The sequence below is a fragment of the Protomyctophum bolini genome (assembly GCF_963924005.1).
Source record: "Protomyctophum bolini genome assembly, chromosome: 11".
Lineage (NCBI taxonomy): Eukaryota > Metazoa > Chordata > Actinopteri > Myctophiformes > Myctophidae > Protomyctophum > Protomyctophum bolini.
Window position 1 is genome coordinate 18,131,978 of NC_137872.1, and position 60,266 is coordinate 18,192,243.

Below are 60,266 nucleotides of genomic sequence, written 5' to 3' on the forward strand. Positions count from 1 at the left end.
AGCATGCATGGCAGCTAGGATTTGCAGCTAAAGTGTCATCCTGCTGATGCTGGTCTCCCTGCCCCTGTGTCTAGTACGATCCTATATGGGTGTATGCATGCATGTCGTTGCTTTCCTGTAAATATGTCCCCTTCACTGGGAGGGTGAATTAGTGGCACAGGGATAAAATACCTACCCACCACTCAGACTGGTTTGAATCCACCACAGTGTGTTCGGCTTGTCGAGCATCTATACGAACACAGTTGAGGGAGGAGAGGCCAATCTGTGTCACTGCAAATACTGCTGCTATGGGCTGAGGCGGCACCTGTCAGTGGGAATGTTGAATGACGAAGGAGCTACAGTACAGTACATCCTCCCGGTGGGGACTCCTCACTGGCAGGTGAGCCAGTAGGGTATGTACAACACCAGTGGCAAGCAGTCGGAGGAATTCATTAGCATGACTAAAAACTTTGATAAAAAAGGGGTCAAATAATTGGCAGTAGGTGATGCCCATACGAGTTGTCCATATCCTCCAATAAATGCCCATACGAGTTGTCCATATCCTCCAATAAATGAGCCACTCCAAAACAAAGAAGGGAACTCAACTCCCAATGGGTCCATGACGTCCTGTCAAAAACGACACAACTGTGAAGCCACATTTTAAAATGTATTTGCAAACTGAAAGTCAAAACAATAGTGCTCAACAACTACAGAGAGCTGAAAAAAGAGAAACCAGTAATTAGGCTGCACACAGATGGCCACTATCTCTTAACAAATGAAAACCTGCGCGTCACATTAGCTCGGGCCCGCATTGCTGCAGCATCACTGCTGCTGACTTCCATGGACAGTACACATACTATTTACCCGTGTGCGGGTGTCTACGATGTGTAGCCATCCGTTACTACATGTGACGGCCACAATACATGGGTTTAAAAACACAGCTGAAACATGCAGTGGAGGCTGGCCAGCCAGTCACACACATGCACACACACCACCTTTCATCGCCACAAAACACACAGTCGGATGCCAAGTTCTTCCGCGCATTATTTATTCGCTGCAACATAACTCTAGGATGAGCATCTCGAAGGGCGGCGAAATTCTAGTCACTAACAAAAGGTTAAGAGTAAATGTAATTTACCTGAAAACATCCACTGTATGCATTTAGAAGTCCACCAATCGGCACTTAAAAAATTATAATAAACTAAATCCCAAAGTATATACAAGGACAATAATGAAACAATCCCACCTGCTGTACAGATTAAAAAACCACATCACATTACTTCACAGTTAGTTTGGCTGGCGGACTGGTCCTTTTCGTTCAGTCTCAGTCACCACCCCCTTCTCCTCTGCTACTGTAGCTGTTTCTGTGTTGTGGGAGTCGGGAGAGACCGGCCCCACCCTCCAGCTCGCGCTGAATGAGGAAAGCGGAGCGGTTTCTCACTGCCTCGCATTTGCATCTGAACAGCCTGATCTAGTTCATTTTGTTAACCAAAAAGAACTGGTTCATTTGACCCGTTCGTTCAAGACCGACACATGCCACACTATCAGACACATAAGACACAAATGTTGGACTATTATGACATACTGTACCTTGATTGTAGGTATTTTTGAGTGGTGCAACCACTCCCTTACGGAGCTACAGTATAGGAAAGAATAAGGCTAACATCAGTGGGATTGGATTCTTGGCCAGGAACTAGGTGTAATGTGTTTCCAGGCCCTGGAAACACATTACACCTAGGCCCCTTTTCCACCGGTTGGTTCCCAGTGGGAACAGTTCTTTTTGGTTTTTAGCCATAGCTCCAAAATTGAAACGTTAATTATGAATTGAGTATAGGCAAAACCATACCTATATATTAGATTGTTATCACCATGAAACTTACCCAATTGAGTACTTACACGAAGAGAATGATTTATTGTATTACAAATTTTACATTTTTAAATATGCAAATTAGGCATTATGTAGGAAAATATGCAAAATAATCGATAATATGAAAAAGCTACTACTGTGGAAGGGTTATCATGTATTAATTTACTTGTATTAATCCTATAAACAATTTAATATAGGTCTAGTTTGCCCACCAATTTTGGAGCTCATGGACTAAAAACCAAAAATAACTAAACCGGTTCCCAATGGGAACCAACTGGTGGAAAAGGGGTCTTAGAGGGACAGCATCTTAACTAATAGCCTGTGCTACACTCGCTGTCAGCACTTAATCATTCTTTGTTTTTGCTTGAGAATATATCAGGCTTTAATCACTTCACATTTTAAGAAAGTAAGTGATTTCCCCATTCAGCAGTAGTGGCGAGGACAACTAAAGTGATAGGGTGAACCAGCTAAGCATAAAAGGCATTGCACTTTATTTGGCACATATATGCTGGGAGAAGCAAAATCTCCTGTGCTTTTAAACGATCGTTTCACCATGCACAGAATGCTGCTGAACTTGCTGAAGCTATCAGCATGTAGCAATACCTCTCAAAAATCGCAAACACTTTGGGGCATAGCAGTCATTCGGTTGCAGCGTTGGTTTTCCTCTGGCAAACACTGACAAGGGCAACCCTGAGCATTGCAAATATAATTGTTTCAGAAACTGTCTGCTAAGTCCACCACAGTCCCCGTCCGTCCCTTCACCAATGTCCCCTCACTTTTTCCCTCATGCCGGCGCGTTTGGCTGGTTCTGGCACATATTTTGCCTAAATGCTTCGAACAGAACATCTTTTCCGTGTTCGCAGATGAACAGTAAGTGATTAGTTGAGCCATTTTGACTAGCGAGTCGCGACTAGTGTGAGTCTGGGTGAGTGTCTCTGTGTACGTACTGTATGCACTGTATTTGTCATCTGTCATACGCACAGGATGCTTTCACAGTGAAAGTGTGTGGTGTTCTCCACTAGCTCTTAAAGCCACCGAAAATGTACACTTCGATTTCGTCGACTATGACAAATGTTCGTTGAATACCTTTTTCCACTGACGAAAACTAAAGAAAGACTAAAGAAAAACAAAGCTATGGTGACTAAAACTATATATTGACATTTTCATAAAAAAATAAAACTAGACTATTTTAGGGAGGGACTAGTGGAGAAGAGATCCAGTAGAAACTAAAGACATTTAGTAATTTTATGTTTGGTTGCATGCTGAAAATAGCAGATCTACAAGCTCACAATGTGTCGTGCTGTAACACGTTGTGAACTTGTAGATCTGCTATTTTCAGCATGCAACCAAGTGTAAAATCAGGCATTAGGATGCCATCAAAGCCGCCACCATACATTTTAGTCAACAAACTCAACTGTAGATTTTACTCAAAAGATGTCTAAAACTAAATCAAAATCTGCTCTCAAAATCAACACTGTTCCATAATATTGGTGCTCAGAAGCTACTGTTTAAAGAGGAGGATATTTGGAAGTGTATCATGCCTGGTTCAACCATAACATCACTTTGTCCACTTTCAATCTGGGACCCCTATTTTGGGTGTGCCATTATAGGCAAACATTTTCAAGATTTGTATCAAATGTTCATAAATCTAGAAGCGCACAATGCGTCGACGACACTCGGGGTGTGACACGTTAGACATCTGTTGGTGAGTGTGTGTGTGTGTGTGTGTGTGCACACATATACGTACACTGTATGGTACAAGTGTACACTCCACAGTGTAAACTCTCTCCCACAGTAAGATAAATACTCCCGTCTTCCCTTTCAGCTTTTCAGTGGACACCTTTCAGAGGGAGTGAAGACTTAACCCTCGTGTCCAGTGATGTTTGATACCTTGTTCTATAGCGGTGTAATCACCCTGACTGAGCTGCCTGGACAGGCGGTAAACCCTGCACACAGTCAATTGGTCAATTCCACTTACCGCCCTCCGTCCTTATCAGCCTGCCTGCTGGAAAGGAGCGGAGATGAGACGAGGGGAGAGGAGGGTGCCTGCTGGAGATTGGGCAGATGGCTTCGTTAGCTCATGTGGGACAGCGGTGTGCAGTCTATCAATTTGCCTGACTCTCTGTCTGTCTGCCTGTCCATCTACCTGTTTATGCACAGGGAAGGCAGCTTTCAGACGGTCCGGGGCAGACTGTCCACAGGGGATATAGCCATGAGTCACGACGCCTTGGGAGCTTGTAGATAGGATATTTTTGGCATGCGATTGTCTACAGGTCACACGGACAGCACTGTGTTCTGTCTCTGTCTGTCTGTCTGTCTGTCTGTCTGTCGACAGACAGACAGACAGACATGTCCATAGAGCCGACTGTCAGTCTACCTTTAGCCTACGTGTCTCGCCTGTGTTCAGATAGCTGATGGGAGCTGTAATAAAATGTTGTCACCTTCTGCCTGTCTTTCTTTCCGTCTGTCTCAGTGACAAATTAGTGGGACGCCAGAACGGGGGGAAATGTGACAAAGATGAAATAAAGTCAGACAGAGGCAGAAGGAGATCGAAGAGAAGGATCAATAGCTAATCTGTAATGTGGCACGGCCATAAAGCTTTTGTTTACAATATACCCCTCCTCCCATCCCACCCCATGGCACAGACAGAAGCCTCTATTGATTTACAGTCTGCAGCTGCCCTGTGAGAAGCCACTACACAGGACAAGGAAGAGATGTCTCATGCTGAAAATATAACTGGGGAGAGGGAAGATAGATTGAGAGAGAGAGAGAGAGAGAGAGAGAGAGAGAGAAATAGAGAGAAAGAAATAAATGGATGATTGAGAGAAAAACATCAAACTATATTTGAAAGTCAGTCTGAGAGAGAAAGAGAGGGGGGGGGGGGGGGGTGTTGGAGGATGATTGGACGGTGGACCATGTCAAATGTTCTCCAGGGAAGACAAGAAGGGTGTGAGAGGATTGGAGATGGAGGCTGACAAGAAAGTGCTTTTCTGAAGTTGCTTTTCTGAAGTTGGCCAGCTTTAGGCAGAAGAAAGCCATTCGATGGATTGTTTGATCAGGCGATCTTGGTTGTGTCGAGAAACAGTGTTTTTCTGGATAGATTCATATGCAGGCGGGCAGGCGGGCATGCACACTCAGAAAACACACACACACACACACACACACACACACACACACACACACACACACACACACACACACTGTAGGGCGTATAGAATTTACATTAGTATAGAATAGAATTTAGTATAGAATAGAATTTACATTAGTAGAACATTAAACTAAAACATAAGGTTTGCTCTGGGGTCGATCAAAGGGGGACATCAATGATGCTGCAGGGACTAATAAGCCAGACTAATATCACACAACACTGTCAGCAGGCCTTTTTTTTGCCAACGGAGCCCTGCTTCGGTCTGGCTTATTAGCCAGGCTAGCAGGGACAGGGCTACAAACAAACAACTGAACTGCGGTGTACTGGTTGAGAGAGTGAGCCCAGATGGGACTATCAGCCTTTTATAGGCAGCAGGTGGTGGTGATTGGATGAGGGTGGAGTCAGGTAACAGGCTGATTGACAGATGAGGTGACTGGGGACTTGCAGAGAATGAGAGAGTGGAGGGAAGGAGAGACAGAGCAACCCTACACTATGTGGCACGTAACACACACACACACACACACACACACACACACACACACACACACACACACACACACACACACACACGTACGCACGCACTCACACATGCACATAAGTATATAACCCATATGTCAAGTAGTCATTTTGTAGAATCGGGTCAGAATCGACATTTCAGTAATGAATGATAGCTAACTATAATAGATACTGTAATGCAGTCAGAATCGTATACAGAATGAAACAATCATTGATTCAACTATTTAAACAGTCAATTCAATCATGGCTGCTGTTTTAGCTGAATCTGAGACTGATTTGTGTTTTGCATTGTAAAAGCTAGATATTTAGGCAATAAACCATTGAGTGGTTTAAAGATGCGCAGCAATCTACATCTGCAATATCTAGATTTCTATCTCACTGGAAGCCAGTGCAGAGTTCTGTAATTGGTAAAGTTAGAACTCTGGCAGCAGCATTTTGAATGAGCTAGCTGACTGATAACCATTTTCTGCAGTTAGAGCTGCAAACAGACTTAAGAGACCATAACACCATAACATAGATTAAGGCACGGATATGTTATTCTTAAGTCTTGTTTGAACATTAATAATTTTACTTATAATTCCTAACTAATTGAAACCTAGCATCACTATTTTGGGGTGAACATTCAGTGAATAGTAGATCTACAAGCTCAGAATGGATTTCGAGGTTTCAATCGTACCGTTTGTGGCAAAAGCTTGTAAATATCTAAGACCCACACAGAAGACAACCCTTTACCTGTACCTTTTGTGGTAAAAGCTCAAACTTTCTTTCTTTCTTTTCCTGCCTTGATCTCCTTACCCATCGTCTCTTCTTCTTTCTTAGTTTTTCTTGAAAAAATGACACGATGGCAACTACCCACCTTTTTACCTGTAAAACTGTGACAAGTAAGCCGATTCTGATTCATGGATCTTGTAGATTGGCTATTTTTAGCAAAAAGGATTTGGTGAGTAGAGGGTGGAAAAGGTAGTGGACCATAAGATGATTTGACCCGTTCCGTGCGGCTAGCGCCTATAGTTGCCTATACGTAGTTGCCTATAGTCAACAGCACCAGGCTCTGAGACACACGCACGCCTGCACGCATGCATGCACATGTACACACACACACACACACACACACACACACACACACACACACACACACACACACTAAAACACTACCAATATAGAAGCAGTGGAGGGGTTTGTCTATAGGCACACACACACAGACGTAATAGCGTTTATTTTTGAAAAACATAAACAAAAATGGAGTAAGCTGGTTTCTACCGGAAAAGCAATAATGATTCTCTGTGTAGGTAGAGGAAAAACAAGACACTTCAATTAAAAACCCTAACCTTTGATTGATTGATAAACAAAATTGACACAAGGAATTAATCAGGCTCAGCAGATTACAGAGAATGGTAATGATTGAAAATCTATTTAGCCTAAACATAACCGCAAGCACGGAAGCTGCAGCGCATATTCGCCATCCTTAATCCGGTCACCAACCTTAATCCCTTCGCCAACCTTAACGCATATTCGTCAACCTTAATCCGGTCACCAACCTTAATCCCTTCGCCAACCTTAACGCATGTTCGCCAACCTTAATCCGGTCGCCAACCTTAATGCATGTTCTCCAACCTTAATGCATGTTCTCCAACCTTAATGCATGTTCTCCAACCTTAATGCATGGTCGAACTAACGGCAGGTCGAAGTCGAACCATGGGGCAGTCACCAATGTGTTTTAATATGACTGTCTCTGATCTGGAGAAAAACATCACTGAATATACTATTCCGATACTCCGATACTCCCCCAGTGAATGATATGGTTCAAATTTTTTATCTTAAACTAGAGTCAGCTCTTGACATAGTGGCTCCTTTGAAAACAATAAAGAAACAGAACACCAGAGTAACACCCTGGATAAATGAGCATACACGTTCACTGAAGCAAGAATGTCGTAGAGCTGAGCGAGCTTGGAGAAAAAACAAACTCACCATCCACCTAGACTAGAGATTCTTAAAAAGTCAACAGTCGCCTATAACAAAGCCTTGCATCTGGCAAGGCAGGCATAATTATTTCTCTGGCATTATTATGAGAACAAGAAAAATGTCCTATTCTCTACCATTGAACGACTTTTAACCCCCCCCCCCCCCCCCATGCTTTTTTTATAACAAAATGTGTAACATTAGAGCTGATATTATGAATGGTGCTGCTATAGCTCAAACCCTCAAACAGCAGCTAATGGTCCCAGGTTAGATCTCTCCAGGGGGAGCCTATTATCTTTCTGCGCAATTGATGAAGACGAACTCTGCAAAACCATATCACAGATGACATCATCCTCCTGTTCATTGGATACAATTCCCACCAACTTTCTCAAAGAGGTTTTAGACAGTGTGATTGGAGTCTGAGATATCCTAAAAATTGTAAACAACTCTCTACATTCTACAATCAGGCATCTTTCCAGACTCACTGAAGACTGCTGTAGTTAGGCCCCTACTCAAGAAACACAATCTTGATCCCTCTGTTTTGGGTAACTATCGACCCATTTCAAATCTGCCCTTTCTGGGCAAGGTTTTAGAAGAATGCATCTTTCATCAATTGGATGTTTCTACAGAACAATAATGTGCATAACAAATTCCAATCTGGCTTTAGGAAAGGTCACAGCACAGAAAACAGCACTTGTAAAAGTAATTAATGATCTTAGGGTGTCTGCTGACAAGAAACGTGTATCCGTTCTCTTACTTCTAGATCTAACGGCTGCATTTGAGCACTTACAAAGTAATTAATGATCTTAGGGTGTCTGCTGACAAGATTTGGGTCTGATATGGGTCTGATGGTGGGGGTGTGGCTGCACGCCTGCACCCTTAGCACACTAGTTCCCACGGCTATGCACACACACGCACGCCACACGCACACACTCGCACACACACGCACGCACGCACACGCACACGCACGCACACACACACACACACACACACACACACACACACACACACACACACACACACACACACACACACACACACACACACACATTTGATTAGCACAACCTCAACAGGTGGTGTGATAAATTACCAGGTTAGCCTAACTGGGTCCAATCTCCTTCCACGGAGAGACACAGCTGTTTGAATGTGATCACAAACAGATCAATGGCTGTCACTCTCCCGTCTCTGGTTTTGGTTTAGCTAGGCTGCTCAATAACAGCAAGGGACAGGAAATTAGCTGAGGGAGGCCAACACGCACATGACAAAACACTCCAAAGTAGAGGCAGCAAAAAATATCTGTAAATTGTATTGACCACGTGTGTTTGTACGTTTGACTCTTTTTGGTTTATTGGTTTGCCCTGGTTCTTTACAAAGCAGTGGTGGATTTTAAATCCTTTTTTTATTGGTGTTATAATTTTTAATAGTTCTACTGCAATTGATCTCAGAAGCAAACGTTTTTATTTTGACTCCAAGTATTCTTTAATCTTTGGGTTGCTTGGATTCAGATTACACCTACAGTACATAACCACTTTATTGGTTAAAAAACATTTTATAATTTATTTACAAGTTCATGTGTGACATGAAGTGATTTTGAGCTTGAAGATCTATTCTATAAATCATTTTACGAAATAAAAAAAGTGAAATAATAATGAATAATGTATTTGCTGTAATGTAATGCTAATACTTGTGTATAATTATCATTTTGAATATAGGCCTTTAACTTTGATCTGAGTACTTCTACTATACTGTTACAAAGTACACATTATGGAAATATAGATGGGATCTTGGACACGTACAAACGCAGTATAACATGCAGAGTGCATTTGCAGGATCAATACAGAATCCACGTGGCGAGGAATACACACACAATTTGACGTGCGGTTTGGGTGGCATCAGCGCAGCGTGTGTCCTTGAATGAAAATTGGGGTGAGAGTGTGTGTGTGTTTGTCTGTGTGTGTGTGTGTGTGTGTGTGTGTGTGTGTGTGTGTGTGTGTGTGTGTGTGTGTCATTCTCTAGCTCATTTCATCTCATTTAGATTAAGTCTCAATGCCACGGGGGCAAAATTAATCAAATTAGGCGTGAGGTGGTCGCCCAGATGATGACCTCCACTGTGTGGGTCCATATGCACGTGCACACAAACGCACAGACGCATGCACGCACACACGCACACACACACACACACACACACACACACACACACACACACACACACACACACACACACTTAAACTAATCAAATCAAGCGCTAGTCCAATAATTAGTCTAACTGATTGGATTGAAGCTGAGGTTCAGGGAATGGTGATATATGTGGTGAGGGACTCGGGAGGCCTGCGGCCTGGCACTGCTTGTGTGTTTTATGTACTTACAGGGATACGTGACGACGAGCAATAATATGAGAGAGACTTACACTAAAATAAGCATTTGAGGAAGTTTTCTACTTCGCCTTTTTGTGTCCTCTGACAATATTTAATTGCTGGCTGATGGTTTTGTGATTTAATTAAATTGCTGCAGGTTTTTAATTACAGGTCTCTTTAATATAGATATACTGTATAATGACAGCAAACCTACTTAATTAAATTAAATATGCATACCTTTAGTTTATTACTCACACCTATTTGTCTATTAAAGTTCTATTACATTACTATATTGGATTCTAAAATGTGAGACAGTCTGCTACTCTATCTCACCCTCGCTTCGCTTACAAGAATTAGCACTTTTTAGGAGAGCACATTGCTCAATGTTGCACTGTTATTCTTTGATAACATAACTGTTTTGCACAACAGTATAACCATTTGTGATGACGGCTATGGACGTGTTTAGCCCAAGGATTGTTTTTTGTGCAAAACAAATGCTTGCAATGGATTCAGAATCATGAAAATCCCCTAGTTTGACATGTCACATGTTACTTAAATCAGAATTTTGCCTTATATAGGTTGTTAATGGTAGGCTACCATCACATATTTTAGCACTTTCAATGTGTTCCACCACTGGGATTTCTTATAGGACTTTTAATATGTTGTACTAACATATTTATGAAACAAAAAAAGTTGAAAGAGTTTCAGTTGCAATTTGTTTGAGGTTAAACCCTATAATGCATATGGCACTTGACTACACTATAGTGTGTATGCATTTGATGTGTTTACGTTGCTTGCAGTAAGTCACTTTCAGTGCTCTGGATAATTGCCTAAATTGTACATTGTAAATTGTACTCACACACACCCTCACACACATTGATTGGTTTTGGGACATCAGGGGACACGGCAGCACAGCAGGATGACATATAGTACCTGGCTGATTAGCAACGCAGACTTGATGACGTACATGAGGGACATCCTCACCCCTGGCAAAACCGGAATCGGTTATGATTCCATCCTCCTCGTCAACATGCACGTGTCAGGTACACATGACAGGGGTATAGGCCTACCTTTATCACTTGGTCAGAAATTGATCAACTGTCACAAAATGAGAGTGAGAATGCGTTGACAGAGTATAAATTCACTTAGCCCCTCAACAGCTGCATCTCCTCCCACATCCCAGTCTTTTATTCAACTCAAGAAATGTAAAACGGTCCTCGAGTGCAAAACTGTATTTATAGAGCAAGTAAAGACCTAGATAGAATGAAGATCTCATTTAACTAAGCTTGTATAAAAAAAAGGACACAGATGAAAGGTGCCATAGTGAGAGCAGAGCCTTTTCTGATGACCTAAGAGCCCCTGTATACTATAAGAGGTAAAGAGGTCACTTATAGGGCTAATCCATTGAATGCCTTACATGTAATCAATGCCATCGTAAAATTGATTCTAAAATCAATTGGAAGACAATGGAGGGATGCTAAGATGCATGTGGTCTCTTCTCCAAGTTCCAACACCTTGATAGCTGCATGTTGAACCAACTAGATGAATGAGGTACTGTAGGTAGGTACTGTAGGTATGTAGGTAGGTACCGTAGGTAGGTATAGGTAGGTAGGGAGAGGTAAGTAGGTAAGTAGGTAGGTAGGGAGGTAGGTAGGTAGATAGGTAGGTAGGTAGGTAGGTATAGGTAGGTAGGTAGAGGTAGGTACAGTAGGTAGGTAGGGAGAGGTAAGAAGGTAGGTAGGGAGGTAGGTATGGTAGGGAGAGGTAGGGAGGTAGGTAGGTATAGGTAGATAGATAGGTAGGTATGTATAGGTATAGGTAGGGAGAGGTAGGTAGGGAGGTAGGTAGGGAGAGTTAGGTAGGTAGGTATAGGTAGGTAGGGAGAGGTAGGTAGGAGGGAGGTAGGTATAGGGAGACACAGTCCGCCCCAAGTGTATGGACACACTTCTCTGCCAGGCCCAATTAAGGCTCAAGCGGCCGGTCAGTCTTGTGTGGCCGCAGAGTCACAAAGTTGGCACAATGCTAGGTCTGGTAAAAACATATACAGCATCATGTGATAGCAAGCAAGCAGTTATTCTGATACCCAAGCATTGTACCAGGAATTAAGCTTTGGCTTGGACCAGTATATACAATGTATAACAATCAGTAGAACCACTTGAAAAACCACTAGCACAGTGTGTAACATGATAAATGATTAAGTAAAACTACCTAGGTTTCAGAGGGAAAAAAATCTGTGAACTGTTTGTGCACTTCGAGTGAGTTACCAGTAAGACACCCTGAGGGTGAGAAGCAACCTCGCCCTAAAGGGTGTGTGTGCATGCATCCGCCTGGGTGACGGAAAACTGCTGGGCGAGCGCTGGTGCTTTGGCGTGGGGGGTCAGATCAACATATGGAATGAATTCTGTACTGGCCATATATGGAGCGTGTCTTCACTATACAGGATTTGATGAGGTCAGATCAACATATAGAATGACAGAACAGGTGATCTCCATATATGGAGATCTAAGAGTGGCAGCAGGGGCAGTGCCGCACTAATAACTTTGGGGCCTACAGGGCGCTCCGCTACCTACCATGACCAACAATATGGTCATATTACGTGATCATTTATGGTGTGTGCGTGTGCGTGTGCGTGTGTGTGTGTGTGTGTTTTGTGTGCATGACACGCATGCATATAGGGCTGGGCATATATGCCATGCAGCCATGACAAACAAAAGTAAAAAGAATATATAATTATAATTATAACCTGATCTCCGGGTGGGGTGAGGGCCACAGGTGATATATACCATGTATTTGGGCCCAACTTCACCTAGACTGTATTACCTTAATAAACATGGTCATGAATACTTTCTGCTTGGGTTTGAACCATTCTTTCTTTTTCTTTTTCTATAAAATTAAATCTATTTTTTTAACTCGAAAATATATCTCGGCGTGATATGAGCATGTCAAAAAAAATCAGCAACACACACACACACACACACACACACACACACACACACACACACACACACCAGCACCATCGCAAAACGGTGTAGAAAATAGGGTGAAATGCATCTTTGCACAGCAAGTTGGATCAAGGATAACAATGTGGATTGCAGTTTGCTGGTCAATTAGAGAAAAAGGTTAGTTCTCTCTCTCTCTCTCTCTCTCTGTGCTGTGTTAAGCTGCATGCCCTCGACAGTGATCAGAACCGAAAGTGCTATACTTCTCCAGTACAGCAGTGCAGAACCGAGAGAGTGACACATTCTTTTGGATGTAAACTGCGCAGCTTTTAGCTTTTTTTGATCGGATTTGCGGATCGGATTTTTCTTTTGTGTGTGTGTGTGTGTTGGGAGAGACGAGAGAGATTGATAAATAGCGGGGGAGACGCGCTGTGCGCTCTGATCGAGACGGTTATTTTTTAAATGAATTAGAAACAAATGGTCCGGATGTTCGCTCGAAAATTCCTGCCGAAGTTCGAGTCCTAAAAAAAGGGCTAGGGTACAGCCTTAGTGTGTGTGTGTGTGTGTGTGTGTGTGTGTGTGTGTGTGTGTGTGTGTGTGTGTGTGTGTATGTGTATGTGTGTGTGTGTGTGTGTGTGCGTGTGCGTGCGTGTGTGTGTGAGAGAGTGTGCATGCGTGCAAGTGTGTGTGTGTGTGTGTGTGTGTGTGTGTGTGTGTGTGTGTGAGTGTACGTGCATGCGAGTGTGTGTGTGTGTGTGTGTGTGTGTGTGTAAGTGTGTCCACACTCATCAAAGTGCTCATCCTGTGGCGCTTCTTTATTAAACACCTGCGGGGATGTCTGGACACAATCGCACACCTGTCCGTCATTGATTATTGAGATCAAAGCCGGAGCTCAGAGAGAAAGAGAGAGGCGCACGGTCTATGAACTTGACAATTATGACACAAAACATACAGTAACCACTTCAGCCCTACATATTGGCCATTTGAAAATAGCCGATCTACAAGTTCACAAGGCGTCGCATCGCTTGACATGGTCGCCAACCTTAACGTATGTTCGCCAACCTTAATCCGATTGTTTTCCGCATGTCGGTCCAATGGTATGTCGGATAAGCGTGCACACCCGTTCTATATTGCAGTATTGATACTTTTACTTAATCGAAACATTTTAGTATCTTTTTCCACCACTGATGGTGGGAGATATCATCCATTGTAGTGACTTCATATGATGAACCATATGCTGCGGCTCTGCCAGGCAGCCAGGGGGCCGACGAGGAGAATGGGATTTTCTGTGGAGAGCTGCTGGAGCCAGATGGTCCACCGTGCACGTTCTGGAGAGGTTTCCGAAGCCGTGCACGTTCTGGAGGGGTTCCGAAGCCGTGCACATTCTGGAGAGGTTCCGAAAGGTTCTATCGCCGTACCGCCGTAGTCTGAAAACTCACCTTTTCAGACTCCATCATGGCCCATAGCACTTACCCCACCCCCTTAGATAGCAATTCTGTAGACTTAGATAGCATTTGATACAGACTTATAGCATGTTATGTAGACAGCATAAGTGCATTGTATGTAGTCATAGCACGTCATAGTAGCCTACATATGTATAGCATAGTAGTATAGATGTACAGCTTATATGTATAGTTTCATTATAGATATTCCACTGTTACTTTCTTAGCTTACGCATGTTTCATGATAAATGTTTTTATGTGATGTATTCCCATGCTTTTTTGTTCTTGCTTAATGTAAGTCGCTCTGGATTAAGAGCGTCTGCTAAATGCCTAAATTGTAAATTGTAATCGTGATTGTGAAATTGGGGCCACAGCCTGCACACCGCGGGGACCACATGCGTGCACATATGGATGCAAACACACGCACACGCACACACGCGCACGAGCATGCGCACACACACACACACACACACACACACACACATGTGTGTAATTGTGTATAGTAGTACACAATACACATGCGTGCGTGCGTCCGTACCATAATACAGATGGCGTACCCCATAATTCAGATGCTGGGGTTTAAGTGGTTAACTACGAGAAATGGGCCCATAAGGGACTCCTGAGGTTCCTGTATAAAAACACAGAAACACACGCAGGGGGAAAACATTCAGGAAGGGATTTGGCACCTTGCTCCGGTGTTGCCTGTGATTGTGGCCTGCAGTCTCGCCACATGCAGCGCCCCACATGTCCCCACCAGCCCTGGGCCAGCGACCACAGCGAGGCGGTGCATGGAAGAGCAGTCAATAGGAGCCAGGATCAAAAATAATCCAACACAATCCACCTCCCCCTTCCCAGATTGGGAAGTGGGAGAAGTGTAATTCCTACATTACAAGAAAAGTTGTTGTCATCATGGCTACTCCGACAAAGAATAAATCCACCAGTCATTACAATAATGACCAGACTCGCCGCATCTCGTCTCCAATCTCAAACATCTGACCACTTCAACCTCTGCTGTAATCATCTGACTGCGTCATGGAAAACCAACAGCCGCGGCTTGCCAACACCTTTTGAACAGTGTTGCATTTGGCCGGCATAATAAACAGAAGCGGAAAAACGTTGACGTTTCCGGACAAAGACAAGGTCAGTGGGGAATATATATGCACGACTCGTAGAGGTGAAAAGGAGCTTGTAGGTCGGGTATTTTCAACCAATTTTGAATAGGAACCTTAGATTAAGTACAGATTCGTCTTGTTCCCATGCAGGCTAATGTCTCTGCCTCAACTCGCTCTCTGTCATTACCACTGCATCGAAGCGCTCTTGTTTTTCTAGTGTCTTCTTTCCAGCTACCCCTCTTGTGTACCTGTCTGCTCCACTGTTACTAATGGTAACCTCATGTCTGCTCCACTGTTACTAATGGAAAGCTATAAAGCTCAAGCATGAGAGTGCCCCTTGCACGAACACACTTACACTTACGCACGCACGCACGCACAAATTGTGTGTAAGTGCATGCATGGCCTAACCAACTCAAGGGAGAGACTCCATTTCAAAACAGGTTGCAGACCCCTGCTCTAAACCAAAGATGTCCAGCAATCTATCATGATTGGGGGAAATATATTCCTGATTACCACCTCAATCATCACTTCACAATAATGCAATAATAATCTCTCGATAGAGATTATAGAACTTGGGCACGGTGGCGCAGTCGGTAGTGCAGCTAGTGCTATCGCCTCACAGCGGAAAGGTCCTGGGTTCGATTCCCGCTTGTGAAGATGTGGGCGCTATGTGTTCTCTCCTCGGCGTCATTGTACCCATATCTTGATCATGAGTGGGGTTGACAAAAGGGCCTTTCTGTGTGGAATTTGCATGTTCTCCCTGTGTCACAAAAAACATGCAGAAATCCTGGTCTCTAAACTGCCGCCCCCCTGGTCAGCCAGGGTACCTGATGGAACTGGTTGGAATAACAGCAGGTGTTTTGTCCACTCAGCCACTGCAGCTTTAAACAAAAAGCCTCAGTGACATGTAACTCTGAATTTGTATTCACTGTATGTAGATAATGTAGTGCTGTATGCTACTACTGTTCCTTATGTTGTTGTTTTTTATGTTGAATCTAATATACATGCTCACAACGCATCACATTACACAAATTATGATCTTGTACATCTTGTGCTATAGTTGAAGCAAGGTTGAAAGTGCTTGATGTGAATGAGATTTGGGTTAGATTCTAACCATTCCAGTGCAATATGCAACGTGGGATTGTGAATTTGTGATATATGCCACTTTAGTGGCTAGACATTAATTCTCCTCAAGAGGAAATAAACCTTAACCCCTTCACATGGCAAATAGACCAATACAACACTGAATACAACTTGAGAAAATAAGATTCTCTCTCAAGGGCTTACTCAAAACTTACAAAACTTGCAATAAGGCCTCAGATCACAGAAGAAAAAATAAACTAGTTAAATTAAAGTTAAGTTGTGTCGCCTTATTTATTCTTTGCTATTATACATTTGGAGAACAGTCTTCCTGCGTCTACCTGCTGTGGCCATTTTCTCCGGACTCCGGTACTTAAAGCTGCCTTGAGTGATATGGCAATTATGCCTTGAAATAATATGAAAAGGCATGCAAGCTGCTGCTGGCAGTCCCTATAGGGGAGCCTTTTCTGTGGCTGCCTCTAAACTCTGCAATGAACTCCCCCTCCATGTCAAACTGGCCACCTCAATCTCTGTTTTTTACGTAAAACCTGTATTACAGTAAAACTCTATTTTATAGGCTTTTAATCCAGAGTGAGCTTTACATTCATGAGTTTCCAGAGTCCATATTTTATTCTTATTTGTGTTTTTATCTCTGACTGGGATTAAATGTGCTCTATTAATAAAGTTGGATTGGATTGGACATGGGCAGGCAGGGCAAGTCGAAACCTAACTTTGTCACAAAATTAAGCTGGGGAACTTTGATGCGAAAAGTGGATGGAAGGGCATACAGTATATATGGACATGAGCCATTATGAAGTGGGGGAGGGGCTCACCTACTGTAGGTGCGCAACATCAATAGGGTCCATGTGAAATGTGTCATGTGTCGTGTTAAACATGAGATTGGCTACTTTGTGCAGTTACAGAATATAGAATATAGTGCTTTACATTCACCCATTCACACTTAATGATCGAGGTACCAACCCGCACATAGAAATAGTCATCGGATCAAAAAAATCATCAGTCTAACAGTAGAATATCCAAAGAAAATCAATAATCTGTACATTGAAACTATAAACACTATATGATGCCATGTCAAATTGTCAATAATAATGAGTGCGTCTACATAATATGCTACTGTACGTAAATTCAAATTTTAGCCTTTGCATAAGCCTGTAAGGTCGTCGAGGCTATAGGGCAAGTACACCAAATATTTTTTCAGAAAATAGCCAATCTACAAAGTCATGCATTGTGACGTGTTGTGAGCTTGTACATATAGGCTACTTTTGATGAATGTTCTTCCCCCAGAATAGAGACGCTATAGTGGTTTTACATAATGAAACACAACAGAGGTGGGACTCAGACAAGTTGTTGGCAGGTTTATTAAGCCACTCAGATGGACTTGTAAAATACCATTATTATGAATTATGTGCAGGTGTCAGTGTGTGTGTTCGTGCGTGCATGCACGGGTGTGTGTTCACCACACATCTGTTACTTGGCACCAGATGACAGGGGATGCACCAATCTCATTGGGAGAGAGTCCAGAGAGAAATGTGCATGCGTACACACACGCACGCATGCATATGCGGATTATGCGCACAGCCACGCGCACGCACACACACACACACACACACACACACACACACACACACACACACACACGCACAGAATCCATAGAGGAGCATTCGATTTGAGTGACAGGTGCAAGAACATTAATTTCAGACAGGGAAGCGCTGTGCTCCCAACTCCCATCCAGCACTGCCTGTTGACGAGCCAGGATCCAGGCACTTTAACAAATCGTTCCCTCTGGACATCTAAACAAAATCTATGTACGCATATGCAACATCGCTGACACACCCCACCCTCCCTCCTCAGACAGGAGTCCAGAAGAGCATTTCACAGGTCTTGTACTTTAACCCATTTAGGCCTGCATGGTGATATGCAACCTACAGTATACGTTGTTAATAGGACCACTACCAGTTGACCTGTAGTAAGTCTCATGGTCGGGGGGGTAGGACCAAGTCTCATGGGATTTGGGATTTGTTTATAAACATTTTGGTATTTGTTTATAAACATTTGTGATTTGTTTATAAACATTTGTGATTTGTTTATAAACATTTGTGATTTGTTTATAAACATTTTGGGATTTGTTTATAAACATTTGGGATTTGTTTACAAACATTTGGGATTTGTTTACAAACATTTGGGATTTGTAAGTCTCATGGGGGGGGTAGGACCACTACCAGTTGACCTGTAGTAAGTCTCATGGTCGGGGGGGTAGGACCAAGTCTCATGGGATTTGGGATTTGTTTATAAACATTTTGGTATTTGTTTATAAACATTTGTGATTTGTTTATAAACATTTGTGATTTGTTTATAAACATTTGTGATTTGTTTATAAACATTTTGGGATTTGTTTATAAACATTTGGGATTTGTTTACAACCGACTGCGTGGGTAATTAAGACTCACCCCGTGGCTTCCGCATGCGATTATGGTTAGGGTTTGGCTGCGGCATAGGGTTAGTAATGGGTCGGACTAATGAGCAGTCGGAACAATCTGAACTCACCCTGACACATATTGTTCAGTCAGGACAACTCAAGAATGGATGGAATATATATTTATTGAATATAAGATGAGCAATATATTTATTATGGTTTGGCAATGTATTGGTGGAGGTGGGTGAGCAGCAGGTTTGTATACAGCAGCAAGCAAGTAAGATTAGGAATGCAAACCTCTGGTTAAAGTAGCCGGTATGAAGATGGAGTGAGTGTGTGATTGGTTGAGTGAATCATTTGAATGAGAGCGTGACGCTGAGGCGGCCAAATTAATGGCCAGCAGCAACTGCACTGAGGTTCCCTGACTGAACTTGCTCTGCGTATGTCTACGACGAGCACAAATGCTCATTTGCAGAAAATAGCCGATCTACAAGCTCCTAACGTGTTATAACAGAGTTTGCACCCATAGCACCTATAGCCTGCCAAATTGTTTCTACTTTGGAATTTGAAGTAGAAGTAGGCCTAATTGATAATGATTCACAAACTGGGTCCTGCCAATGTTGTGTGATGTTTTCTAATTGCTGTACTCTCTGTTCTCTCTCCTGTCTGTCCACTACTCTCTCATTGTCCGTCCGTCCATCTGCACCCCCCCCCCCCCCCCCCCTGTGAAAACACAGACAGGAAACAAGCAAGGAGAATAGCTGGCATGACAGAACATCCTGTTCATTCATTTGAGGGACAGAAAGGACACAAGAGTCAGACTGCCTTGTGAATCACCAAATGCAGGAGGTAAAGGGGTGCTTGTTTTCGAAGGATCGACCTCACAGTCCAGTTTGTAGATTGTTTAGTGCAGATAATGTATGTTCAAAGTCTGGCCAGAGGGCCAAACATGGCACGAGGGCATATTTTATGCGGCCCAAGGTTTCCTCCCTAAAAATGCGATGTTTATGGTCCACCAGTGTAGTGTGTGTGTGTGTGTGTGTGTGTGTGTGTGTCCTCTGCAATTCCCTGATTGGTCAACCAACCAATTGGCTTTACGGATCCCTGTATGTGCATATTTTAGTTGTTCGGTCGGCCCACCCACTGCCTGGGTGGGTGGGTAATCTGTAAAACAAGCAAAACAAATAAACGGATGGGGCATGAATTCCCAACTTGCATCGTTCCCGACTTGCATCAGCCCTGAGTAGTTTAGATAATGAGGACACGATTTCATATTAATAGAAAAGCAGACTGCATAATGCCTCAACATTATAATATTAGCATTCACATGTATTTGTAATTGTGAGTCTGATTTGCTGGGCTACTGATTAGACATGTCTGCATGCTTCTTTTGCCTCCAGGTGTGTAATTAGTTTTTTTTTAATTTTGTTCCACTTTGGCTCTGTGCAAATATTTCACGAACCTTGCATGCAGAGACCATGCTTCCTTAAAGCAAACATGTATTTTAATGTTTGCAAATGTATTTATGCTAATAAACTTCCCTCCTTTGCATGCTCACTCAACTGGCTCTCTGAACTCGTTTTCACAAGTTCTCAGGCAAGAAGTGTGCATTTGAATGTGTTATTTGATGGCCTCGATCACAGTCAACGTTTAGTGACTGTGAGGGGATGAATATTTAGTATCTCTACGATGGCGACAGTGCGTATACGCAGCTAAGGATGTCTGGGAGTTGTGCCCGTTGTATGACCAGGCCTTGTGTGTTGTAACACGACTAGACGCTGTACATAATTAATAATGACATCATTATTCATGAGCAATTAACACACTCTTCCATGGGTCCATTCTACTCTTCCATGGGTAATGACTGTAGTAACTAGTACTGCACTCTGTCGAGTGCCTACTGTTGCACACAAGTAGGCCATATACAGTACTAGGCTGGCCTACTAGTGCGCAAGCAGAGCGTGCAAGTTGTGCCAGGAGGACTTCAACTACTTCCTGGGAGCATGACACCAATTTCTCACCGCGAAAGTCTGCTATATTGAGTCTATATTCGAACTCAGGAAATTCTCTTCTACATTTCACAGCGGTAATTTCCATTCTTAAGGTCAACAATCTTGTCCTTGCAGTCCTCATGGGGACATTCCTGGTATATGCACCTTTCCTTACGAATGTCCATGATTGTTGCCACGCTCCTAGCCCACCCCATCTGCTTTGATTGTCACTATGGGCTGATCAGAGTCACACTGCACTGTTTGAACATCCTGATGATCCTGTATGTTATTGTAGGCCATGGTGGAGGTGGTGTTGATAATCTTCTTATTATCTTCGTCTCTCACAACGAGGTGCTACAAGTCTCTAACCTCTGTCTTCCTGACGCTTGTCAGGACACGTTCTTCCTATTAGATTCTATTATATTTAAGTATCTTCTTTGGGTTTATCTGTTAGACTGAAAGAAAATATTCCTTATTTGACAACTCTTGAATGAACCTTGTAAATGATTGTAATTCATTTTAAACGATTATAAAACATAATTAATAACAACAAAACACTACAAAACATAACAAGTAATTATTAATACGGGTGAGTGAGTGGTTATAACTGGCTCGCAATGGTGACGTAATAAAGATAGGTTTCAGATTACATATATACATGTATATGTAAATTGTATATATGTATGTAATTTGTAAGTTGAAAAGTATAGTATACTGTGGTTACTTGGGTCGTTTTATGTGTATGCCGTGGCTGCGTATGACGTAATGAAGATATGAATTCCAGGGTATAACTGGCTCTCAATGGTGACGTAATAAAGATATGTTTCAGTGTTGGGTGGATTAAAGGAAATGCCTCTATGTATATGTAATTTGTAAGTTGATTAGCAGTATACTGTGGTTACTTGGGTCGTTTGATGCGTATGCCGTGGCTGCGTATGACGTGATGAAGATATGTACCAATGCCAGGGTATAACTGGCCCTCGATGGTGACGTAATAATGATATGTTTCAGTGTCGGGTGGATTAAAGGTAATGCCCCCATGTATACATGTAGGCCTATGTAATCTGAAACCAATGCCATATCAAGCACAAATTAATCATTACGTCATACGTAGCCACGGACATACGAGGTTAAAATCAGTTCTCAAGTAAAAATGTAAATGGATACTCCAGATTTTAGTGTGGCTAGATACTTAGGGCATATCACTCTGACAACACAACACAATAAAATTAAAAAATAAAACGTTGATATAGATTCCTGTTGTCTGTCCCCGACTCCCCTGCTACCCCTGTTATAGACAGTCTAGACTAGTCTAATTTAATTGTGGGCCGGAGACATGCAAGAATGCTCAGGCAGGAGTCAGTCCTAAAACATGAATGCCACATGGGGCCAAACACAACAGCCTCAACCAGTACACCACCTGGGGGGAACATACTGTACCAGTATTATACTTATACAACTGTGGCTGTGATGAAGATCATCCTCCACTCGTCCTGTCACCACTGCTGTCAGGCAATGCAAGTGTTGAGCCCCAGGACAGAGCAGAGATGTCACTTTAAGTCAGTGCAGTGGATGGATGGGGGGTTCCCCGTTGGCTTGGCTCGTAAGGTGTCTTCCAGCAGCCTGCGGTTTAGGGGCTCATCTCGGCCTCCTGGGAACACTGCAGATTTACTGATTTAAATGCACTCCAAGAGCAAGCCAAGGCTGCCAAACACATCATCCTCTGCTCTGTCCCCCCTTCTCTCTCTCTATCTCTCCCTCCTCTCTCTGTGCCTCTACTCCCTCTCTCTCCCTATCCTTATCCCCTCTCACTTTCACTGCTAAAGGTCGATTGAATTGCTTCGAGTAAGCTTTGAACGACATGTCACACGAGTCTCTAACATTCAGAGTTTTGAGCATCCATACAGTCTGCAACTCAGTGACAGCATCAACACAAAATGTAAACAAGGAATGCAAATGTATTCCCTTGCGTGTCCATGTTAAAGATGGAGTGCCGTGATGGACCTTGTTGAAACCTCAGCACCCTGCCCGGTGTGCACCGGAGAGCGACGCTGGCTGCTGCTCTAGCGGCGCCCACTCCTGTGGCCTGTGTTGGTGCCTGGAGTGAGGGCTGAGGTAAATTATGGCCTCATATTATTATTGGGAACGCTGTCGTCATTCTCCCTGTGCCATGTATAACGAGACAGCTCACCCCAAGACCGCTGCTTGTGGTGTTCATGCATGTAGAGCTCATCTCATTTAAGGCGTATTCTGATAAAAACTGAACTCGGCAGTTATCCCTCCCACACACTGTTGCAGAAACTGGCATCGGTCGCAGAGCCTGCCATTGGCCTACTTGTGACTTGGGCGTGGCCAACGGCCCATATGAGCAGCCCTCAGTGGAAGACTGGTGCTTCTCATTGTTGAGAGGGACCGCCAAGGCCTGATGCCCCCATGAATGTCGTCGTGATTGGTCAAAGTCCAGGCCAAAAATGACGATAGGCTAATGTGGGCGGGCCTATAAAGAAGTTGCCATTGAGACTCCTTGGATCAGACTGGGACAGTGAGGTGATTGTGTGTTGGTCTGCCAGGTCCCTCTGGGCCCGTTCTTTGAGCTGACAAATGAAGTGTTTGGACTCATGGGGAGGCTGCCACAGGGGGTTGGCAATGGCAAAGTGCATCAGTGACAGCTCTGTCTTTTGGTCCTCCGCTTGCTGGTAAAAGGACGCCTCTGTCTTCCCTGTTGACATGCACGCAGCATGTCCATGCTGCCTAACGTCCATCTGGGCAAAGGAGCAAGTGTCCCCCAACCCGACCACCTCCACAGTGAAGTTCCTAAAGAAGTCAATGATTTCCAGAGAGTTTCTCCTCAGGTGGAAGATCAGGACGAAGGGAGTCACTACTGGACTGATCAGCTCCTCCAAGATAAGAACAGCCTTGTACTGGAAGAGCTGGGAGAACTGGTTACGGGTCTCATGTCTGTGTGCATTTCCCTGCCAGTGGTCGGGGATGTAATTAACATGGGCCTGGATCAGCCTCAACAGCTGCTTGGGACAAAATACTGTGTGATTGTCCGGAATGAATGAAATGCAGACAGTAACACACAGTCCGAGCAGTGTAATGGCTGTGAGGACATGCTCCACTGCTACAACGTCCTTGTCATAAAGGGTCAAGGCGACAAGAACAGCCAGGGGAGCGCCAGCAAAAAATGCTACATTCCTAGCCACCACAATCAGCAGCGGGAACTGAAAACTGTTCATATACCTATATGAAGCCAAGTCTGCCTTTCTGAGACGTGACATGAGTTCATGGTCTAGCTCATTGAAGTGACGCAGGTAACATTGAGCATAGAGAGACCAGCACCTGGCTCCCAGAAAACCAGGCTGCCGCATGATCACCCCAGTGTAACTAAAGAAGGCATAGATTATCTGCCACACCATGATGACTGGACATAACAAAAGATTGGCAATTCCAATCAACAATATACGAGACGCAAGTTTGTCTGCCAGCTCCAGCCTGTTGCCTACTTTTTTGTACTCTTTCTTCAGACTCCATTCATTCTCAAACAGAGAGCCTATACCCCAAAATAAGATGAGCTCAAAGTTGTACTTGAGACCGCACGTGTAGAACACAATCTCTCCGAGTAAAGGAGGCCGGAAGCGTACAGGAAGGAGAGACTTATTCACCATGGCAACCGTGTAGTTTTTCAAGCGGAGGATACGGTGATAGATGTCAAGTTCCGTCAGTTCCTTTTTGTAAATGCAGATCTGGTGTTCCTTCTGGATCTCCATGATTCTGGCCTGAACCTCTTGCCAGGTTGCATAGCTCAGCTCTGACATGGTCATCTTGAGGGCACTAGTGTAGAATGATCGGATCTCCCAGTAGCAGCAGATATTGTAGATGAACTTAAACAGTCTGTGCAGCCAGAACATGCCAGAGATTACCAGTACAAAGATCACAAACGTGTTGTCACGGATATGGGAACTACAGACATCAGTCGGGAGGAACGCATCGGGCAAGGTGACTTTGGACGAGTTTGCGTGTTTCACATATGTGTTGGCGAAGAGGATGTCATAGTCCACACAGTTGACCAGGAACACTGTGAAACCCACCACAAACAGCAGCTGCCCCAGCTTAAAGATCTCCCCCAGTAGCATGCAGGTAAATCCATTCTTCTGATGCAGGTTATAGACCCTCTGGAAGAATAGGTCAAGGTTTTCTATATGATGCCATTGGGATTTGGCTCCTTCGGGCACATGCACCAGCAGATTCTCCTCTCCTGGAGGGGAGTCACTGTAGTAGGCCTCGGGGTCCAAATGTGCCATGGTAACAACAACTTCAGTCATACCAAGCAATCAAATCTGCCGCCACAGATTCTCAAGCAGTATGATCTCCCCGACTCTGGTGGTGTTTATGGAACATTCCCAATTGAGCAAAACAGAACAAATGGTTGGACTACAGATATAACAGTCCTCTTTCCAGCCCTCTTACACTATCTTCAGTTCATAATATAGAAAATATTATATGATGTCACTGCAGCTAGATCGTTTATGAAGTACCCATTAGCAGAGTATGTGAAGGCCGGACGCTTGTCCTCCATCAGTATCATGATGCCAGCTATATCGTTGTTGTCTGACTATCTCCATATTTGGGCAAAACCCCAAAACTGGATTATATTTTATTTTTTTGTCATCCAGTATCTCAGAGGACTTGATGTCACTCTGACTCAGCCATAAGGAGTTCCCAATGTAGCTATACCCAAATATGGAGTGCGTTGTCTAACCTCAACGTGTCGCAGTGCCCGGCCCTGAGCAATTTGGTGCCAAAGGCAGGATTCCTCACAGGATGTCATGTCTCAAACATTCTTTTTTTTTTCTTTTTTTTTTCAACAAACATTGGATTCAAGTAAAGCTGTATTGAGTGGCTCCCTCTTGTGGCCTAAAAGGTTCTTAGTTTACCTATAATTATGGATGACTATTTTATGTATTTGATGTATACCATGTTTTGTTCTTGCTTACATTAAATTGCTCTGGATTAAGAGCGACTGCTAAATGCCTGAACTGTAAATTATAATAGAGGAACAGTGGCTAGTGAATTTGAAGGAGCCGTTTCAATTCATTATATCAAATATGTATAAGAGTTAGATTTATTTTTAAATAATAATAAAAAATAAACAAATAACAATTATGATATGGGCATATACTAATGATATCCACGATTGCCATGGGCATTTATTTGTATTATATGCATTATGTATTATTTGTATTGTATTATGTATACTTTATTTTCCTGAAAATAAATAAATAAATAAAAAGGTTATTTACTCTCTCTCACTGAAAAAAATATATATATCCAAGACAAGCCAATAAAGCAATAAAGAAAATAGCTATACACAATATGCACAATAAGCCATAGAAACGCTGATGCACTCACGCCCACAAATCAACCATGCATTAGTAGGGTCCAGATTTTGGACCCAATTAGGGTCTGCTCAAGCGGGTTGGAGACTGGAGATCACGTTTTTGTTACGCTGACTGGCGAAGGGGTTGTCTGTCAACACTGTACTCCAGCAGACGTAGTCGTCAAAGCTGGCACTGCAGGCGGCCTGTACATTTACATTTAGGAAACCCCACGCAGCTGGGGCTTAACAACTAAACGCCACTGAGCAACTTCAATTGAAATGAATAGCAGGGGGGGGGGGGGGGGGTCTCTCACGGTCTGCTCTCTATCCTTTATAACTCTATTATGGTCCAGACTATTTCCGCACAAATGGAAATGCACTGAAGCTCAGTTCTCCGTTGTCTACAACATACTTCATCAATGTCATCAGTTTGACTTGAAGTGTTTATCCAATCTTTGACATCACTTTTTCACGTCAGGAGTGGATCATATATTTCATACAATCATGTAATTGGGAGGTAGAATTCCATGGAAAGTGGCAGCACAGAACTGCCAAAACTGCAAAAAGTGGAGGAAGAAGAAAATATGGTAGAAAAACAATAGGGGCCTTCGTCCTTTCAGGCCTTTCATGCACCTGTTACGGTAACAGGTGCATGTTACCACTTAAACCCTATACTGCCTGCCTTGACTGCATGGGGTCCCCCAGGGTCTATACTCGGACCCATTCATTTTTTTCAGGAATAAGGTAACAGTGGCTCTGATGGAGGTTCTCCATCACCGTTCTGGTCTGCAGGCAGCTGCACAGTCATGCCGTTACGCCAACCCAAATTCCCTCGCTGTTCCTGCATGCTCGCTCTTACCTCCTACACCTGTCTGTGGAGAAATAAGGTTCAACGTGGAACTTTGTATTGTGGCAAAGCCATTTTCATCATCGTCTTTATTTTCTTAAATATTTTTACATTTGAAATATTTGGGGAAGAGGTCCTTCCTTGACCATGTATGAATGCTAGTGGTGTCAGAGATTAGCTGTCACGGACACAGACAGACAGGGATGAAAAGATGATCTCCCGCCCCCAGCTGTTAAGGCCTGGTGGCGTTTTAAAAAAAGAAACGTATAGGCCTATTGCATTAATCTCTTCTGTATCCTATATGCTTGCTTTTCTTACAATGTTAATGTATAGTTGGATAAATATGATCTGAAGTGGGACGTGTTGCAGGTCCCTTGGTGTGATCCATGGTCAGGCAATGCCCTCTTGATTGTTTATTGTATCACTACACATTATGATACGGTTGATGATGCTGCGTTTGGTCGTGTAAATAATGTAAACTATTTTCACATTTTAATTTGATTTTCTTTTTCCTTTTTTCTTTCTATTTGTTTATCTTATCAATCTTGCCTGTCCATGAATACGTACTCTGCTGTTGTTGTTTGTGTTTGTATTTTAAGTTCTGTTTTATGTGTTTGTAAAAAATCTAAAATAAAGTACTGATCATAAAAAAAAAGGAAAAAAAAATCCTGCAAATCGTTAGTACAGTACTGTCAGTACACAGTATCTCTATTGTCATGTGCTCAAGACGGATCTGTCCGATATTTCATATTCCATCCTAATAGGCCAACATTGGCTTTCAAAGTATGCAGGATTGGCCCATTTTGAACAAAAAGCCTCAAATAATTGACACGAAATATTTCACGCACTTTCCTACTAGGCTGAGGAATATATCCCACCCCTTTCACATTGGCCTGTTATAGCGCCACCAACAGGTGGATTTTCGGAAAAGCAATTTTGGAACAAAATGCCTCAAATCATCCAATTGCTATCAAAGGCGTCTGAAGAAATGGCGAGAGACGGCACCCTTTTCACATTGGCCTATTATAGCGCCAGCGGGAGGTCACACTCACAACCTGACCAGGCCTGCACGGAGACCTGTGCCCCGAGGGGCACTTTTTCTAGTTGAATGTGATTCAGTGAATACTATACTGAACTGGTTTAATACTGCAACCAAGTTTCATACAGTGTTTAGTCAGTATATTGCGGGTGAACCCTAATGTTTAGGGATCTGTACCTATATAAATGTATTGCTTGAGTTTGAGTGCGTTCATTTCTTTATTTTCATTTTTGCCACTTGTCTCTTATTCCTGAAAAAAAAATGGGTATACACCTGGGGGACCGACCCCATGCAGTCAAAGCAGTATAGGGTTTAAGAAACTTTAAGTGGTAACATTGCCACTCTGAGGACAGATAGTGAACTGTACAAGTCATAAAGGCTTCTCCTCACCATTCTGGTCTACAGGCAGCCGCACGGTGTGTCGTTACGCCAACCCATATTGCCTCGCTCTTACCCTCGAGAAATAAGGTTCTACCTGGAACTTTGTATTGTGGCAAAGCCTTTTTCATCATTTCCCCTTTTACTTAAATTATTTTTACATTTGAAATATTTGGGGCAGGGGTCCTTCCTTGGCCGAGTGTGCACACTAGTGGTGTAGGAGATTAGCTGTCACAGACACAGACAGACTGGGATGAAAAGATAATCAGCCATTTTAGGGCTTTGTGGAAAAGAAATAAAAATAATTTAATTAATCTTTTTTGCTTGTTTTGCCGACACTGTAAATATACATAGATAAGCGTAGATGTACCTTATCACACATTCTACAAATCTACACTTATTATTTCATATCACATTAGTACAACCAGTGTTGTAGCTGCTTTTGTGTATTACTTCCACTTGGGTGTAACGCTGGATGTGATGGCAAAGATGTTTAAGTAAATTAAACCCTTAAATTGCGGTAAATAGTGAATTTGGGTTAATCTCTGCAATCCCTATTTTTCATCACCTTCACCGACTCTCAGAGGCATCAAAGCCATCAAGGCTAGTAAATGATGGACTCTCTGCCACGGAGCTGATCCCCCTCGGTGTGACCAGTCTGTCTCGTTTCTTCTGAATAAACGGTCGGTCTTTCTCATCCAGCCTCACCTCGCTCAACTCCTCCTCCGTCCCTCCGTCCAAATACTGCAAAATCCCAGCTCCGATTGCATCACCCTCCACGTTGATGACTGTGCAAAAGCGGTCAATGAGCCAGTCAACAGCCAAAATGAGAGAGATGTCGTTAAGAGGCAGTCCAACTGCCTCCAGGATTATAGCGAGAGTCAAGATGCCCCCTGCAGGAACCCCCGCCGTGCCCACACTTGAGGCTGTGGCTGTCACTAAGATGACGATGACCTGGATGAAGCCAAGATGGATGCCATTGAGCTGGGCGATGAACACAGCAGCCACACACTGGAAGAGAGCGGCTCCATCCATGTTGACCGTAGCACCAATAGGCAAAATGAAACGGCTGATGCGTTTGGACACACCGTTCTCCTCTACACACTTGATCGTCAGGGGCAGGGTGGCAGAGCTGGAGGCAGTTCCAAAGGCTGTTGTCAGAGCAGTGAATACCCCCCACAAGAAGGTATAGGGGTTCTTCCTGGTAAAGAGAAAGTAAATCCCAGGCAGTACCAAGACACCATGGATGGCGAAACCAACGATACAGCAGGCTATGTATTTTCCCATACTGGCAAACAGTGTGCCAACATCCTCCATCTCTACAATTTTCTCCACTACAATGAACATAATACCGAACGGGGCATACCACATAATCCAAGACACCAGGATCATGGCGGCTTCATTGAATGAATCGAAGAACTTAATGAGGATCTCTCCCCCTTCTCCAAGTTTCCTCAAAGCCACACCAAGCACAATTGAGAACATGACAAGACCCAGAATGTTCATGCCATCCTGTTCTGTTCCAAAGGGTACCTTCTCAATGACCTCTGTGCCATTGGTAACCAGCTTGTAGCTTGTGCCATACGACTGGAAGGCAGCAGACACCAAGTTGGAGGGAAATATATTTCTGATCAGGTCTAAGAAAGAGTCTACTGCTTCTTTGGCCTGGGGAATGTCATCTTCCCAGCCTGGCACTATGGGCTTGCTGCCGGTGATCAACCCGGGGCTGATAATGAAAGCCATAATCACCCCCATGACAGAGGCGATCAGGGTGGTGACTAGGAAGAACAGCATGGCATAGCCACCCAGCTTGCCCAGGGCTTTTGGGTCCAAGCTTGCTGCTCCGGACACCAAACTGCACACCACCAGAGGAATGATGATCAACTTCAGCATACGGATGAGCAGCTCTCCTGGGAACCCCAGATAGATGACCTGGGACCGGGTCAGCTCTGCGTTGCGCACACCAAATCCAATGAAAATCCCGATGATAACCCCTGCCATGGTGAGAATCACCAGCAGGTTTCGCATCAATGTCTTCTGGACCCGTTGGGCCAGTGGCTGCATTCTGCGGTTGGATTCCTCTCCCTCTAACCCCTCCCTCACCTCCTCCATGTTGATCGTCTCAGCCGTCCTGGAAGTCCAACCAACAAATGTGGTTAACTGGGAACTGGCCTGCTCCGGGGGTTTCCGGAACTAATCAATGATTGGTTACAATCCTGAAATTATATTTTTCAAAATATTCAAAATATTCTTATAGCTTCGACCTTGGATCTTTGCTGAGTTCTCTTCATGTCACACTCTGTTTATAGCCGAGCAGCCTCAATGCCCACGCCATCAATACTGTATGTTAGTTATACCCAAATATGGAATTACATTTCAATCTTTAGCATAATAATGAAGGTATATCTAAGTGAATGTGTTTTGATACATTTTCGCAGTTATTACTTTCGCAAGCAGAGTGCACAAGTACTGTGGTCGTACTCGTACGTGCACGTGTACGTATGCTCGGAGGTATATACTGTTGTTGATGGTGATGTAATTAAGATATGTTTCAATGTCGGGTTATAACTGGCTGTTGATGGTGACGTATTTAGGATTTGTTTCAGTGTCGGGTGAATTAAAGGTAATGTCTGTATGTATGTAATCTGAAACCTTGATCTTTATTACGTCACCATCGAAAGCCAGTTATACTGATACAGATCTTCATTACGTCACCCTCAACATCAGTATTATATATACCTCTGAGCATAGGTACTTTAGAATTGAATTCCAATGTTTTACAGAGAGGCTGAGATTTTAAAGTCCGTAGCAGCAAGCAGAGCGCACAAGTATTGTGGTCGTGTTGGGACGTATGCACGTGTGCTTGGGAGGTATAGCCTACTGTATATACTGGACGTTGATACCAACCAAGCATACGTACATAAAAAAGCCAGCGGACCACAGTATAGTAGGCTACTTTCAACTTATACGTTACAAGTTACCCAACCAATATTGAAACATCGTAATTACGTCACCATTGACAGCCAGTTATAACCGAGAATGTTATTAGATATCAGATTGTATTTGTTTTTAATTATGTAATCTATCTAACAGAACATTAAATGGTTTGGCTGAGTAGTTATGCTTCATCAAGAGCTACCACTCCAGATACACACAAATAAGCCATAGCTATACTTCTGTACTTGTGTCCTCCAAACATGAAACCTATCTCAATTACATCAACATTAACAACTAAGCAGTGCATTTTGGCGCCCAGCATGAATATCCAACATCTTGTGACATTTTTTAACACAAGGGCCAATACATTATGCACCAAAAACCTGGAATAACATTCCAGGTTACATTAGGAAATCCCCAACCATAGCCATTTTTAAGTCCAATTTAAAGACCTATTTATTTAACATTGCCTATCCCTGTGATGTCTAATAACAGCTAGGTCTTGCCTGGACATTACATTAGCTATGTTTTCTGTTTCTATTAAAGGTGGTATTTGTTGTAATTGTATCTATTATAATCTGTATTCATTTTAAAGTGCACTGTTGCACTCTGTATTTGTATTTGTTTTTATTCTGTAAAGCACTTTGAATTGCCTTGTGTATGAAAGGTGCTATATAAATAAAATTGCCTTGCCTTACATTATTGATGCTCAAAGTATGTTTTTGAAGATGTTGACTTCAAATTGTGCATTTTATTACCAAATACTGGTGTTACACTAAACAAATTGTGCATTTTATTACCAAATACTGGTGTTACACTAAACAAATTGTGCATTTTATTACCAAATACTGGTGTTACACTAAACAAATTGTGCATTTTATTACCAAATACTGGTGTTACACTAAACAAATTGTGTTACAGCCCACACATATTGATTACTGTGATTACTTCAGTGACACTGAAAATAAAACATTTTTACTGGATAAATCTTTGATGCTATTTATAACCTTGTAATTATGAAAATAAATCATATTTATTATTGTATTTAAACATTCAATATGCATTCTGTGAAAGCAATCTCTAGAATTAGTAGTTATTATTACCGTAAGATGATGTATAGACCTGCATGATCTCATGTGACAGTAACCTAACTGTGCTGAGATAGACAGAGCATACCACACCTCGACAGTGGGTGCAGGGCCAATAAAGGCAATCATGGAAAGAGGTGGGACCATTCTTAGGCAAAGGAATTACTTTATTATAGTTAAAGACAATGTTTCGATCAACAGATCTTCATACTGAACTGACCTGATGAAGATCTGTTGATTACTTTAACTATAATAAGGTAATTCCTTTGCTTAAGAATGGTGTGCAGGCCACACCTCTTTCCATAGACGAATAGACACAATTAATTAGGCCAACTACACACAACCACACAGTACTTAGAGTGGTTATAACTGCTCAAAAACCCAGCTTGTAGGTTTATTATTTTCACTGTACTTGTTGTTTTCGAATTCATGGAATTTCTTAAATTTTTGGAAAAATATCGGAATTTGTTTGTAATTCATGAACATTTTAGATTTTTGTTGGGGGGGGGGGAATGTAAAATCTTTTGAAATAATAAAAATCACACCCGTGTGAAGTGACGTGTGCTCTTATCATCATACACACATCATCTCATTATCATCATACATCATATACACATCATATACATCATATTATCATCATATTATCATCATACATCATATACATCATCTCATTACATCATCTCATTACATCATCATATACATCATCTCATTCCGGCCAAATTGCCAATCACAATTTGCGTCCTCACTTTCCTGTCCTCGATACGTACTTTCCTCAGCCAATCAAATCATCAATATGGGGTGCTCAGCCAATCAAATCATCGCTACGGGGTACACACAAAACTGGGCAAAGGAGGGAGGGGCTAGCGTCCCTCAAAAATCTGATGACTTGTCCTTGTACAAATCTGCAGGAACTTGTGTTCCTGATGATTTGTTTGCGTTGTCTGTGTTTTCATCCTTGCACTTTGACTTTGTCTTGTTCACTTTGTTGTTTCCATCGGATGGCTTGTCCTCCTTTACCGATAGCTCCTTCAGCTTATGTTCCGCTTTGTTCACGCTTTCCAAATCTCCCGTTTCCTGGCGAGATCTTCTGACTTCCTCCTTGCACTCATCAAACTTCACTTTGAATTCCTGAGCCTTTGCTGCATTCATAAAACGTATTGCTAGAAGCTCAGGTTTTGCTCTTCCATCAGTGAAGTCTGCCAATGTGTTCCATACCCAGGCCCTATTATTGCCAACTTTGGGCTTCAACTCCATCATAGGAGAGATGTAGTGATTGGCACAAACCTTCAGGGTACGTTCTCTCCTCATCAATAGACGGATTGTGCTCTTCTCTTTGTGTTTCATCAACTTCACATCACCAGTGCCACGCTCCTTCCACTCTGCAGGGTCTTTCTCAGAAGCAAAGCGATAGAGCTTGGCCCACATTCTGAACACCTCCTCTTCGTCCTCCTCTAGCGTTTTCACCTCCTGCTCTGGAAGGAACACGATGGGCCCAAAGGGAGGGTCATTATGTGCATCATCTGTGGAGGTGTCATAGTCATAATCTTCAGTGTCGTTTGGACTTCTCAATTCCTCTAACTGTTTCACAACCTCCTGCGCTGGAAGGGACGCGATGGGCTCAAAGCGAGTGTCATGATGTGCTTCGTCTGTGTATGAGTCATAGTCATCAACCTCAGTGTCCTTTGGAATTGCCTTTTCCACTAACTTTTTCACCTTCTCCTCTGGCAGGGTCATGATGGGCTTAAACTGGGGGTCATTGTCATCATCTGTGGAAGCATCATCTGTGGAGTCCACTAAATACTTCACCGCCTCCTCCTCCTCCTCTGGAGGGGTCATGATGGGCTCAGACTGGGAGTCATAGTTCCAATCATCTGTGGAAGCATCATCTGTGGAGTCCACTAAATTCTTCACCGCCTCCTCCTCCTCCCCTAGAGGGGACATGACGGGCTCAAACTGGAGGTCATAGTTCCAATCATCTGTGGAAGCATCATCTGTGGAGTCCACTAACTTCTTCATCGCCTCCTCCTCCTCTGGAGGGGTCATGATGGGCTGAAACTGGGGGTCATAGTTCCAATCATCTGTGGAAGCATCATCTGTGGAGTCCACTAAATACTTCACCGCCTCCTCCTCCTCCTCCCCTGGAGGGGTCATGATGGGCTGAAACTGGGGGTCATAGTTCCAATCATCTGTGGAAGCATAATTTGAGGAGTCCACTAACTTCTTCACCGCCTCCTCCTCCTCTGGAGGGGACACAAACTGTGTGTGATAGTTCCAATGATCTGTGGAGGAATCATCTGTGGACTCATTGTCATCGTCATTAGAATCATCTGTGGAACTGTCACAAGCATATGAAGCATCATCATCTTGGGTGTCATCTGGATCTGCCATTCTAAGGTAGATTCTCTGTGGATTGTAAAAATGTGTAATAGACCTGCGGTCTTACATTGACCTCTATCTGGAGTGATATGTCTTTGAGCTTGTAATAAGTATGTGTCTGCCGGTGCTGACTGATTTGTTTGCGCCTGACATTGAGGTTAGATAACACACTCCATATTTGGGCATAGCTGTATTGGGGCAGATGACGTGGTCCACTTGCTGTCTGGTCCTCGCATTAACCATTTTAGGATTAGTAAATATCGCCATCTTAAGGTGGCTTAATGTAATAAGCCTAATTTACAGTAGTCTGGTAAATTCCTCAGATGCTGGCAAGTAAGACGGCAATAAGCTGGCGAGAAAGGGCATGTTCACAATGTCACTTCACACAAGTGTGATTTTTGAAGGGTGCTATAGCCCCTCCTATATACAGCTTTTGTCCCCACACGTCTCAATATTTGCCATTGAAATTAGGTCAAATGTCTTCAAACTTTTGAAAATGAAGTACTCATCTGTAGTACGAAGTACGTCATCTGGCCGGTGTATCAGCCAGATGACGTCTTAAGGCCTATTCATAGTCTGGTTTTGTCGGTGGTGAGGTGACCACCACTCCGGTGGTGAGCTGACCACCGGAGCTGAAATAACGTTGAGCAGTGGTGAGTAAAAACAGAGAGAAGGGCTGGGGCGGTGGTCACCTAAACACCGAAAATCCAGACTATGAATGAGCCTTTATGTCATTTACTGGCCTAAACAACAGTAAAGTCGATAGACTTGGCTTATTTTTGAGCCCCTCCTATTCCCAGCTTTGTGTGTCTGTGTGTACCCCATAGCGATGATTTGATTGGCTGAGGGCTTAAAAAGTGAAGATAAAAACCAAGTGAGGACGCCAAAAGTGATTGGCCGGAATGTGATGATGTATGATGGCGGTATAGTGATAAGAGCGCCCCTCACTTCACAGGGTGTTTTTTAATTAGGCTATGAACAAACATTAAAAGTCCATAGACGTGGCTGCCACATGACGTAATCTTGTAAGGCCATACATTGGAGGGGCTAGTGGCCCTTAAAAGTGAAGTGTATTTTTTTAGTTTTAGTTAGTTTTGAAAACAAAATGACGAGGCTCCAAATTACAACCACCTTCATAAATCGTAGACAGCTGACCACAACTATATTACACCATAGGAAACAAAAGAAAGTCAAAAAGAAATCATTACCATCCTCCCAGATGGTGATGAGCCTGTCAACTGTCCCCTACAACTGAACAGCAGGGGCCTATCAACTGTCCCCTACAACTGAACAGCAGGGGCCTATCAACTGTCCCCTACAACTGAACAGCAGGGGCCTGTCAACTGTCCCCTACAACTGAACAGCAGGGGCCTGTCAACTGTCCCTATACAACTGAACAGCATGGGCCTGTCAACTGTCCCTATACAACTGAACAGTAGGGGCCTGTCAACTGTCCCTATACAACTGAACAGCAATGGCCTGTCAACTGTACCTATACAACTGAACAGCAATGGCCTGTCAACTGTCCCCTACAACTGAACAGCAGGGGCCTGTCAACTGTCCCCTATAACTGAACAGCAGGGGCCTGTCAACTGTCCCCTATAACTGAACAGCAGGGGCCTGTCAACTGTCCCCTATAACTGAACAGCAGGGGCCTGTCAACTGGCCCTATACAACTGAACAGCAGGGGCCTGTCAACTGGCCCTATACAACTGAACAGCAATGGCCTGTCAACTGTCCCCTATAACTGAACAGCAGGGGCCTGTCAACTGTCCCTATACAACTGAACAGCAGGGGCCTGTCAACAGACTGTCCCTATACAACTGAACAGCAGGGGCCTGTCAACTGTCCCTATACAACTGAACAGCAGGGGCCTGTCAACTGTCCCTATATACAACTGAACAACAGCTACCTCCTCCTGAATGATTCCATCATTGATGGCACGAATGGAAGGACAGTAGGTATGAATGAGAATTTGTACCCGTTGTTCCTCGTTGCAGTGGCCTCTATAACCGGCCCGAAGCCGTGCTCCTTATTAGATCTAGTCATCGACCGCTTCTCATTCGCAATTCTTCCCTGCAGTGTAACCATCTCGATTCACATGGAGTTCAGTGGCCACTTTTATTATTCTTTAATTTTACCTATACCCAATTAAGTCATTGACAATTCCCCTGTTAGTACCATATGCACTGCTTGCCGTTGCAACCGACCCCAGACATTATAAAAAATAAATCACACCGGTGTGAAGTGACAAACAAATGTTTAAACAAACATCATACTCTAAACAAACATTCAAAATCCATAGACTGTGTACGTCTGATGAATCGGCCAAATCTCCCCCGAGATCTACATGGGAGCCACTGTATTGTGAAACTGTGAGACAATGCTTCATTGGGCGTTCTGTGAATTCATAATCTCAGATCGACCGGGGCGCTAGCCCCTCCTATATTCAGCGTTTAGTCAATATAGCAAACTACGTCCTACGCAAACATTAAATTTACAATTGACAATGAATGGAGCATTTTACATCAGTGTCTGCATGAGCAAATAGGCATAGTGTCTATTTCACGTCATGATGTGTGAACGCCCCTCACTTCACACAGGTGTTATTTTTGTATTATTATTTAATTTGGGGAAGGGACCAGGCAGAGTGGACACATTAATTTGGCGGAGCTTGCAAAATAAATTCACCCACAGAGTTACACCTGTAAACCTGTGATGTGACATTAAAGTCTGAAGACATTTGAAACGTGTGAACATTTTAAAGTCTACATTCCCCTAAAGAAAATAACTCAGATTTTGACCCAGGGAACACCATCCTGACTAAGAGCAACCTGGGGACCACCACCATTGTGTCGGGTGGGTCCATCATAGACGCACCTGACACAATAGTGGTCGGGGTACATGCAGATTAGGGTTCTTTTCTTCCTTGTTACTCAATAATCACACCAACTATATCACAGGCTACATTCATGAGCTGGACAAAATAAAGTTTTCAAAGGCACAACATTTTGTGTTGGATGGTTGATACAGGCACATTTTAATGTATCAACTATTTAAGTGTTTTTCCCTGGACCAAACAGGACATGTCCTCTCTCTTCAAAATGCCCACTGTATTTATCGGTCACATGATGTCTTACTATACATCGTCAGTTAGTGCCATATAAAATAGATTCCATGCTCATACGGACAGACATACACAAAAGGCTGTGCATAGGGGCGGCAAGCGCCGCTCAAAAATATTTGTGCCAGGGACCTCCAGACGCAAAGATTTGAGTCGTTAAAAATGTATTTCTGATTATTGTGACTGTATTAATCCTATGGCGTCCGGCATTTTGCTTTAAAATGCACCAGTGCCATATAGACTCATATGCTTGCTGGGGACCTCATGGTCACCCCTACCCCCCCACCCCCCAAGGGGGTCCTTTGAGAACCAATGGTTTACACTACAGCATGTTCCTTTAAGAGCTTAAAGCATTGGAGCCAACGAGAAAGCAATAGATAGGGTTGAGTAAAGACGTATCCACTCCACGCCACGGCTGAATGACGCTGAGGGCAGCCTGTCACGTGGAGGTGTCACCCCTCCTATTGACCCCTGGGTCAAAAAGGCCTTGAGTGACAGTTCGCTGTGGAAAATCAATAGCCACAGCTGATTGGTTGAGATCTGTGACACAACATGACATATGACTTTCTGTCAGAGCGTGCGGGTCATAGTTCACTGGTTTTAATAGCATCCCAGAGAATGAGGAGAGAGTTGGGGATACTCGATACATTTTTATTTGGTCCAGTTGTTTATGTCAGTGGTTTTTAACTGTTTTAACTGATTTATGTTAGAAAAATCTGAATTTTCCAAAATTTACAAACATTTACGATACTTTTCCAAAGTTTAAATAGCAGATGTACAAGCTCACAGCGTGTTTCGTGCCGTGTTGTGATCGTGTATATCTTCTATTTTCTAGTAGCCAACATATAAAATAATCATGGATAAAGTGGTTAAAATATTTTGATGCTAGAAGAACAACTGTCTTTGTTAATTTGGGGGACCCCTGGGAGTCTCCGGACCCCACTTTGAGAACCACTGGCTTACTGATCTTACTGAAAGTGTGAACATTATTATTGATCAAAGTGATTATGAAACTTCAGTGAAGTTGTAGTTGAAGTGTGCTTTAGGCCTATTCCAGTGGAGCAAGCTCACTTAAAATGATTGTTTTAATGTGCTGATGAATGTGTATCTGGACAGAAGCAGCACCATGCAGGCTTTATATTTTATCTTTTTAGGTCATTAAACCACTTTGAAAATAGCTTTGCGTTTCTGCTTATGCCATCACGTCATCCATGCCAAAGTTGGACAATGAGCCCACTGACCTTCATTATATAAAACATTTTTTTATTTTTTGTTTAAAACATCGATTCCCATGCATGAATGGGCCATGAGGATATTGCAATAGGCCCCCAAATAATTGGCAAAACACTACGATTGTATTGATAATATAAAATGTATATGAAACAATGCTAAGTGGTCAGGTGGGTGGGCCATGGCTAACCGCAGACTGTCAGCACCACTTGCTCTAAACATGTGGGTGCGTTCAGATATGCACACCACTAACAAATGAGTTTGTATTGCGCACAGTGTATTGCACCCACCTAGTGTTGTTTTTAGTAGGAATAAACACAGAAGCACCCGGGAGGAAGTGCACTAAGAAAGGGGAGGAGCCAGACCGAGTTCCTATTTCTACACAACAAAGGGGGTGGTACCCCCCAGAGGCCAAAACAAATTAAAATAATATACACTACAGTATCTGTTTTTTATTTGTTTTGTTTTTAATGAATGGGTTCCCAGATTTATGTTAGCCCAGTGACACTGTGCACAAGAAGTTTAGCACTGATCAGTCCAGGTCCAGGACGGACACACACTGCGACAGACAGACAGGCAAGCACCTTTCAGGAGCCAAAGGGTTGAATACGGTCCCGGACTGCTGACTGTATCTCAGTCCCCCAACCCAGAGTAATATCACGCATGGCCACGTCCTGCATTACCCATGGTGTGATGGCCTTGATTGTTTCTCTGTGTGATATTCTTCCACCTGATGACCTGTGTCGGGACGGAGCACATGAGCCCTGTCACACTGTATACGTTTTCCTTCAGTCGCTGTGATATAGTACTAACTGGTTCAGAGCTCACGTAACTCAGCGGTGATGGAAGAAGTACTCACGTGTCTTAAAAGGACGGCAATGTAGGAAAAGTCTGTTACAAAAGCATCCAGGATTCAAAATGTACTCAAGTAAAAGTACGAAGATATCAACTTGACGTACCAATAGTAAAGTACTCATTGTGCAAAATGTTTACAAATCTTTTGAAAATAGCAGATCTACAAGCTCACAATGTGTCAGATCGCGACGCATGAGCTTGTAGATTGGCTATTTTCAAATGGCCAAACTATATATACTATATATATATACATATAGGGCTGAAGTGGTTTATGTATTTATTAATACTGAAAAGTAACTAGTAACTAAAGCTGCCAAATAATTGTATTGGAGTGAAAACGTACAGCATTTGCCTCTGAAATGTAGTGGAGTAGAAGTAAAAGTATTGAACATTGTGAATAAATACTGAAGCTCAAAATTGTACTTAAGAACAGTACTTGAGTAAATGTACTTAACACCACTGAAACTCAGAGAGGAGAGGACCAACGTTGTACAGAGAGATCTTTGTTTCTGTAATTATCTTTCTTACTTTCTTACTCACAGTCTGGCATTTCCCTACTGACGAGATGCGTCATGTTTTTCAATTGAGTGTTTGTTTTGAGTGACTGACACAGTTTGCTTTTAACGAATGCACCAAACACAACTTTCTTGAAAATCAGAGTGAGTATTAGGGTGCCACAAGAATGGGTGAATCGTAATATATCCATAATATATTTATATAATCTGACAGTTACAGTGGCTTTTTTTTATGGCGTTCCTAGCCTGTATTCATTGTGTGTGTCCCTAGAGGAGTTTGTATGTCACTACAACTGCACAGAGCAAAGGTCGTTCAAGGACAGCAGGGCGGGGTGAGGAGTAGAATTTAAACACTTGAACCGCAGCATCCATATTCTGGGGTCAACATTATAGCCAAAAAAAATCGCTGATATATACAAGCTCAGCATGTCACATTTCACAGTGTTGTTTTAGATCTGCTATTTTTTTAGAAGAGATTTGGTGGAGACAGGAAATAAGTGGTACAAGCCTCAGACTCTGGACTCAGGTCCAGACTCCAGAGTCTAGAGGGCTGAAAACTGTAATGTGGTCACTGGTCAGCTAAGAAAGCCAACAGATGTATGTTGTCAAACAAGTGGTAAAGACTCCTCTACTGCTGCTATAGGGCAGAGTTATTCAAAGTTTTTGCTGACCTCTGCAGAGTTACAACGCACCACACCAAACATTATGTCACATGGGCAGGGTGCCTGCAATTAGAGGGAGATGAATTAGGCTGCGTGAAGGACAGACCTGGAGTAGACTCAACATCCACTACTAGTAGCAAACCCACAACTCAACATAAACTACCATCTATCGACCCTATATTGAATTTGATTTTGAACGCAATATAGTTTCCAGTTTCCACATGAAGCACACCTCTACATCATATACAAGCTCATAATAAATCACTTTACAACGTTACTGCCGTCCGTGCACTTGGCTATTTTGAAAACGAAAAATGTAAATGTTTTAGGGGAAAAAAGGAAATTGAACATTGAGTACTATTCGTCTATCTATGACATGCCCAATATAATGATGCCATCTAGTTCAAATTCAAAAACAGCATCTGATTGCAGTGAGTATCCAAAAGCCAGCACCATCTGCAGCTGTGTATTATTACTAACAGCCACCCAGCTGACACTCAGATACGGCTTGTCGGGAAAAAAAGAAGAATGCTCAGTTTAGAGCATTATGCTCACGATGCATCTGAACTGTAGCCTTTCCCGGTGTTCTGTAATTGATTCTCCAAGGGAGATTACCAAGACCATCTCTAGTTCATTAAATGTCTGCGCAGAAACTGAGTTTTGTTTTGATTTGAATTCTGTAAGAGCCCAAGGCTGTGTAATAAGTACATTAAGCAATTTATTAATTAGAAAATGGCATGTCCCCAGTAGTATCCCTCAATTCTGGCTTCAGGCCTTGCTATTATCGTTTTTTCATTTTCCTCACTTCGCTGAGCTGCATTTAACGCTAGATGGATTTTCTGTCTTCCTGATAACATTACAGTCATGACATATTCAAAACGTTCCCCTTTAATGTCAAGTCAAATTAGTTAATTGTGGGGATTCTCTATATTGTTGTATTAGAATAAATGTAGTATTAAATCAACTGTGGTTGTTCCATATAATTATCTGTCATTAGGCCTGTTATAGTACACAATATGTAGGATATACAACTAGTATCTATCTGTAATCCAAAATGATTACTCTTGAAATCATGTTGATTTATTAAAAACAATCAGTTACTGTTCCAGTGATGAGTATTGTTTGTTTCAATAAAATATCCTCAGCCATTGTCACCACTGGTGTGCCAAATACTTCTACTTATACTGAGAAATGACAGAGTTACCGTGTGGGGGTGTGATAATGCCAGCCGATGGTCAGAGGCTCCCAGGAGTAGACAGGTCCACAAAAATGTTTCAGGCATTTGTGGCATTATTGACTTCCAAAAGTGTCTTTAGACAGTGCAAATACAAAAATAAATAACTACTGGCCAAAATAACGTTCCACAAACAGGAAACAACATTAACACTTAAGAAAATAACAAAAAGTAACTGTTACAGGCTTAAATGCCTCCTGCGATGAGGCCCTGGCTCACAGTTCTAACCTGTTGCTCTTTCACAACTAGCCTCAAGTGAGACTGAACTGCCTCCACCTGCAGCAATCCTGCTTTTATACAAGTGGGGCAAACCATCCCCTAATCAGCAAGTGGCAATCAATTGACTCAACCACATGGCCAACTAAGGCCTACGAGTAATCTTCCACACTACTATATTTTAGAGGAATATACATTCAACTACATTTCATTTACAGAGCGTAAGACAACATAATACAATGAAAAATGCAACATAAAAGGAACAAACACCCCTCCTCCTCCACAGTACTTGGCACCCTCCAGTCTAGAGAGGAGTGCCACTGCCACACTGCCAGCCCTGCAGAGGGGAGACAGGTGACAAATAATGCAACCTCAGTGTCAATACAAAACATATTTAAACCTCTTCGAATCATTGTGTGGAATAATAACAATGTCATGTCACAATATATAGGGCACGGGCTGCCCCGTGACAGGGGGGTCCCTCTACTGTACCCTCTACTGCTGGGGACCCCCGGAAATGCTTTGGCCATGTCTCGCGACCCCCGCCCCGCCCGCCCCCCAATACAAACTGACTGTAAAAATAACCTTTTTAATAGAGAAAATATATCATGAATGAATACTGAAACCAGATTAATTAAGGAAATGTTATGCATGTACTGTTCAGTAGCAAAAAAGAAATAATAATAATAATTAGGGGACCCCCCCCCAAAATAATTTGGCGACCCCCTTTGGGGTCGGGACCCACGGGTTGAGAACCCCTGCAGTCTACTGTACTGTACTGTACTGTCACTGTACTGTACTGGCACACCCGATATCACCATATATAATATGTGTGTGTGTGTGTGTGTGTGTGTGTGTGTGTGTGTGTGTGTGTGCGTGCGTGCGTGCGTGCGTGCGTGCGTGCGTGCGTGCGTGCGTGCGTGCGTGCGTGCGTGCGTGCGTGTGTGTGTGTGTTTGTGTGTGTCAGGTTGCGCACATGTGGTGAAAAACAACCATGCTGTTTTCGTGCTTTCGTGCTGTTTTCCACTCAAAAAGTTAAAAATGACCATATCATCTCTCTCTCTCTCTCTTTCAAAAATAGCTAAGAATACAAGCTCAGAACACGTTGCATTGTGCAATGCGTAGTGAGCTTGTCCTTGGCATGGAACCCCTGCATTAACACATATTTTGGGTCCATATGCTATTTTATAGGTCCAAGAAGCGAAGCTGTGCCCCTGCATGCATCTTTATTACACTGACTGGAGCTCTAGTAAACAAATAACAAGAGATGGAGCAAAGATATGCAACAAGAGCTTTTATTTGGTATTCAAAGTACCAGGACAACTGAACACCATAGATATAGATGACTGTTCACCATGCATGCAGAGGGAGGATACCTGTTAGGCTGTTTCTATAGGCAAGCAGATAGGCCTACATCATTCTGGCAGGCACTATGCAGTATCTAGGCAGGGTTTGATTTGTAAAAAATATAATAATAATCACACCCGACCCGTGTGAAGTGAGGGGCCCTCTTTTCATCATACATCATCTCATTCTGGCCAATCACAATTCGCGTCCTCACTTTTCCGTCTTCACTTTTCTGCCCTCACTTTTATCTTCAATGTACTTTGCTCAGCCAATCAAATCATCGCTATGGGGTGATCAGCCAATCACAAGCCAATGTTTGTGTTTACACAAACCCGGAAAGCTGGACATAGGAGGGGCTAGCGCCCCTCAAAATACATATGAGAGAGGGGGAGGGGGGATGTTATAATAGCAATGATAGATGTGAAGGCCATGTAGTGGCCTGAATAACTGTTTTTTTTTACAAACAAATTGCCCAAATATAGGGACAGCATCATATGGGTCAATGTTGTAACATACTTATTCAATTAGAAACAAACTGCATAAAAACTGTCAAAAGTTGTACCTAAACAGCACAGCGGGAAAGTATTACGTACTGTACACGCAAACTATTCCATTTGTCCCAAGAAACGTCAAATCAAAGTGACATAGTGTTGCAGCCCACACCGAGCTCAGCGAGGAGTAAATATAACATACTGTAGATAATAGATCAGTGGTTCTCAACGTAGGGTCTGGGGTAGGGTTGGGATCCTTTAAGATTTTAACCATTCTGGTTCCTTAACAATTTCTTAACGACTTGTTAGCGGTTCCCTTTAATGATTCTTATAGAGGCTTCCAAATGGAGCCCTTACAGGACTGTAACTCTGAGAATGTACAAATGGAACCTTACGGGTCCATTTTGTTCCATTTGTACTCTCTCCGAGTTATGATGGTTCTTGAAAGAACCAACGGTATTGTAATTGTATAGCAAACGTGTTCCTCAATGTTGGTCCCCGAGCTGATTGATAGTTAGGAAACAAATGGACCCTTACAGAACTGTAAATGTGAGAGCGTACGAACAAACTGGGGGTCATTTGAATTAAGAAGTTTGAGAATAGGTATAGAATGCTAGCAGGGACAGCTGTCATGGGGGTTACAGGGATATGCTTGGTCTACTGTATCTATGTCGATGAGACGGCGGCCTTCTTCTTGAACACTTTTCTCCTGGTGGGTCCCGGGGCGGGGGCCGGGGGCCGGGCGGGGGCGGTGTTTTGGGTGCTGGCTCGCTCCGTCTTCAATTCGTCCACGAAGGCCTCGACGGCGACGACCTTTTCGGACAGGTCGCCCAGGTGAGCCTTGAGGGCATTGAACTCCTTGTAGAGGTCGTCCAGGGCCTCAGACAGCGGCTGGATCCTGAAGGCCAGGTGGAGTGAAGGCAGTTAGATTCATAGCAGTGCAAACAGTTAATCCAACTGATCAATGGAATCCATTGTATAAAAAGAATACAGTATACTATATATATATATATATATATATATATAGTCAATAAATCAACTAAATAATAATATCCCTATTTTGGACATTATTATAAGTGAAAAGTTTCATATTTTGAGGGAGAACCTTTGCAGAACATAGCAGATTGAGGGAGAACCTTTGCAGAACATAGCAGATTGCGACACGTAATCTTGAAAATATACTAGCATAGAGTCCTGAGAGACCAATCAATCATATGGGGTTATTATATTATTTACAATCTCTGCTATTCTCACTATGATTGCATGCAGCGTTGTGCAACAAAGTATAAAATAATGCTTATGGAACATTGATATATAAAAACTCACTCTTCTATAGATGATGAATGATGAATGATGATGAATGATGATGAATTATCTTAGTGGAGTTCTCTCTCTACATAAACATCTCTTGACCAGTGGTCATTATTTAACATGAATATGATTACGGCTAGACCTCCAAACCATAGAGGTGGGTGGGAAACCCTCATGTAGAACTTAACCTGGCCTCTCTGCCTGGCCTGCCTGTTTTTCACATTGTATAATGACATGTTCTATTTTGATGTCGAAATTGCTTCCTTATGTCTGCGACTGACCACACATTCAACATTCTGAAAAGCCTCTGTCTTTATTTTCAGTCTCAAGGAACGCCAGCTTCCTGTGGGAACTCGCACCCATGAGAAATTTTCCCCCCATTGTTAGTGAAAGAATTTCAGTGAACCTGTCAATTCTAAACATATACAATGACCTGTGTCCTTTGTCCTGAAGGATAGGAGACAAAATAATGTGCAAAGGCCATTGCTGACTGGTTTTCTCATTGTTGAGATGTAATTAAGTACATTTACTCAATGTTGTATTGTACTTGAGTATTTCCGTTGGACAATATTGCACTTTTTACTCTATTACAATTATTTGACAGCTTAAGTTACTAGTTACTTTGATGATTTAGATTATTAATACAAAAACCTGCATTTACTTATCCTAAGTTATGATACATTAAGCTACTCAAGCGCGTAATCAGCCGCACTTTTACCAGCTGCAACATTAAAGTGATGAACACATTAATGCATTACAAATTACAATCCCATTATGATTTTGACCTGGCCACTTTGCATAATGATTATTTTTGTTTGGTACGGACGGTACATTTTGATACAAATGTGTTTTGTACATTTGCCCAAGGTTTACTTGTAGTGCACAAAAACAGCTCAGGACACTTCAAGTTTATAACTTACACACTTACAGTGTTACTTATGAAATATTATCCCTAACTAAGGAAGGCTTTACTTCACATCCATATTCTGAGGTGAATTTTCAACAAAGAGACAAGTTGGAGACGAAGTACTGTATATAGACCCACAACAAAGTACTGTGGTTACTAGTGGTTAATTGGTAAGTGGTTACACCAGTAAGACGCGCAAACGCGGGAAGCGAACGCAGCTGAGACCCTGCAGATCATGTCTGTCTGTCTGTCTGTCTGTCTGTCTGTCTGTCTGTCTGTCTGTCTGTCTGTCTGTCTGTCTGTCTGTCTGTCTGTCTGTCCCGCTGTTACTGTATATGTGGACCTGTCCCCTTTTGTGCCCATATATGGAGCTGATGATGCAACACACTCCATATTTGGACGTATAGCGGGACAGACAGACAGACAGACAGACAGACAGACAGACAGACAGACAGACAGACAGACAGACAGACAGACAGACAGACACACAGACAGACACACAGACAGACATGATCTGCTAGGTCTCATAGTAAGTGCTCACTGCGTTCGCAATTAAGCCATTTCTTTCCACCGCCTGATAACACATAATCAAGAACTTTGTCATTAATGAACTGTGGACACAGGTGAGTGCGTGGAGGACCTGGAGTAGTCGGGGAGAAGGGCCTGGTGGTCGTTCTGCAGCAAGTTCTTCATCTGAGTCAGGATGTCAAACCTCCAGTTGTCCAGAATCTCCGTCAGGTTGGCCACGCCCTTCATGTTCACCTTCTCAGCTGCATGGAGGGAGGTGAGGGACGAAAGAAAGAAAGAAAGAAAGAAAGAAAGAAAGAAAGAAAGAAAGAAAGAAAGAAAGAAAGAAAGAGTGAGAAATTATATATATATATAGTCATATTCATTCAGATGCTGATTCCAGTAAATGTAATTATTATACAATAGGCACTATTTCAATTTTGTCCATATGAATTGATTGCATTGATTGATGATTGATTTGCCACCAGGCTTTTTTTTATTTTTTTAATCATATGCACTACTGTAAAGAACAATTAAGAATTTACAGTAATGTGTATGAAATCAATTCATGTTTTTTTTTTATAACCCTGTGACAACATCCCAATTTTGGGCATGTCATTAGGCGGGTGTTACAATGTGACATATGCAGTGAGCTTGTAGATCTGTATTCGTTATTAGGCTCCCCATTAGCTTCCAAGCAGAGATATTAGTCTGGCCATGCAGGTTAGGTCAAATCATTCGTAATAGGCGGTCTATGCAGAGCTCAGGTCTTAGTCTGGAATGTTTCACCAACCACTAAAACTATAGAGAGAGAGAATATAACTATATCGTTCGCCATTGTTTTTGTTATAGTTGTGGTGTAGACTGTGGACTCTGCCATGGCCTTGACTTTAAACCTATAGTTATAGTGCTTGGTGTGTGTGAACGGCCCATAACATTTGACAGTAACTAGCTGTTGATATCACATCATAGTGGTTTCAAAGTGTTGCTCTGTTTGTGTGAAAAGGACATTTATTGTTTGCTGGCCGTTTTCTCAGGCTCATCATTTTTCATTTTCACCCTATGCCCTGAGCATGACCTTTGACCCAGGGTAGAGCCAGTGTTGGAAAGTGCATTTGCTAAAGTACTAACGTTTAATTTACTTGAGTATGTCCATTTTTCAATACTTTATACTTACTTTATACACTGTTTTGAATGTGTCTATGGAGTTAACGTACTTTAAAGATGCAGTGCCATGAGTTTTGTATTTGTGCCGTGATCTTTTTCCAGTTTTTCATGTGATTATGAGGTGACAGTACTTCATTAGACTCCTTGGTGTGGTTGTTACAGTGGTGAGCACTCCAAAGTGTCACTGGTGGTGCCTCCCTGGCGCCTCCCTGGTACCACGTCTTTGGTGGTACCACGTTATTCCAATGTGCAATGATGACTTCCCTTTTATTTAGGGTTTCTCCCTGGAGGCTGAAACCTTGACAGTCAAACGTGCCAATGAAAAAAACAGTGCTATAGTGATAGTCACAATATCATCTTTTGCCTAGTATACCAATGACCTGCCGGTTCGGCCAAACAAGAATTTATACTTATTTTTTAATATTTTAATAATTCAAGAACAATGGCTTCTATTTCAATATGCTAACTTTGCAGGAAGAGAGAGTAGTTTATTCTATTGACACAGAATCACTCTAAAGGCTGTCACTGATTAGCTGGTATAGGCAGGTTTCTGAACTGTTCACTGTTCAACTTAAAAAAAACACACCAACTCAATTTCATTGTAACTAAGATATTCGATAGAAATTCATGATTTTTTAATGCCAGATAATCCAGATTCAGCCAATATTTACGATCGCGAATGTCCCATTATGCAAACTAGCCTAACCACTCAGCTGGCTATGCGCTGCGAGACTCAGCAAAGCTGATTCTTATGTTTTGATTAGATGTTCCATCATGCTCTTTTAAGCACGGGTAGATAGATGGTTAATTCAACCAATCACATTCCTCGAAACTACCTGTTGTATAATGAGCATGGACCAAGGCAATTACCAATTTACCAAGATACGGTAAAAGTGGGTGGAGTGATCCTTTAAGTAAAAATGGGTGTACTTTTCTCCCCACAGGATAAACCAGACATTAGGGGCGCGTTCGGAAATATCACACCGGAGGGCACTCGCCTATTAGTTAGCATTGCACAGTGCACTCAGTGCGCTATTTCCGAACACGCCCATGAGATGAGGAGGAGGAGCTTACAGCCATCCCTGAAGTTCCATTCATCTGTGGCCGGCTTGGATGGGCGTCTCCTCTGGGCCATCACTGTTGCCATGGCGATGACCACTAGGAGCAGCACACTCAGTTTGGGGGCCATTGCTCACACACTGGGACAGAGGGGGAGTACAGGTCAACAATTTTTCATAATAGAGGATCTTCCATACATGGGCAAAAGGCAGGTAAATCTCAGAAAACATAGTAATGGAGGAACTCACGCAACAGGGAACTACGACCCAACAAGAACACAAAGCAAACACAGGACTTAAATAGACACAGGATAACAGGGCACAGGTGAAACCAAAATACAATCAACACTATAGGTTAGGCTGGGGAGGACACGGTGGAAACACTGGCACATCACAAAGTAAAACACTAGGAACAATACTACAAAATAAAATATACAACACCAAGGCAAAAACAGTGTAACAGAACACCAAAACCAAACATAACAGTCAGGAACACATGATCATAGACCAATACAGAAACCTAGATAAGGACAGTCAAAGTCCACGGACCGGGGAGCGGACCGTGACAAATCTTCAGAATTAGGGGGGAGGATAATTTAGTTATCAGATTTATTTAGTACACTTAGTACACTTAGAGTAGTACACTTAGTACATTAGAGGAAATTGCTGCAATTATCTGAGAATGTTCTGTAACGTAATGGTCATGTAATGACCTGCCTGATGCACATGAATCATACACCTGAGCCATGAGCCAATGCTTATTATACAGAACATTAAAGCGTTCTCTCGAGCGAGTTTGGAGAATGTAATTTTGTATTTTTTTTTTTAACTTGCAGGGATTTTCTAGGGACTAACATTTGTAATCCAGTGGTTCTCAGATTTTGACCCACAAAACTGTTTGTACACTCTCAAAGTTACGGTCCTATAAGAGTCCATTTAGAACCATCTCAAGGAACCCTGAGGATCCCTGGATTCCACTTTCAGAACCAATGGTTTAATCTATTGCATTGTCACTGGCAAGTATTTTGCATTAAAAAGTTTCATATACGTAGTTTATGTCTATTCATACAAGTTCACTTCATCGCTTCATGGATGTATGGATGACATACTCAAATTCTATGTTGAAATTCCAGCTACAATAGCAGGTCTACAAGCAACATGACACATTGTGAAATTTGTAGCTATTTTCAGCAGTGAGATTTGGTGAAGGGGGAAATATCAACAAACCTACAGTAGTATAGAGCCATGAACTTTGGGTGAGTTCCCCTCAGGTGCAAATGAGTGTCCAGATGATTTGCTTAATGTGCAACATTGTTTGCTCACTCAACAGTAAACAAACAAACATACAGTAAGTGTATGCAGAGTATCTGGACTTTAAAGACATTTTTAATACCTGAACCTACCTGAAAATGAACTGAAAAGACAATTATGTCTAGTCGTCTATGTCAAACATAATCAACAAACTATACATGATACAACTAAAACCTACATATACAAACATTGGCCAAATTGTCAAATATTACATAAGACAATACATGCTCCCAACGGGCGTTGAGAGCATGTAGATATGCTATTCTTTACAATATTCATCTGAGGAACCGAGTCAAACTAAATGTTTAATGGGGGTCACCAGTTAAAATATGATTAGACCTATTTCGAGGTTTGTTTAAGAAGACAGGTTTGTACTTTGTTTCGTGTCACATTGTGAATCATAACATCGTATGATGGACTACTACTAATGTACACAGACACCTTGCTGTTCGGTCCACGTGTGAGAGGGTAGAACAGGAAAATGCCTGCAAGGTGTGAACTTGCCGGGTTTGGAACACGCCCAAGCGTCAGCAATTTCTATGTGTTGTGATAGCAGAGTTGATGTGATAGAGTCAGCCGAACACGGATGGGAGAGAGAGCTGCACGGGCATGTCGAGCTGAATGCATCAACCTCAATGACTTCACCTCTATACGACTCCAACACGCACCCTCACTGCGTCATTTTCATGATATTTTCATTGACACCTTGGTTCCTATAAGGAATTCAAGTTCACCCGACCAGCCCTTTTGTTTCGTTTTTTGGCCTTTCCGGCACATCAGGTTTTGATTTGTATTGTTGTTTCTTTCCAATTAAATGTATTGTTCTCTCTTTCCATTTTGTTTTATCATATGTTTTAAATTGAGGTGCAAATAAACACAACTAAATTAAACTGCTATGAGCAAACAGTGATCCATTACCCACAGGACACATGCACAGTTGCCCACGCACATGCACACAAACGTACGCACACTCAACTTAAGCACCCACATTTATTCAGTCAATCAGCACACGCACACACATTTGCACATGCACGCACGCGCACACACACACACACACACACACACACACACACACACACACACACACACACACACACACACACACACACACACACACACACACACACACACACACACACACACACACACACACACACACACACACACACACACACACACACACACAAAAACAGGCCAAAATGTGTCTGTACAAGATGTGTTTTTCTCTCCATCTTTCTTTCTTTCTTTCTTTCGTTCTTTCGTTCTTTCTCTCTCTCTCTCTCTCTCTCTCTCTCTCTCTCTCTCTCTCTCTCTCTCTCTCTGTATGTCTCGCACCCCCGCTCACTCCCCCTCTGTAGGCTTGTGGCTGCAGGCCTCATCAGAATGCATGGTGATTTTCTTATTCTATGCCGACATCTCATCAACTCTCTCAGAGCTCACTCTGGCAACCATGAAATAAAAATGACCCTCGGGTCAAAGAAGACCTCACTGAAAAGAATGACAGAATCCCCCTGAGCCACAGAATAGTTCAGTGGCAGATACCTTTACTCAATTTCACGCTTGGTATTAATGAGGAATGCCACTCAAGACATTTTTGTTCACTTTAACTCTTGATAAATAAAATCCTTAATGTTTATTTAACAGTGTACAAAGAGTGTAAAATACAGGGAAATATTTGTACACTCCCTGAGTTACAAAGAATACACTGCATGTACTCAAGTGAGTACATGCATTGCTTGGGATTGTTATTATTTACTGTCAAATTAAAGTAGCCTATTGAAATGCTTGGTTTTGTTACATTTATTTTACATCATAGTCATCAAACACACAGTAATGTCTCTCTAGCAAAACGTTGATTGTAAAAGTTTTTATGATCTTTTTTAAGTTCAAAAGTAGACACATTTAGATTTAATTCAACAAGCCGATCTGATCTACTTCCAATTTTGGAAACTGCTTCTTCATTATAAAATGCAATCTTTACCCCAAGCGTCACACTTTGAAAAAGGCAATTTTCAAGAGTTCCTTTTAAGATTTTTTTTTATCCCACTGAACTTAAATGAAAACACTTCTCTCCTCCCGTTCCTGTTATATAACGAAAGAGTTTTATATTAGAAGTAAAAAACATTTTTGCACATACCTGTTCAGAAAATGATGGAAAATGATGGTTAAGTTGTTCCTGAGTTGCTCTGTACTGCAGAGCTTCACAACACCTCCTGAGAAAGACAGCGACAGGATGCAAAGTGCAGAAAGATTCAAAGTAGCCTACACACATACACACACCCTCCTTGCATAAAGCCAAGCTTGCAAGCACATGCATAAACAAAGCACTCAGAATCTCAACATCTCTCTCTCTCTCTCTCTCTCTCTCTCTCGCACACGCACACGCACACGCGCACGCACACACACACACACACACACACACACACACACACACACACACACACACACACACACACACACACACACACACACACACACACACACACACACACACACACACACACACACACACACACACACACACACACACACACACACACACACACACACACACACACACACACACACACACACACACACACACACACACACACACACACACACACACACACACACAGTAGCCAGTACATGCCGGACCTAAGAACTGGAGGTTTGCCTCTAACCGAAACCATATTGGCCCACAAGAAGCCAGTAATGATGGGGGCCAAGGTGCTGTGGGTGCCTGTACAGTATGTCTGTCTGTTGCTTTCCGTGGCCCTTGGATGAAGTCACATATTGGATCCCACAAAAATGAATGAGATCATTGGTTTTCATTTACCAGCCTCTGGCCGTGTACTGTGGACAGCATGAACCAAATAAAAATAAATTGCCGTGAAGGAGAAGAATGATGCTCTAACATTTTATCCGTTTGTTTTCCTGCTGGTTTTAATACAAAACAGATATTCAACTAACAAACAAACAAGTCTCTCGGTTGAGTTTGACTTAAACCTTACACATGGAGCAGCAGGAGTATCGATGTTACATGGAGCAACAGGAGTAACGATGTTTCATTAATTCAAACATATCAGATCCACAAGGTCTGTGCCCAGCCAGCACGCCACATGGAAATGTCAGCGGGCACCAGGTGGTTCCCATTTGGGCTTGCCCGTGTGGGCTTTAAGTGGGTTCTACCTGGGCCCTAGGTGGGCCCCACCTAGGCAATTTAATGTGGGACCCAGTGGGTCCTAACTGGGCTTGCCCATGTGGGTTGTCAGTGGATTCTACATGGGCCTTAAGTGGGCCCCAACTAGGCAATTTTATGTGGGTCCTTGCCCATGTGGGCTTTCAGTGGGTTCTACCTGGACCTGAGGTGGGCACCTTTTTCCTATGTGGGATAGATGTGGGATCCAAGTGGGCTTGCCTGTGGGATCCCCACAGGCAAACCCACTTAGGCTTGAAGTTGGTTCTGACAGGGCACTGCATGCAGGTTCCTTTGAAAAAAGCCTGCATGTAGACCATGTGGGACCAATATGGGCTTGCCCACTTCCAACCCATGCAAGTTAGCCCACATGTAGACCATGTTGGACCTACATGGGCTTGCCCACTTCCAACCCATGCAAGTTAGCTCACATGTAGACCATGTTGGACCAATATGGGCTTGCACACTTCCAACCCATGCCAGTTAGCCCTCGCGTAGACCACGAGGGACCTATATAGGCTCGCCCACTTCCAACCCATGCACCCACATGTAGACCATGTTGGAACTACATATAGGCTTGCCCACTTCCAACCCATGTCCAATTAGCCCACGTGTAGTAGACCATGTGGGACCTTCATGGGCTTGCCCACTTCCAACCCATGCCCAGTTAGCCCACGTGTAGACCACGTGGGACCCTCATAATTTGCCCAGTTCAAGCCCATTCCCACTTGGTACCCATGTATCCCGCAAACAGGGTAACGTCTGGGCTTGTTCCACAGACTGGGAAGTGGAGCTCACAAAAACCTGCAGGAATCATTACCAGGGCAGACAGGCATGTCCTGAAACTCTACCACCCTTAATGTCATCACCATCGCTCACAAGACTATACACACCGTGACACCAGACACCACCAGTAGGCCTACAATGCACCAAGCCAGCAAGAAATGTGTTTCTACAACTTTATGGGTTTTACTGTACTGTGTACTTTCATTTTCTACCCTGGAATAGAATAGAATATGATGTGTCTCTGATTTATCTTCCACTCCACTTCCTGGACCTGAACAGAAACCACCTGTACATTAAATAAAATCTCAGTCTGGACAATATTGTGAAATATGCAGAGATGAAAGCATCACAGATTGCCCCAGAATAATGTGTGTCAGTCATTTCACTTCACAGGTTCAGAGAAACATCAAACACAATCTGAGGTGCAGCCCTCCCAGTCCCACATGTACTGCACTGATGCATGCTTATAGATAGATAGATAGATAGATAGATAGATAGAAAGAAAGAAAGAAAGAAAGAAAGAAAGAGGGAGGGAGGGAGGGAGGGAGGGAAAGAGAGAAAGAGAGAAAGAGAGAAAGAGAGAAAGAGAGAAAGAGAGAAAGAGAGAAAGAGAGAAAGAAAGAAAGAAAGAAAGAAAGAAAGAAAGAAAGAAAGAAAGAAAGAAAGAAAGAAAGAAAGAAAGAAAGAAAGAAAGAAAGAAAGAAAGAAAGAAAGAAAGAGTGCAATTCATTCATTGGTTGTTGTACCTGTCAGTCACAAGACTGCAGTGTTCCGGTCTGGGGTTGTTTGTTGCTATGGTAACACTTCCTGTGCGTCCAGTCTTTGAGTCTCCGCTGTTTGCTGCTGACAGACATGAACTAACATGCTATTTGTGTTTATGTCGGACAATAATGAACACAACACTTCAGATTATTCAGTAACGATTCCAAACCATGGCGTCAACGGTTATAAAGGATGGCGAGTATACAGCCACCATCTACAAAATGGTTGGTGATATTAGTTTAACTTATTATCGTTAGCATGCTGCATGTTAGCATTCACATCACTGCAACATCTAACTAATGACGCGTTATAACGGTCCCACTCGAATTACATAATTTACATTTGTTTAGACATTGTATAAGTGTTCTAATGTTTAATTATGTTAATAACTATAATGCTAAGTTTTAGTTTAACTCTGAACTGAGAGTCCTCGTTACAGCCTTACGGGGGTACATTTGGTTCTAATTTTCTATTTTGTCTGAGTTAAATGAACATGACTGTGTTTTCTCATTTCAGATTAAAGATGGTCAGTATGGCGATGCCATTAACATTCTAAGCAATGAATTGCAGAAGCATATGAAAGTAAGTAGGGGATATGGACTATTATTTTCTATTGTCTGTCATTAATAATTATTGATGGAGTTCTAATGAATGCCATGGTATATGTGAGCTGGCTACCTGACTTGTTTTGGCTTTGCATTAGACAGCCCCAGAATGGCTGGGAGGCCATGGTTGTGATGTATCGCTGTGTAGGCCTACATGTAATACATGCAATGTATAGTAATAGCACAGACATTAGCCTTGTTAACCACTACCCCTTGAAAACATTTCATTCCTGGGGGAGTGGTAACCAGGCTAAGACAATTGGAATGTTTCATCACTTTATTGTTATGTTGGAGTCTAGTTTGTCTACCATACTACACACTTAAGTCGTTAAGTGAGTAGTTACGGAAGTTGGTCAGAGAGGCTTATCGTCTGTCTATCAACCAAGCCAGGAACACAGGAGTTTATCCCTGTTCCAATGCCCTAGAGCAGCGGTTCCCAAACCTTTTTTGCCATGCACCCCCTGTTACCTCCCGACCTAGCTGACGCACACCACACATGGAAATATAAATTGCATAAGCTATATAGAGACATGTATTTCACCACAAGGGGTGCACACACCACAGTTTGGGAACCACTGCCCTAGAGCTAGACGACTGGAGAGGGATTGCTGAGGTGGAGCACCACACACACCTACCATCAGCTCCCAGTACTTGCCGCACCCAAGCCGTACTACTTATGCACCGAGTTGGCGCCGGTGCCCGGGATCAAACCCATGACCTTGTGGCCCAAAGGGGAGAGCTCTAGCGACTGGACACAAACATATTACCATTCTACCACATGAATACTATCCAGTTAATATTATTATCCATCTTTCTTCTAGGCCTGTCACAATTATTAATTACATAATCACTTATTGAATTATTATTGAGATAATCGCAATTATTTTTTGCATAATTATTTCCATGTTGAAAAATCCTCATATAATTTCCAAACATTGCCAAAAAAATAGCATCATATATGATGCTATTTTTGACAATGTTTGGAAATTATATGAAGATTTTTCAGATATATATGTGCCCTGTGCAAATTGTGTTCACGAAGCCTAAAATACATTTGTAATCATATCATGTCCTCCAGTCCAGGGCGGCCCTCTCTCTCCTGGGCTACTGCTACTACCACGTCCAGGACTTTGCCAGCGCAGCCGAGTGCTACGAGCAGCTCACCCAGCTGCACCCGGAGGTGGAGGAGTACAGGATGCACTACGCCCAGTCCCTGTACAAAGCCTGCGCTTACCCCGAGGCCATGAAGGCCACCTTCCTGCTCGACAACCCCAGCACGCACACCAAGGTCCAACCGCACGTGCATACTCTACTCACCGCCACACACGCAAACATACAGTGCACACACAAATGCATACAGGGTGGTCGAATGCATTATTGTGCCTTTTCTTTTAGCAAGGGCTCAAAACGCTTCACGCCGCGCTTCGAGCTTTCAGATCTGCTACTTTTTATGCTTTTGTGTGACACTTTAGTATGATCAAGTAGGCCGTTAATTTACAAAACAAAAAGTTAAAATATTGAGATGCTTTTATTTGTCCTCAGACACGTTGACTCTCTTACAGCAACCATGCAGGCTTCAATGTTCAGGTTGGATGAAAGCAGCTAGTACTCAGTCCACTGTGTTCACTTACTGTTCTTCCTCTTTCTATCCCACACAGATGATTAAGTTGCAAGCAGCGATCCAATACGGTGAAGAGGAATACTCTGGAGCCAAGGTAACTATACTTCATCTCCAGTATTCATTGGGTGTGCAACAGTTAATTCAACTAATCGATTTAATCAATTTAAAAAAGAAACTATTAACTTATAGGCCCTATTTTATACTTGATCGTACAATAATGTTACCAAGTGGGATTGTAGATCGGCTTAAAAGTCAGTGAAAAAAACATAACATGATAGGAATGGACCAGGGGGCAAGCTATCCAGCCCTGGGTAACATAAATGAAAAACTGGACAACTAAAGAAAAGGCAACTCAAACAATATAGCCTAACTTATAGGAGAGGTACAGGTGTCAACCTCTCCCCATGGCAGCCTACACTCAACTGAACCATTCCCCAGGCTATATAGACTACAGACTCCACCCATGGCTAAGTAATGAACCAACCAAACCAACCCCAATGTACTAGCAATCCACCCAAGATGTTCCCCATAATGTAATCAGCTCTTCAGGCACCACACCCCACTAGACAAGGCAGCTCTCCCAATTGACAATATGCAATTATGCACACGGCTGCCATCTTGCCAGCAAGGTGCTAACTAGGTGCAACTTCCCATTGACAGCCCATTCATCCAAACAGAAAAGTCCTATCTGTATTAAACGACATCAAACTCACCAACATTACAGATGTGCGAAAAGCTTAAATTATCCTCTTTCTATCTGCAAGGTGTTTAATAAAAATCCACTGTAGACTTCCTGTCAAGACATTCCTTGCAGGTGATTTTTTTTCTTAAGTATTGGACTTTGGAAGCACTTGTTTTTAGTAAAGACCCCCTGCTGCCTCCTGCATTATGTGTTTTTAGTAAAGAAACCCCCTGCTGCCTCCTGCATTATGTGTTTTTAGTAAAGAAACCCCCTGCTGCCTCCTGCATTATGTGTTTTTAGTAAAGAAACCCCCTGCTGCCTCCTGCATTATGTGTTTTTAGTAAAGAAACCCCCTGCTGCCTCCTGCATTATGTGTTTTTAGTAAAGAAACCCCCTGCTGCCTCCTGCATTATGTGTTTTTAGTAAAGAAACCCCCTGCTGCCTCCTGCATTATGTGTTTTTAGTAAAGAAACCCCCTGCTGCCTCCTGCATTATGTGCAAAGGTGTTGACTGATATCCAACGAGCACTCACAAACTCTGACTACATACTGTAACATGTCTATGGTGGATTTTTATGAAACACAAACTTTACAGATTGAAAGAGGGATAATTCAAGCTTTCCGTACAGCTGCAATGTTGGCGAGTTTGACGTTGTTTAATACAATTAGAACTAGGACGGTTCTGTTTGGATGAATGGGCTGTCTATGGGAAGTTGCACCTACTCAATAACAGCATCTGCATAGATAAAGTAGTTATCTTTTAGATATTTTAGATTCCATTTATTTTAGATTCCATTTCACAGCAGAATGTGAACCTTCTGTGGGACTGAGAATCTACAGGTCAGAAGCATACAATGCAGCATAAATACAATGAATGTGTATATTGTTGAACATCATGAATTAGTCTGACAGAAGCTGCTCTGTCACAAAAGACGTCACCACAGGGCAGCATAGCTGAGCTTGTAGATATCGTTGCTGTCGGGCAGAAACCTTGTATCTCCTCCGTATTATTAGTATTACTTTTTATGTTTATTTGTTTTATCGTAAATCAATGGCTTCGTCATACAAGAGTGTCGCACAGAACTAGTGAAAATAGCAGATCTACAAGCTCACATCACATAGAGCTCTCCTCTCTCCTCTCTTCCAATCTCTTTTTCTTTTCTTTCCTCCTGTGTGTTGTATTGTTGCTGTGTGTCTGTCAGACCTGTCCTACAACATAGGTCTGTGCTACTACAGCATGAAGAACTATGCTCAGGCCATGAGTGTCTGCTAAATGCCTAAATTGTAAATTGTACATAACTATTTTAAATGTTTTTCAAATAATTCTAATACAAAGTAACGGTTTTGGATAATACAAGGTTCCACCCGTCAGCAACGATATGGTATTTTAGGAATATGTTTGGACTTGTTGTGGAGCATATTTTTAAACTTTATTTTATTTATTTTTTATTTTTCTCTTCTGTAGGTCCCTGCTCCCTAGCACTAAATGTTTTCAGATGTGGGTCCACAGCCAAATAGACTAGGCCTATATAAATGTGGGGGTCCTTGACACAAAAACTTTTGAGAACTGCTGATTTAGGAGGCATTTGTAGAATCGGCCTCAGGTCTTAACTGCACAGCACGTGCGTGCGTGCGAGAGTGAGTGAGTGAGTGCGTGTGTAATATACCAGATGATGATGTTGTTGTTGATGAGGACAGTAAAGAAGTGACCATTTTGGACCATAGGATGCTATTATACAGGTTGTATAATTGTGTGTTTGTGTGTGTGTTTGTGCGTGTGTGCGTGCGTGCTGTACAGACCTTGGTGGAGCAGCTCCCCCAGGAGGACCCAG

The 60,266-nt window shown here is 42.7% G+C and overlaps 4 protein-coding genes across 4 annotated transcripts in view; 1 reads left to right on the top strand and 3 right to left on the bottom strand.

Moving 5' to 3' along the window:
• Window positions 1-23,274: 23,274 nt before the first annotated feature.
• LOC308323323 (autophagy-related protein 9A-like) lies at window positions 23,275-25,125 on the bottom strand (the record flags this gene model as incomplete). Its single annotated transcript, XM_080775044.1, has 1 exon — window positions 23,275-25,125. One exon carries the CDS (start codon window positions 25,123-25,125, stop codon window positions 23,275-23,277), a length of 1,851 nt encoding a protein of 616 aa, XP_080631170.1.
• Window positions 25,126-29,035: 3,910 nt separating this feature from the next.
• On the bottom strand, window positions 29,036-30,577 carry LOC308323324 (neutral amino acid transporter B(0)-like; the record flags this gene model as incomplete). Its single annotated transcript, XM_080775045.1, has 1 exon — window positions 29,036-30,577. The coding sequence occupies one exon, from the start codon at window positions 30,575-30,577 to the stop codon at window positions 29,036-29,038; it is 1,542 nt and encodes a 513-aa protein (XP_080631171.1).
• Window positions 30,578-43,981: 13,404 nt separating this feature from the next.
• LOC308324649 (uncharacterized protein) lies at window positions 43,982-53,124 on the bottom strand. Its single transcript, XM_080776851.1, has 4 exons — window positions 52,939-53,124; window positions 49,507-49,631; window positions 47,399-47,528; window positions 43,982-45,438 (listed from the first exon to the last, which is right to left on the bottom strand). Exons 2-4 carry the CDS (start codon window positions 49,619-49,621, stop codon window positions 45,207-45,209), a joined length of 477 nt encoding a protein of 158 aa, XP_080632977.1. The 5' UTR covers window positions 49,622-49,631; window positions 52,939-53,124; the 3' UTR covers window positions 43,982-45,206.
• Window positions 53,125-55,599: 2,475 nt separating this feature from the next.
• The window catches only part of ift70 (intraflagellar transport 70), a 19,730-nt gene continuing 15,063 nt past the window's right edge, over window positions 55,600-60,266 (top strand). The window contains exons 1-5 of the mRNA XM_080775046.1: window positions 55,600-55,751; window positions 56,044-56,109; window positions 57,211-57,420; window positions 57,791-57,847; window positions 60,233-60,265. Coding sequence (XP_080631172.1) covers window positions 55,698-55,751; window positions 56,044-56,109; window positions 57,211-57,420; window positions 57,791-57,847; window positions 60,233-60,265 — 420 coding nt within the window. The 5' untranslated portion in view covers window positions 55,600-55,697. The remainder of the gene's footprint in view (window positions 55,752-56,043; window positions 56,110-57,210; window positions 57,421-57,790; window positions 57,848-60,232; window position 60,266) is intronic.

Coding starts and splice junctions, on each gene's coding strand:
- LOC308324649 (XM_080776851.1), bottom strand. CDS start 49,621: ATGGCCCCCAAACTGAGTGTGCTGCTCCTAGTGGTCATCGCCATGGCA. Junction 47,529..49,506: donor ATGGAACTTCAGGGATGGCT/GTAAGCTCCTCC, acceptor CCCTCCATGCAG/CTGAGAAGGTGAACATGAAG. Junction 45,439..47,398: donor CTTCTCCCCGACTACTCCAG/GTCCTCCACGCA, acceptor CCTGGCCTTCAG/GATCCAGCCGCTGTCTGAGG.